General features: G+C 45.6%; 2 protein-coding genes, 1 long non-coding RNA gene and 1 pseudogene across 3 annotated transcripts; 3 read left to right on the top strand and 1 right to left on the bottom strand.

Annotated features, from left to right (window-relative positions):
* Positions 1-1,331: 1,331 nt before the first annotated feature.
* On the top strand, positions 1,332-7,905 carry LOC133274550 (plasma serine protease inhibitor-like). The gene is given in 5 exon segments (XM_061463910.1): positions 1,332-1,432; positions 5,672-5,895; positions 5,897-5,943; positions 6,576-6,723; positions 7,506-7,905. Coding segments are annotated over 4 exon segments (531 nt in total). The 5' UTR covers positions 1,332-1,432; positions 5,672-5,754; the 3' UTR covers positions 7,701-7,905.
* Positions 7,906-22,831: 14,926 nt separating this feature from the next.
* Positions 22,832-28,398, top strand: LOC133274548 (alpha-1-antitrypsin-like). The gene is made up of 5 exons (XM_061463909.1): positions 22,832-22,983; positions 23,722-24,399; positions 24,895-25,165; positions 25,858-26,005; positions 26,743-28,398. Exons 2-5 carry the CDS (start codon positions 23,739-23,741, stop codon positions 26,947-26,949), a joined length of 1,287 nt encoding a protein of 428 aa, XP_061319893.1. The 5' UTR covers positions 22,832-22,983; positions 23,722-23,738; the 3' UTR covers positions 26,950-28,398.
* On the bottom strand, positions 27,411-30,864 carry LOC133274549 (uncharacterized). The gene is made up of 2 exons (XR_009745180.1): positions 28,677-30,864; positions 27,411-28,638 (listed from the first exon to the last, which is right to left on the bottom strand). It is a non-coding gene; the product is annotated as an uncharacterized LOC133274549 (long non-coding RNA).
* Positions 30,865-40,811: 9,947 nt separating this feature from the next.
* LOC133274817 (alpha-1-antitrypsin-like) lies at positions 40,812-45,230 on the top strand (annotated as a pseudogene).
* The last annotated feature ends 26,052 nt before the right edge of the window (positions 45,231-71,282 follow it).

The following is a 71,282-nucleotide window of genomic DNA, read 5'->3' as shown; positions in this document are numbered from 1 at the left end:
GTATGAATATAGTTAATGTGGTTTGCTAACATAGTTTTAGAGTTTAAATTGTGGTCAGTAGAGAGGCGGGACTGTAAGAGGTAATGTGTGGTACGCATGGCATGCATGCATCTGTTCGCTGTTTTAGTTTAAAAGCTGGCGTAGCACCTTATTGCTGCTTCTATAATGAAATGCTAGGGAAATGCCTTGTTAAAGTGTAGCTTAACATTATTAAAAACAAAACAGTAATTAAAAGGCCTCACAAGTGGAAAAAAAACCAAGAGGCTTATAACCATTTTGTAACACAATTTGTCCTTGACCACCATTAGGTGAATGTCATTCACCTCAACTTCAATGAGTAAAATAATCTCAGTGTTTGTGACCTTTCATAGCCAGAATTAGAAGGAACAAGTAAAAAGGAAAGGGGAAAGAACTGAGGAAAACAAAGAAGGGCAGTGTCAAGATAAGGTTTATCTATGTTCTGTCTCCATGTTTATCTGTTTGTAATGACAAAATTACACATGTGAGTAAACAAGTACAAAGGAAGAAGAGTCGTCACATATGAGGAAATGTATTTCATGTCATCTCTTAGTCATGGTTTTTGCTGTTACCTGGAAAAATTCAGTCAGCTTGATCCACCAGCATTTTATTTCTATTGGAAGAAGTTAATAGAAATGGGTACTAATTTTTTCATTCCAACAGTTTAAATACATGTGAGACAGACAAGGAGAAGAAGTGCATGTACACAGGCGGTATGTGCATATGTGGAGGTAGAGAAAACAGTTTGCTACTTGTATTCCTACCAACTGGCCAAAGCAGTAACTCAGATGCACATAGAACTGAGACATATGAAGGGACCACATCAGTCAGAGTAGGAAACCCATCAGGGAAACATGTCTATTACATATCCTTTCAATGGCATGAAATTACGGTCAGATTGAGAAGGTTCAGACAAATTAGTTCAGAGTCCATATTCAAGCTGAGGATCAGGCTCTGGTCAGACTCTGGCAGAATGCTTAGCTGCTCTGATGTGTGGTTGTCAGCTCCATGTGTGTTTCAACATAGCACAGAAAGTCTGACTTCTGACACCAAGAGTTAACATCTGTTTCCAATAGTTCCAGTTACAACCTCCTCTTTTAGAGTAAGGTCCTAATTACACAATGTTTTGCATTGAGCTCCTCTACATGGTCATTGGAAGCAGAAAGTCACAGCTACTATTCAAATGACTGAAAATTGTAAGCTACATTGGCTGAATTGCAGAGATGATCCTCAGAAATCCTATTTCATCAATATTTGTTCTGTTTCCTCCTTTTTTTTTTTTGTTGGTTCTAATTTTTATCAGGCCATTTAATGTTTAACAGTGTAAATTAAGAAGAAGATGATGTAGCAGTATAAGTAACAGTTTGGAGAAGAGCATGGTCAGCTGAAGGTCAGCAGCAGGGCTTCTGATTTTGTAAGCACTACATATGGATTTTTCTTTGAGACTTGAAAATGATGCTTTCTGCGGTCAGTGGAATCTTCATGTTAGGTTAATTTCATTTGTACGCTTGTGGCTGTTTGTATGCAGATGTTGCAATGAAACATTAATCAAGCAAGCATGCAAGGGACCAGTGGGACCTGCTATTCTGGGGGAATATGCTTAGCCTGAAATTAGAATAAAATAACCTTTGAAGTCACGGGGACTTATTAAGTAGTTGTTAAAGCAGAATACTGATGAAATCATCTTTTAGGTTGGAAACAGCCTTCACAGTCACTCAAAATTAGCATAATCCCACTAGTGACTGAACAACTTGGGCCAATTTATAAACCCTTCTGATGACTTAATGTATAAAGCTACTGAATTGCTAAGGCCAGGCTGTCTAATTAGGGCTGGGGTTAAGTGTAGGGGGTAGGTGGAAGGCCACAATTTAAATTTAATTGCCCCCCTTAATCCCATAGAAAAACTAATCTGTCACTTGGTAGGGATTTATTTTCTGAATTTCCAATTTTCATATTAAAAATATAGCCCAGATTTAATAAAGTCTTTCCAGTTTCTTCCACTTTTAAATGGTAACAAAAAAAAAAAAAAAATTTGTGGCTGAAATTGTCTAGTTTTAAAATGTTGACATTAATGTGATTAACATTTCTTTAAAGAATGGGAAAAATATGTAGGGAAAACTCAATGACACTATTCAGTGTTTTCCAGCTTCCGGTAGAAGTGCTTCTTCACTATTTCTGTAGAGCACTGTGATACTAAGAGAAATTTTTAACTGATTTGTTACTGTAGAAGTTAAAAACAGAGCCGTGCCTAATATGAGCTTGTTGCAGAAAAAAAACATACTCTTTGCTTCAGAAATTCTTTGAAATTCAGTTTTAGTTTTGTTTAGAAACAAGAAGTAGTCATGGACAGATAAAAACTATCCTCTTTTTCATTAAAGTGTGCAATATCTCAGATACCTAGAAAAAAACAGTCTATGAAATGTTAAATGGGAAGTACTTTTGAAACACTCCCTGTACTACACCGTCACTTCATTTGTTCACAGTACGTAAGGGTTTGGCGGGCTTAACTGGAAGGAACAGGGAGAGTTCTGTCCTAGAGAGATGTAAAGAGAGCTAAATCCTCATCTAGTGCCATACTATGTCTTTTGGTTTAAGGAAACGAAAATTTAACATTACCATACTCAACGCACTCAGATCCTAACAAATATTAGAACACACAACTAATGCATATGTTTGCTACAAAAACAAGACCACCATATCAATAGAAAAATTAAGCAACTGGTTAATCACTAAGAATCCTGGAACTTGGGCTGCCCTCAGAAACTCTAAATCTTGTTTAGATAGTGGATACTGTCATCTTTCACATCCAGAAAGGAATATGGGACCAAGAGAACTTCCCCTTGGCAGGACATGGGAAAATGCATTCATAGCTGTATGGGCTGGAAACCAGAAAACCAGCAACCATTACGGTAGAAAAGTTCTAGAAATGTTTTCATGCAGAAGCTGCAAGGGCAAAAAGCTTAGGGTTAGACAGCATGGATAGCTTGCTACATTTCTGAAGAGGATTTGTGTGAAAAGCCTCCCCAGAATACAAGGGAACTGAATTCAATAAACCAGAGACTTGTTCCTGCTCCTGTGGAGGGCAGGTGGCTTATGTGAACTACATCATGTTATCATTAGGAGAACTAACAATGGAGAAACTTGTCATCTCGAATGGGATTAATCTGAGTGTCCGTTGATTTCCAAACATGATCTGTGCTCCTTTTTTCCTCTTGAGTCCAGGTACTTCCTGAATCCCTAGAGGAAGCCACACATCCCACACAGGTTAATCCACGGTGAGGGGAAAACCACCTCTTAACAAGTTACAAACACTTGTTGCGGCTCCCCAAAAGGAGGGTCCATACAGGCACCTCATTATCTGGTACAAACTGGTGCTTCCCACATGTCTTTACACTCACTTCTGAGTGCTGTGCTGCTATGGCACAGGGTGCTCCAGACTTCTGCCTTGCAGTTTTTCATGAAGTTTATGTAGATGCCTTTCGTCTATCATTTATAAGCAGTGGCCAATGGCTGGCCATGTGAGTAAGTAACCAGGAAGTAAACAGGGGTGTGAATTTAACAAGCCCTGGGTAGTCCATGACAGCCATCTGTCCATGTGCTGCTGGCCTGATGAAAGTGAGGGAATTTATCCCACTTTCAGTGAGAAATGTGATCCTCGCATTTACTCATATTTACCAAACTGTATTTGGGCAGGTGATGTGGAGTATTTGATGTCTTTGAAACCTACACCTGTCTTACCTCATGGTAACTTGTTTTGATGTACCTTGTAGAAGGCAATAATCCAAGAAGATAATGTCATTGTTAATTGAGAACAGGATGGACTTTGGCTCTATAATTCCATTGCCAATGGAGAAAAGATTTGCCTTTTTAGGGCAGTTAGAATGGAATATTACGATTTTATTATGTCTGACATTTTAATGTATAATTTGGCTAAATTTATCAATGACATTTGATGTTGTGTCCATGGAAACTTTAAATATTCCATATGCATTGTATTTTTACAGTTGCACTATATATTATTTATGCTAGCAAACTATTCATTATTTCTTACTAACAAACTCATAATTACCATCTGCTCATCTAATGACTGTTTATTTTGTGAAAGAATAATTTGAAAAAAAGATGAAGTATCTCCAGTGCCTGTGTTTACTCCTTGCTCTTCTTTGTGCTGTAACCCATTGCCACCATGAAGACATTTGCCATAACGTCAAAAACACTAATCTGAATGGTGGAACAGAAGATTTATTAATACATAACTGTGACAAGAAAAGCTCTAAGTATGCAGATTTTGTGTTTAGAATTTACAATCAGGCTATATCAAAAGAAGCTGATAAAAATATTTTCTTTTCTCCCATGAGCATCTCCACTGCTTTTACCATGCTGGCTATTGGTGCTAAGTCAACCACCCTGTCCCAGATTTTTGAAGGCCTGGGCTTTGATGATCTGACTGAGACTCGCATACATTATATACATGAAAGTTTTTATAGAGTTTTAGCAGTACTGAACTGTACTGATGCTAACATTACATTAAATATAGGGAATGCCCTTTTTACAGCTACTGGGTATGAACCACAGGAGACATTTTTACAAAATACCAAACAGTTTTATGAGGCAGATTTTTTTTCTAGCAATTTCCATAAACCAGAAGAAGCTAAGAAACACATCAACAAATATGTAGAGAAGAAGACCAGGGGGAGAATTCCTAGTTTAATTGGTCATCTTGATCCAAGTACTGTATTGGTTCTTGTAAAATACATTTATTTTAAAGGTAAAATATTTAACATAATATTCCAATAGATGATTCTGATGCAAAACAAAAATCGTAGGGAGCTCATGATGATTTATTAGGAGAGTGAATATTTAGGAAAGAGTTAAACTTTGCAGGACCTTCAAAGTGAAGGACTGATCTAGCCAAAAGCAGAGTATCTGATTGTTGATAAATAATATTGGTTGCTCGATTTTGGCTCAGTTTGCCTGAAAGCTGTGGACAAAGAAGTCCTCTCTAAAAGACTGCCTCAAAGACAGTGATCCACTGCATGTAGTCTTGCTGGTCTGAGGACATAATGACTAGGCATGTTTCAAATATCTCTGTGATGACTGTATGTGCCAGTCAAACTTAGCGGACTGATATTCTTGCACTTACAGGGTCCCCAGTATTATGGTGGATTTACTAGGTAAACTGCATGGAAACTTGGGACACAGCCCTGCTTGGGTGTTAGGATCCTTTATTCTGCTGGTTAATTCTTCACCAGGTTGAGTGCAGTCAGCTTGCACGGGGTACAGACTGACAGGAAAGGCATAACAAGATCCTGTGGCTGGATGTTTAAGTGGCTGAATTTGAATAACATAAAAGACACAAGTGATGGAAACATATGGCTACAGTAGAAGCAGGACTCTCTCAATTGGTCCTCATCAACCTTTGGTATTTTTTCAGCAAGACAGGATATCCTCACATTAAATATGCTGAACATACTGCACAGCTAAAATGCTTTATTTTTTTTTTTTTTATGCAGGAGATTGAAGTGATTTAGCAGCCCTGTTTTCCCATGACCAGCCCCCCAGCATTCTACATTTAAGTTGGTCTGATTTATATCAGCCATTTTTTATGAGCTTCATGTGTTTGAATCCAACATCTTCTCTTTTCCTCCATTAGCTGACTGGACAAAGTATTTTGATCCTTTGCATACACATGAGGATGATATTTTTGTGAGCACAAATGCATCTCTTAGAGTCAACATGATGCAGCTTGACAGTAACTATGACAGTTACTATGACAAGAATCTCTCTTGTAAGGTGGAAGAGCTGCCTTACCAGGGCACTGAACGAGCATTGTTTATTCTGCCTGATGATGGAAAGACGAAGCAAGTGGAAGATGCTTCTGTCCAAGGAAACTGTTCGCAAATGGGATAACAAACTCGTGACCAGGTAACTCTAGGTAGATGGGTTACTATATTTGAGGACACATCATTATTTTTAAGAGAAAGCATTAATCAGAGATTGCTTCCTCCTGGATGTAATGTCCTCATTTCATAAAGCAGGGCTTTAACTGATTCCCAAGACAAGTCAGAGCAGAGCATAATTGGCAAGAAACTGCAAGCTTTCTGACCTGACATAAGGGACATAGCATTGTAACAGCTACCTCAAGACTTCCTTGGCTACCTTTTGGCTGCCATATATCTCCTTTCATGGTGATAACATAATTAATTTGCTTCACTGGGTCTTTATCATTCTTTTCCCTTCATTTAGCCTTTCCACAGTTGGTCTGCTTACTCTCTAGAGCCCTCTAGCCACAACACTCTGCTAGTTGTGTATATGGCACTGGAATGAAAAAATGAAATTAGTTTCTCTTTCCAAAATTGAGAACAGAATGTAGGTACAAAAAGAAGGCACATCTCTCTGGATGCCAGAATTGCTCAGGGAGTACAAATGCTGTCATCAAACAAATTAGCAAGCAAAAGAATGCTTTCAAGTGTCGCTGTATTACATACTATCAAGTCTGGTACCTGAAATACAATGCTGCAATGCTTCACTGCTGTTTTGTTTTCTTTGTTCAACAGGAGATTAGATCTGCAGTTACCAAAGATTTCTGTTAGTGGGTCTTATGATCTTAAAAAGCTGTTCAAGGAAATGGGCATTACTGAAGTGTTCTCTGGTAATGCTGATCTGTCTGGAATTAGTAGCAGCCATAATCTCCAGGTTTCAGAAGTAAGTCAACAGAGCTGGTGATGGGGCCATGGTTGGTTGCTCTGGATCTGGGGTTTTTAAAGACTTGCTTTGCCTCCCTGTCCTACTGAAGTTATAAGTAAAATTCACGAGGGCATATTGGGGCTTGCTTAGTAATTGTGCCTTTATACAGAGAGGGCCTGCTTTCCCACCTTTATATTATTTAATATTGTTATTAAAAGGCTGGATATTGAGTACATGGAAAAGCTGGGCAAGATTTTAAACTTTTTCTTGGCACTGGAATACGGTTGTTTACATGAGATTGTGTCAAGTAAGTTATATATGACTAGTATATCATGATATTTGTATTGATTAATACCCATTTTTTTAATATTCTCAGAGTTCCCAGGAAACTTCCAGTTTGCAGTAGCAGATTTTCACCATGTCACTTTAAGTTACGATTAAGTTAATGTGGCAAAGATGACAAATATTGCGTCTGCATCGGCATTTAAATAGCAGTCTTCCATTAATCTCATTGGAATAACAGAGAAATGGACTGTTATTATTCCCCTCTATTCAGCACCGGTGAGGCTGAATTTACAGTGTGTCTGGTTTTGGTTTTGTTCCTCCCCATTAAGTCCTAACATCGAAAACACTCCTGTTGCGGGCTGCTAGAGACTGCCTATCTCCAAACTATACAAGAAAGTTTGGTCCACTAGATTTTAGCACTTTTCTCCTAAATAATCCATAAGAAGAGAGTTTATCTTCACCTCCTGCTTGATGTCTCATAAATACACCACAACGTTTGCTTCTTTTTCTTGCAGGCAGTTCACAAGGCCCTGCTGGAAGTTGATGAGGCTGGAACTGAGGCTGCAGGAGCAACAGCTGTAATCCTTACCAGAGTTCTCCATCCTTCTGTTACCATCAAATTCAACAGGCCCTTCTTTACCTTGATTTCTGACAAAGAAACCCATACCACACTTTTCCTGGGGAAAATTGTTGATCTTACTAAGAAGTGATTGCTGAATTATTTGTCATACTGCAATGGCTACAGGGTTTGCACAAGCAGGCTAGTTAGTGCTACTAACTACTCTCTGACTAAGGGATATTCAGAAGTAAATGAGGAATTCCCTTATCCCTTATATTTTCCTTATAAATGAATAAGGAAAAAGAATGTGACAAAAAAAAACAACTGGCAGTTTTTAAATGTAACATTTTCCCTAATTGAATATATTTTCTATATTTTCATTGGAAGACACTTTATTTTGTAAATTCTGTTATTTTTACAAGCAGTTTTGTCCAAATTGCTTTCAATTATGGGTTATTCACCAAGAGCTTTATCCCAACCAGTAATAAGTCCCTTGCAATTCTAGTATGTCTTTTCCATGACTTGCTGATGACCAGTACTCATCTGAGCTGGTCCCTTCAGAGTACTTTATTCCTTTCATGGCTTTTTGCTGCCTAGGCTGTTATTGTTTACCCTTAACCAACCTGTTCTTTCTCACATGTTCCAATCCTTTGTCTAGGACATCTTGAAAAATATTGACAAAAAAAGAGAAAGTTCCTGAGACAATAGACTTGTTCTGCTGTAGCAGTCACTGTAAAAGTCTTTTTGATGTTCACAGGGTCAGCGAAAGACTGTGAGAGACAGTGACGTTAAGCATAAACTGTCAAAAAATTGTGAGATCATGTCACCCATGAATTATTGCCATGCTTGATGAATCAAATACGCATTGTGCACTCGCAGCTCAGAAAGCCAACTGTATCCTGGGCTGCATCAAAAAGAGCATGACGAGCAGGTAGAAGGAGGTGATCATGCCCCTCTACTCTGCTCTCATGAGACCTCACCTGGAGTACTGTGTACAGTTCTGGTGTCCTCAACATAAAAAGGACATGGAATTGCTGGAACAAGTCCAGAGGAGGGCCATGAGGATGATCAGGGGACTGGAGCACCTCCTGTATGATAGGCTGAGAAAGTTGGGGCTGTTCAGCCTGGGGAAGAGAAAGCTGCGTGGAGACCTCATAGCAGCTTTCCAGTATCTGAAGGGGGCCTATAGGGATGCTAGGGAGGGACTCTTCATTAGGGACTGTAGTGACAGGACAAGGGGCAACAGGTTCAAACTTAAACAGGGGAAGTTTAGATTGGATATAAGGAAGAAATTATTTACTGATAAGGTGGTGAGGCACGGGAATGGGTTGCCCAGGGAAGCTGTGAATGCTCCATCCCTGGCTGTGTTCAAGACCAGGTTGGACGAGGCCTTGGGTGAGATGGTTTAGTGTGAGGTGTCCCTGCCCATGGCAGGGGGGCTGGAACTAGATGATCTTAAGGTCCTTTCCAACCCTAACTATTCTATGATTCTATGATTCTAAATCCACCACTTAAGGACTGACTCCAGTCTTTTACTGTAATTCTATATATATTTTAAAATCAACAAAAACTTTAATTCACTCTTATTAACATAGTAGGGTGCCTTTAAAATATGTTTCAAAGGTAGCTATATCAGTGTAACTTTCCTCATACGGAGATGGTGATTCTTTGCATGCCCTTCTTTTGTGCCTACTTGGGTAAAACCTTTTTTTCAAGAAATACATAAACACTCTCTTGCTGATGTAGGTCTGCAGAACACCCACTCTTGCTGCACTGGAGCACTGGGGCATACTGCTCAGCCTTGCTGAACTTCATTGTGTAACTTCTGTCTCAAGAAGAAGCTGACTTCTGCTTTGGCAGTTGCTCTGTCACTGCACTGCTTTGACTTGTATCATTGCATATTGAACCTGGATGAGTTTTTTTACAAGTGGGGTTTAGTCCCCATCTCTGGGAAGATGATGCTCCTGAATGTACATTGCTAATTTCTACAGTGATCCTGGCAATGTGCTATGAGCACTTCAAAAGTGATGCAAGCCCCATATCAAGAAACAAGCTCCCCATTCCTGACATCTCTCTGTCTCTCTGACCTTTCAAACTTGGTCCACCATGCACAGATGTGCTTTACTGAGACCCATCAGTACTTGCAGCATAGGTTTGGTTTACAGGGGGTATGCTTCTGACTCAAGGGGACTCAGAGACTACTGCTTTGTATGGGTTTCTTTTGCTCCAAGCAGCAAGAACTCAGTGGAAGCCCTAAGCTATTGCTTCTGCAGAAGCAAGATACCATCACTCAGTGGACTGGGAGATACCACACCTTTGCACAAAGCAGCAGCTTTTACAGAGTTGAGATCAATGATAACTTGCTATGGTGTGAGGCAGCCTGCTCTATAGTGGTTGTACAAACTCAACAAAAGCTGGGAACGGCTCCATCGAGATCTCACCCTGATAAATCTGCGCAGTACTGATTAGAAGGTAGCATGGTGAGATTTTTATCAGAGTGTGGTGACAGAAAAACAGGTTCTCAGAATGTTGCTAAAGGGAAAGAGGTTAAGAAAAATCTTACAGTTGCTAGGACAGAGTAGATGCTTTGGGAAATAACACATGGAGCAACTTCCTGCCCCATCTACCTCCTAGGCCTTCGCTTTTGAGAGTGGAGTCAAGGAACTGCAGGAGGAGAGATACACTGGGAGTTTCACAATGGAGTGTGAGGAGTGACTGATTCTGATAAAAGTATCAAACAGGCCATCTCTGAATGCTGGATGGGTTTTGGAGGTATCTACCAAGATGTGTGGTATCATCACCACAGTTGTCCTCCAGTTAAGCAACTTCACACCCCACGCCAATAGATTTGCCTAAGCCATGGCAGGGACCTGGAGAGGGAAGATGGATCGTCCCAAATCTCTGTAGAAAGGGAGGATGTGGGAGGGACAGGAAGTAAATTAACCTTGTGCCATACATATGTGAAAGGCAGAAAAATACCTAGTTTAAAGTATAGAGATCCATAGAGCCTGCAGACCGAACATAGCTAGCTGATGCTACTCCCAGCATAGTCCTAATAATATTCTTTAGAAACTGGACAATCCTGCAAAGATTTTGTGAGAAGACAGGTATTTTGTTTTAATTCCAAAAAAACTTGATTGTGTCGGTCTGCCTTGCATCATTTGTTCTTGTTGATTCTGCCTGTTTCAATGTGCGATAGGGAACATTATTCTTCATGCTCTCTAGTTGTATCAATGGTAGAGAAGGAAAGGAAGGATTATAATAGACATCAGCAAAAATTTTCATTTATCGACTGAGTATTCATCCTATCTGTGGTAAATACATGTATTTTACATGTCTTTCATTCATCTTTAGGTTATTCTATTAACACCCTTTAATCTCCCACTACAACAAAATCAGACCTTATTAGGACAAATTAATCCCACACGTGCATTCTCTCAGTCTATGAGACAGCTGGATCCAAACTAGCCCTAAAAGATAATTAGAGCTTCTGTATACCCTGCTGAGTGTTGTCCACCTCACTTTCCTGCAGTGACAGCCGAAGGCAATAATGCAGCTTACAATGGTGTATGGGTCCCACTGTCATAAACGTCCATAAACATCATGACCTGCTGTGGGCCATGACCTGACATGCTTACAGAAAACTATTACGAAAAGAACTTATGTAAAGAGCATATTTCAGCTGAGAACCCCTGTGAGGGAAGATGGACAAACTGGACTGTGTCTCTGAAAGTAAGTCTTGCTGTGCCCTAGCAGAGCCAAGTGCCAGACTTTTCCTGGCAGCCTCTGAGCCATGTGGAAGACAATAAGGTTGTTCTATCTGGCCTTGTTCATGGTCCACTGGGACACTGTTTACCGATGGGATATCTTTTGTCAGTAAAGCTCTGTTTGCTTTGCCCCGTGGCAGGGTCCATGCAATATGTTCTCACAGGCCATGAAGCAAGGGATTGCAGGGCTCATACAGTATGTGTCCAATGCGTTTCAGCTTTCACCAGTAAGGAAAGGATCTGACTATATGCCAGAAAGGCATAAAGTAATCAAATAATTACAGAAACACCAGATGCTCACATAAACCATGCTATTCTGATGCTACCAGCACTTTGGACTTCCTTATTCTCAGCTATGTGATTTCAGCCTCAACCCTGGTATCTGGAGAACTAGCTCTTGAATAGGCACAGCCTTCTACCCACAGCTATGTCATTCGTTCAGTCCTTGATTGCTGTTACTATTTCAAGGAAACAGGAATTCATCCAGTTATAAGACAACCCTATGCTGTTTCAGTAAAATCAGTACAACAAAAGCAGCAGACTCTTCCCCCTCTACTGACTCTCATTTTAAGCTCTTAAAAATCAGATGATTCTGAGAGTTCCTGGCAGGGTGCTTTTTGTCTGTGGATTCTGAGAACCAGTTACTACTGGTTCTCAGAATGTATGGTATCTACATGGTATCTGTATGGTATCTACAAAGCAGTTTCAGTACATCACAACCCAGCACATTTTTGACATGAGTCTAAGCAGCTTTTGAAGGTATTAAAAATCTCATTGCAGTATTACTTCCTACATCCAGAATTCAAGTCTTGTCTCCAAAGTAAAGAGGCACTAGGGTTTCCCATCAGAAAAAAGTGCAAGAGAAGCACAAACATTTTTAAATGCAAATGTTTCCCCAAAAACTAAATATTCACTGTGGTGGGAACTAGAATGAGTGCAAATTCTCAGGGAGGTAGGGAACATAAAGACCACCATGGGCTATGTATCTCCATGTCCTGCAACACATCCTCCATATCTTACCCATCCATCTAATATTCCCTGTTGAGTAGTGCACCTCTGTTCTTACCCATATGGGGTTGCTTTGATTATATTTAAACTGAGCACATGCATGATATCATCCATTCCTTGTAAACTGTTAGCTAGCAAAGACTCATGTGGAAATAGTCATTATTAAGTTCCCAGTCCCATGTATAACAGAGAACCCATTTTTAAATAACTTGGTAATTGTGCTTTCCTCACACTAACAGTTTTAAAGAAAACTGCAATTCATTCATTTCATGTAAATGTCCGTGAGTGAGACTAATGTCCATTACACAAACTCAGCTCAGCACTGATGTTGCTACAAATGACTTTACTAGCTTCTTGCAAAAGAGAATTTCAAGACAAAAGTAGCTTTTTAGTTCAATCCTATCCCTGCAGATGAATTAATTACAAGCAAATTAGCCTGACTTATACAAATGAGTCTTTACTTCTCTTATTTTTGACTGCATTCAGCTTCTTTTCATAAGACATCTGGAAACAAAATATTATTATTTGATACTTAACAAGAAGGCATCCTTTGTGGTTGGAAAACTTCTGCTAACAGCAATGTGATGCTTATATGGAAGGTCTGAAGAAGACTTGTGCAAATACCTTGTTAAGGAAAAGTTGCTATATTGTTTACTATGTCTCATGTAGGAAACACAGACCACATGGAAGATGTGGTCCTCTGCTGAAGGAACATATTTGAAAGGAAAAAACAACACAGAATAAGGTAATTCACTAAGTGTTGCAGTCGTCATAGGGACTTTGGTTGCAGCCAGGAAAGAATCTCAGAGCAACAGAAAACATCTGTGTGCAGGAAAGATGAAAGATGTAATGAAAAGCGGGTCCTAAAATGCATATGAATGCAAAAGTGGGTGTACGCCTAGACTTCATGCTGTTCACACAGATACAGATACCTTAACCATCAAAAAGGCCATACCATTCCTCATGTATTAAAGGGACAGATACTGGAATGTGCAACTTGAATTTATTTTCTGTTCTTGTACCTTCTAAGTCTGAGCTATATCCCTCTGGTAAACCTTACAGGTTAAATTTTAAGACATTTTGGGCCTCAGTTGCCCCAGCCATAGATTACTACCTCATGCTTATGCCTGTCATTGTGCTGTGTGTCATAGTCTTGACGTATTCATAGTTGCGGTAAGGGTGAGAAGAGTCATCAAATAGAAGTAAATATGTTCCAGAGCTTCTAGCTGCTTCTAGGCTGTCATGATGGGACAGATGGTGCAGCAATCATAACAGAAAGCTTGTGTAGGTACAGCCTAGATACTGAAGTGTCCATCGATGCATTATACTGTTAGCCATTGACAGAAGTGGGATTGCGCTGACCTGCCAGAATATGAGATTCAAAGGCTAAGGGCAATCAAACATTCTCTTCTTTTTGCACCATTGAAACAGGAAAGAATTGTTGCATTAAACCATCCTGGGGACCTGTCAGAATCCTCAACATCCCAAAGGTTTACAGCATCAAAGTCTTGTTTAAGAAAATGGATACAAGCAATGGAATAATATAATAAATTTAATTATATTTAATATATTCATTCAGCTAGCTGATCTACCTTTTGCTTCTTCACTGTAGCAAGCAATATTAACCTATTAAATAATAACAAATTGTAAGACTTTGCAAATTTTAGCCCTAATACTTTCTATCTAGCTTTGGGAAGAAAATACTTTGTAATTCTTAAGTATCTGTATAAGGGATTGTCTTTGTGCCTGTTTAAGGCCATGTCTGCAGCAGGAAGATAATGTTAAGGCATTAATTTAAATTTAAATAGTAATACCAAGTGGTTTCTCTGTGTAGGCAACTTCATTTTAAAATGAGAACATTTTTTCCCCAGTGAACTTGTCACTCTAAAAGTTGTTTGCATAAGAAGATGCATCAAGAGATAAAAAGACTGTAGAGCAAATTCTGCTAGTAAAATGTTGTTTCAGTATACCAGCTATGAGTAGTAAGATCCTTGCAAGAAGCAAAGATTTTAGCGTGTTTCTGTTACACTGCTTTCTGCAGGTAGAACTGTAAGCATGGATCCTCAAGTTACAGGGATTATGAGAAAAGGAGCTCTGTGCCACCATCTTCTGGTAAAATCAAGGAATGGACATGACAAGTTCTATCTTCTTTTGAAACCAGAACAGTAGCTTTCTGGTTTGTTGTTCCTGTGTCAGTGGGCATTTTGATTTTCTTGTTAAGTTTTAGCAGCAGGTTTGGTGAAATGGTGTACTTGAAAGGGTTTGGTGTTATGGTAGGTCGCTCTTATACAGGTCGACTCAGTACTGGGGAAGGAGGAATATTAAGTCTTCGAAGTTACTGGGTAAGAAAAAAAAACACATCAGATAAGAATATTGTGCCACTGTCTAAATGCCTGGATCATCCAAGGTGGATTCAAGTATGTAATTTTGTTCCTATAACAGAAAGGAAAAATGAGAACTGGAAAATCTTTACAACCAGGTGGTAAGGTTAACCAAAGGTCTGAAACAGCCCACAGATCTTCAGCCTGGAGAAGAGGCAACTTAGAAGGCATAAAGAGGGCAAAAATTATTTGTGGCACAGACTGAGTGAATGGAGACAACATTCACTGTTCAACATCTAATGCCAGAGCTACAGAACATCACACAAAGCATGTAAGAGTCAGGTTTGAAGCCAATTAAAACAGGTGGGTCTGCCCACAGCAGACAGTGTATGTGGAGGGAAACACTGCAGGGTGATCTTGCCACCCCATAGGTGTAGCAGCCCAGAACTTGTTCCTCATGTGTTCTTGGCACACATACATTCCAGATGATCAATCAGGCATTTTTTCAAAGGCATATCTTCACCCATAATGCAGTCTATAAACCGTAAGCTTGCTGGGTAGACACTCAATATTTTGTTTTCCTATTTCATTTTGTGTCTTACATATTTCACAGGAGTAATCACTGCTAAGGAACTCTTCTTTCTGGGAGCCCAGATCACTGATGGAGTGAGGAAAGGCAAGACCTGGGTATGAAAGCAGGGTGTCTGGTTAGGGGCAGGTGGGAAGAGTCTGAGAATGGAAACTTACTGCAAAGAGTAAAGGGGTTCCTCCAACCTATATGCATCTTTCAGTGGAGTGTAGATGCTTTTGTTTTGTTTTTTTTTTTTTACACAGGGAAGAAGGGATTGGGTCTTGTGTTTACAAAGCTGTGAAGATGATGGAGGGTAAGGAGCTTGTACTTGCTCTTCATGCTTCTCCTCCTTGCGCTTCCACTGCAAGGCAGACCTGGGCTGAGAGCACTTTCTGGGGAAAGTGTTGAGCCCCAAGGAGACTGAATAAAAGTTCTTGAGTTCTCAACCACCTCTTGCACTTCCAACTTTAAGCTTTTCTTATTAAGGGAAGATGTGAGCTAATAAAATAGGAAAGGTCAGAAAAAACTTTGTTTATCCAGGTGCAACGGACAGACTCCCTACCATGGGCTGCAGAAAGCAATGTGTTGTGTCCTTCCATTACAGAGGCACTGACCCAAGATAAATCTAACCTATAAACAAGTGCCTTCTGTCTTAGAAATGTATTTCTGCATGGTTAAAGTTAATGCTTAGTGCTATCTAACTGTAGCTTTTGTACTGAGTGTAAAGCAGTGGAAGCTTAGGTCAGCTGCATTTCTTTTGTAAGCAAACCACTTTCAGTCCAAAGCATACAATGAACAGCAGGTCAAAGATTCATTATTTCATCATTTTCCAGTTCTGTAATTCATTGCCCACATTTGCAAAACCCTTTCCAAAGTGTTTCTTCAGGATTCTAGTTTAAGGCTTAAAGACTCTCACTCAGAATCAGGCAATAATTTAAGTTTGAAGGATTGCTGAGATGCTCTGTTCAGTATTGATTACATATGGAGGTATAGCCTCTCTGCTTTACCAAGGTAGATTCTAGACCAAAATGCTTCCCAGTCACTGTTACTTCATCTAAGCAAATGCCTTTTACATCCTATGGTTTTATATAGCCTTGCAGGATTTGCTAACTGAATATTCACCCACATCGATTTTATCATAGCTCTTTGGTAGGTTTTATCATGTGACTAGAGTAAAGCTTGGACTCAGGAGCGTTATGCTTTTAGAAATTGATTTTTAAATTTCTCTCCTCCAATGGTACCTATTAACGAATGACACAGAACCTCAACTGAAATATATGGTGATCTGGAACATCCAGTCTGGTTATAAAATGTTATGAAACAGTTGTAATATTTACAGAACCTATTCTTCATTCATCCTGTACTGCTAAATCACTCCACTGAGCGTTGGACTGTCTACAAGCTCACCTGAAGAGGATGTACAAGAAAAGCTAATGGTGGTAAAAATGGAGATACAGCATTATTAAAAGGTAACCTATAATAAATTGTTGGATTTTTTTTTCTCAAGAAAATGTAAGGATGATGAAAAGATTCATGGTAGCTAATGAGAAATGGAGTTCCATGAACTGTGAAAACTTAGAAAGTGTGACTCATATAACCTCATGCACAAAGAAAATAAAGCAACCAACCAGATTTCAAAAGGAAACAACATCACATTTTCATGTTTGTAGCCACTTGCCTTCTCTTAGTTACCTCCCATAACATTGCAGCTTATTGGCAAATTTCAGTCACACTTAGCTGAGGTAGAAGATTGAAAACCCATTCTGTTACACTGTGAAAATCGATGAAATACAGCTTTGTGATCCCTGCTGTGGGGAAGGCAGGCAGGACTCAGCTGCTTGAAATTTCATTGCAGCAGGCAATGAGCACATGTCAGGGAGTCCAAGACTCTGCCCTAGCTTTAGCCCTGGCCCCAGTCCTGCTATCCTGCCTGGTTGGAGTCATCATGGAGGCTGGGGAGTAAAACTGTGGCTATTGTGGTTAGGAAAGCCATAAATCCTTAGTAAATTAGGCTTTGTTAACTCCACTTTTTACAGAAACTTTGTTTTGTATTGTCTGTACCAGAATGCAGTGAGTGCTGCCATGTTTCCTCTGAGTCAGTTTTAGGTTTTTAGTTGTTTTTTTTCTAGGAGTCCCATTTGTGTGTGTGGGAAGTTCATGAATGTTTGTACTATGAAAATTTCATGTGTTGATGGTAGGACAGTTTGCTTGTAAGGGAGCAAAATTCTAAACCATCAGATTTCAAGATCAGGTAAAGGCAGGAGTTTTTACCTCATCACAATTTGCTGGAAGGAGTCCACATTTAACTAAAAATAGCATAATAATAAAATAGTGATAACTAATGGCATATTCTTTTCCAATCACAGATTCTCTGAAAGAGTTGACATCACTCAACCAGGGTATTTACAGCCTGATCAACTTATTTCATTGCCTCACTTTTAACATCCTTTTTTTTTTTTCCCTTTCATTTACATTTGAAAGTGATTTTTCAGGTTTTTTTTTCAACAAAATCTTTGTAAGTGAACTTAAAATATTTTCACATCACTTCATATCAGGATGTAAAAAAGCTAATTTTTTTTTTAGCTTTTAGCAAAAAGTGTTTTAAAACAATAGTATATACAATCTAGTAATGATATGATTCTTCAAAGCTCTTAAAAAGAGTTTTGAAGTTATTGTTATGTTATCAAAACATCATAATTAATTCAAGATAACATTTCTTCAGGTTCTTTTCAGTTCAAATCATAATGCATTAATTATTGCCACAGGTCCTGATTTAGCACAGATAATGATTATCTTTAGCGGAACTACTCACACACTGCTCATATGACTAGAACTAATAACACTTGCACACCTTGTGCAATCAGGTATCATATTAAAAAACACTTCCTAGGGCCTTTGTTTCTTATTCTACTTGAACTGTCCTCAGAGGGAAGCCTAAATTTCCTATCTCACAGGCTTTTGCTTGCATTATTAGATTAACACATTAGACTAGTTGATCTTTGTCCAGGATCCTGAATACCTATAGGGGTGTGTATGCTTATATACATAAATGTCTTCTGCAGGTAGATGAAAACACACACAATTATCTGCACATCTCACCTAAGTAGTTTTTTGTATCTTATTTGATTTTTTAAGCAGAAAATCCTCAGAAGGAAGGCTGGGAATTGCCTTTCCCTACATTTTCTCATCAGCCTCTTGCAGCATGAATTAATTCCTCTGCCAAGTGGATGATTTGAGTCTGATTCTCTCAGGCAGAATAGTTTGTAAGACTTGAGGATCTTGTACCCAGATCAAGTGATACAGTGCTCCAGTCACCTGGTCAGTAAACAAAAGATTAGTACTGCTGCATTCAAAAGGAAAATGGTGTGTCCTGCCTTGACAAGTGTGTCCTTACTGCTTGACTATGTAGCCATATGAGACAACCATGGGACAATAGCCTTGCTTTGAGCTTGAGGGGAAGAAGACGCAGTTCCCTTTCCAGTATTGCCTTCAGACTCCTAAATGCAGGTCCCCATCAGTGTGCTCTCATTCTGAGGTGTTGAACATCTCATGTGGGACAGTTTGAAACCTGACCTAGCTTGGGGCTCTCAGGAGTCACATGCTTGGGAGCTTGCAGAGAGGGGCATGTGTGTCACTTAGGCCACTGCTTTTTGCTATGTATTCCTATAGTTCTCCCTTCTGTCAGAGTCTCTCATCTATATTAATGCTCTTTTCTGAGAAGGTGGTGAAATTCTTCACCAATACAGTCCAAAACCAATTAGTATCTTCATAATTTGCGTTGTATTCCTTTTGAAGTTTGTATTTGATAAGAACATCTGGCAGATTACATTCTCCTGTGTATGGTTCAGCAGTAAGTAACAAATCTAACACATGAGCAGGCCATATCCAAGCTACAAAATCCTTCTGGATTACAATACATCTTGTGCACTTTTCCTCTACTTTTATATTTAAAATAAAATTGTCAAGATTTGTACATGAAGAATGGATTTCTTGAAGACAGATGAAGCAAAACCTGCGTGAAGGAATAAGCTTATCTGGATTCCCTGATGGAGAAGTGCAGGTTAAAATGGAAACTAGAGTTAATGGAAAATAAGAAGTATCTTCTAGGTTGCCCCTTGATTTTGGCTGTGATAGAGTTAATTTTCTTCATAGTGGCTACTGTGGATCTATGTTTAGGATTTGTGCTGAAAACACAGATGATAATGTGGAGAAACACAGTTGATAATGCAGAGATTTTTCATTATTGCTGAGCAGGGCTTACACAGAGTCAAGGCCTTTTCTTCCTCTCACTGCACCCCACCAGCAAGTGGGCTGGGGGTGCACAAGCAGTTTGGAGGGGACACAGCTGGCTCAGCTGACCACAGCTGACCCATGTCATGCTCAGCATATAAAGCTGTTGGAAGAAGAAAGATGGAGACATTTGAAGTGATATAGCATTTATCTTCCCAAGTGACAGTTACACATGATGGAGCCCTGCTTTTCTGGAGATGGCTGAACACCTGCCTGCCCATGGGATGTAGTCAATGAATTCCTTGTTTTGCTTTGCTTGCACATGCAGCTCTTGCTTTACCTATTAAACTGTCTTTATCTCAACTCAGGAGTTTTCTCACTTTCACTTTTCTGATTCTCTTCCCATCCTGCCTTGGGGGAGTGAATGAGCAGCTGTGTAGGGCTTGATTGCTAACTGGAGTTAAACCATAACAGTCCTTTGGAACTTACTGTTAACACAACCAGTTGGTGTCATTCTAGGAAAATGTATGCTAATTGTCAGTATTAAAAAAACAAAGTTTAACATTAGTGAGAAAGTATGCTCCATTCTTCCAGAACACTGAAATTTTTAATTAGTAGGGAATTTTTTATTTATGTATTCTCTCCCTCTGGTATCTTGGCAAAGTAGAAAACTATATTACAAAAGGAAACAAATGTATAACTGTAAAAGCAAGAAACCCCAGAAAACAGAAAAGAATAAGCATTTGCTCTCTTGGAGAGTAAGGAAGGAGTTATGTGCATTATCTTTTATATACCTTTTTTTTGTGGCACAATGGAACCTGGGAAAGGAAGTCCTCTTGATGGGTTAGCCACTTGCGGGGCAACATGGCATCACCGAATTGCTATCCTGTGATGTCAAGCTGTAAGTTATAGTCCCACTATGCTCTCCAAGATATAGACTGCAATAAATGTGTTTTTGTTATTGCAAGCAACATACAAAATTCCTGCTTTATATGGTTTAGATAGCATCAAAAAGTAGCCTGAAACAGCCCAACTTCCAGAATCTCTGAGGCCAGTAAATATACTTGGGGTTAGAAAGCAAAGAAAATAACGAGGATTAGTAAGTAAAGTAGAAAGAACTTTGATTCTCAGCAGAGGTTATGTATATCTGTTTTTCTTTAAAGGTAAGATATACCACAGCATTTCATTGCAAGTGTGAGGTTCTTGTAACATATTGAGACTAAGGGTAAAAAGTTGTATGTTATTTCCCAAAGAACATTAGCAGAGTATTATAGAATCATAGAATCATTAGGGTTGGAAAGGACCTTAAGATCATCTAGTTCCAACCCCCCTGCCATGGGCAGGGACACCTTACGCTAAATCATATCACCCAAGGCCTCGTCCAACCTGGCCTTGAACACTGCCAGGGATTGAGCATTCACAACCTCCCTGGGCAACCTATTCCAGTGCCTCACCACCCTAACAGGAAAGAATTTCCTTCTTGTACCCAACCTAAAGTTCCCCTGTTTAAGTTTATGGTTTTAAGGCCAAATGTTCAGTCTTCAGGAAATACCAGAATTAATATTGTCCAGCCTTGCTGTGATAAAAATGCCTGTTATAACGGGAATAGGCATGACATGTACTGCCAGTGATTTAATGACACAGCTGTAGAGACAGGCCTCTCGTGTCAATTCTGGGACTGCATATATATTATAATGGCCCATTTGTTTCTGACCTCTGCTAGCATCTGCCCTCCCTTTTCTTCTCATTGCCTTCTCCCAGCACTTACCCACCAGCTTTCATCCCCAGCTTCTCTTCTTCCACTCTGTAAAATGGTTGCTTAATCCTCAGAGATGCAACCATTTCTTCTCTGCAGCTTTGATTACGGCAGGGGAGCATTTCCAGCAGGCTGTGGTGCCTTCCCAATGACTTTTTTCTTGATGGAAATTTAGGTATGGGTAAGCATCAACTTGCGTACAGTTTATTGATCCTCCTTGAACAGATACCTGCGACACTCAACAGGATGCAATCTTACAGGGACAGCTTTGTTTTGGTGCTTCAAGGATAAATGCAGTGGTGGAAGGAATGAATGCAAGGGGATATATGCTGGCTTGTGTTTCATGATTGCTTTTCAGTTCCCCTACAGGTAATGAACTCGGACCATAGGTTGAAAATCTCTATGTTACTGCAATGCCAGTATGAGCTAAGAACATCTGTGTTGCTATTTGCGTGCTTGTATGCATCTGCAATTAAAAAGGAATAATTCTTCAGGTGATCACTCCATTTATCTTCATTTTGCCTCACTGCTAATAAACGATGTGATCTCTGTTAATGAAAATTTAGGATAATTGGTATAAGTTTACAGAGCTAGCTGAACTGGAAATACTCAAGTTCCTCATTTTCATCTTGTACATCTTATTCACTGTTTTATAAGCTATAATATGCGAGTGGTCACATGCGTTGCTGGCTACTTTTTGACAGTTCATAATGCACTTGTAGTTACTGGGCAATGGTTCAGTGACTTACGGATTATGGATACTACCCTTCAAAATCTGGTGGTTGCCATCAGCCTCTTGGGGTATTCTGGCAAAGTGGAATCAATGGAATGGAGACGGCATATTTCACACCTACATTATGGAAATGGCACTGTAACTGCTAAGTTGAATGACAAAACCATCCAACATAATGGAGATGGGTCCTACAGGGGCAACCAGGTCTGTTAAAAATTTCATTTCCTGCCTTAGTTTGTCCTTGAGCAATGTGTCTATATACAGTATTCAACCCTGACTATTCATCCAGTGATGCCAGCATGTCTTCTTTAGCACTTGCTGAAAGGTGGATAGGCAGCCTTGTCTGTGTGCTGCTGAGGTCCCTTTCAGTTGCTTACGATTCAGAAGACTAATCTGAGGACACAAGACATTCACTGACCTCATGTCTCTCTTTGCAGTCAATCTCTGGAACTGACCAATGTAAGTGTGGTTTCCTAGTAGTGGTGGTTGTGTATTTTCAAAAAAGCCCCAGGAAAACTTCACCAATTCCCCAAATAGTGACAAGCAATGGCCGACAGCAATGAGTGAACAGCTCTTTTGGCTGGAAATGTCTCACTAGAGTGGCAATGTCACATGATATTCTCTAAAGAAATCTAGAGACAGTTCACTGATAACTTGCAGCCTGCTCCCCTCAAAAAAAGACCTCAAACCACTAAAGGTGGTACCAAAAGCTGTGACTGAGGTATGAAGCAGAAGCAGAAGGGCTTTCCAAATCCAAATCTTCTTTTGAAATCCTGACAGAGAGGTTACTGCTCCAGAGGAGATATAGTCCCTGTTCTGCTCCCTCTTATCTGCAGCCCAACACCCAGCACTGTTAGTTTGTGGCTGGATTGGACAAACTGTCCAGAGTATCTAGTGTCATTGCTGCTTGTTGCGCATCCTCTCTGGCAATTTTTATTTGATCTATTTAATGATTAACGGGCATGCTTTGCTTAATCCTGTTCAATGGTACTGAAGAGAAGGAACAGACAAGACCAGATGGACACAGCAAGATACTTTTTGTAGCACTGTAAGTACCCTTTTAATTTGCCCTTGGACCGTTTGCACATTATATGTGGGGGGGATTATGTTGTTTCCTGGGAAGGACACCTTTTTACATGTAAACAAAGGTATATACTTCACATGCAAAAAAACCAAAACATGCCAAAAACCAGCAAAAACTGGCTGTTAGTGAAGAAGATACTCCACATAATTAAATAAAAATTTGTTTTGGAAACAATAAAGATGCCTATAGACTTTGCTACCACAGTGATCCAATATTTTCTCTTTGAAGAAAGAGTAAGTACTTTGAAATTTTGGTCCTAGACAGTAGGACGTGTGCTTATACCTCTTTTTTTTTTTAAAACACATTTCATTCTCTCATTATTTGATGAATTGAGGAAGACTAACAGGGCTGCAGTGGCCATCCTACAGTACTGAGTGCAAAATCAATTTCCTCCACCTACTCTGGGAAAAAGGTTATAATTTTCCAGTTATTTGCAAGTTTTTGAACATTCAGTCCTACCCTATTTTTTAAAAGTCAATACGATCCAAATGACTGCTTTTGAGAGAGTACTTGGTTATACAACTAGTGTATTAGGAGGCATATTCTTTCTGGGGATCACTGGCATGTATTAAGAATGTGAAATATAAAAGTATGTGATTTTGGAGAACAGGTATGGTCTGAGAGCCTCATTTTACTTGGCTGGATGCACAGAATGAATAAATTCATTTCCATGCCAATTTTCTATGTTTATCTGTTTTCCAGAAACAGTTAAAAGGAAAATGAAGCCCATCTTCTCCTTGTGTTTATTGCTGGCTGGTTTGTATACTGCTGCCCACTGTCGTCAGCATCCTCATTATCTCAGTAAGCAGGATGATCCTAAAGGGACATATTACCCACAATGCAGTTCTCATGGGAAAGGAGTTTATCCAGTTACTTTCGGTAAACTAGTTTCCAGCAATGCTGACTTTGCATTCTTATTTTACAAGCTGATTGCATCCGAAGCAACTGATCAAAATATTTTCTTTTCACCCATAAGCATCTCTGCTTCCTTTGCAATGCTGGCACTTGGTGCCAAGTCAGCAACACTGACGCAGATTCTGGAAGGGCTTGCCTTTAACCTGGAAAAGACTCAGGAGCAGGAAATACATGAAGGTTTTTGCCAGCTCCTCCACATGTTGAACCGCTCAGACACTGAACTCCAGCTGAGCCTAGGCAATGCCCTTTTTATAGAAGAGACACTAAAACCACTACAGAAGTTCCTGGATGATATCAAAAGCTTTTATGATTCTGAAGTCTTTTCTACTGGCTTTAACTCCTCTGGTGCAGAGAATCAGATCAACAGTTATATTGAGGAAAAGACAAATGGGAAAATTGCTAAACTAGTGGAAAATCTTGATCCTTTCACCACCATGGTTCTTGTTAACTATGTCTTCCTTAAAGGTAAGAAATATCAAAGGGTGTGAAGGTTGTAACTTAGATGCTTGCTGCTTATTACAGGGAATGAAAGCAAGAGAAAGAAAATGTAGATTAAATATTTTAAATGGAGGAAAACAAGTTCAGTATATGGAAAATACCACATATTGCTATAAACTCATGTATATTCCTTATCAGTATAAATGTGTCCTCACCTGGTTGAGTGAAAGACTAGTGGTTTTGGTTTTTTTTTTAACAGTTATCTTTGTTGAGGTTGGTAAATTCTTTATGTTTTATAGGCTCATGCTCTACTGAAAGATGATGTTTTCAATATTATGTTTCTGCAATTGTCTTTAAACACCTGAAATAGAAACCAAAAGAGCTGCATAACACCTGGGGATGCAGTAGCTTGAAAAAGATATTTGCTCTAATCAAAGGAAGGCTGTGGGACTAGATCCCATTTTATTCACCATGACCATTCCTCTTTGTATTCCGCTGAATTATTTTTCTTTTTTTCCTAAGCCCAGTGGGAGAAACCCTTCAGTACTTCATATACAAAACAGGAGGATTTTTTTGTGGATCAGGAAACATCTGTAAAAGTTGACATGATGTATCGAAAGGGTTACTACAGAACTTACTTTGATGAAGAACTGTCCTGTTGGCTGGTTCAGATACCTTACAATGGAAATGCTGCAGCGTTATTTGCTTTGCCTGACAAAGGGAAGATGAAGCAAGTGGAAGATGCTCTCTTGAAAAGGACTGCATCTAAATGGGGAAAGTTCCTCCGAGACAGGTAAGTGTTGTTGCTGAAAGGTGACCATATTATAAATTAGTAGAGTTTATCTCACCAAGACAAAACATCAAAGGCCACATTATTCTACTGAACTCTGGTTGCTTGATGGTACCTCTGTATGCAGGACTTCTTTCTTAGCACGGAAGTTACAAAGAACTGCGGCTAGCAAACAAGTAGGGCATTGAACTTGCGATCCACCTAGGGTTAAGCTCTGGCTCAACCAAAAGTTGCTTAGCACCAGAATGAAGATAGGAGACCCTTGTTTCATAAAGATATTTTGAAACTATAATGAAGTAGCTATTGGGTGTTTGGGTGTTGAGACCATTATAGGTAAAAGCAAGAATTTCACTCATTCACCATTACTGCAGCTACTCCTGTGGTGGCCCAAGCCCCGTTGCATATTCAAACAGCCTTAGGACAGTTATGATTTCTTTAAAAAACCCTGCTCCCTGCTTGCCACAGAGTTGGTGCAGTTGTGTGGTGTCCAACCCACTGTGGAGGCAGAGGATAACACAGGCTCATTTTGCTCCAACCCTCCACGTTAGATAGCTAGCCTGATCAGAAGTGCTATCTGAACCCTGAAAGCAGACTTTCAACATTTAGAAAAATAATTTGAAGTGTCATTATACTGAAGCCATTGAGGAGTGTTACCTAGATGACAATTTGTTCCCGTTTGTGGTATTTTTTTACAGGAAAATACATCTGCACATTCCAAAACTTTGTATTTCTGGTACATATGATGTGAAAAGTATAGTCAAACAAGTGGGGATGATTGATCTGTTCACTGAACAAGCTGATCTGTCAGGGATTACTGAGGAGCCTGGACTAATGGTTGCAAAAGTAAGTCAGCCCATGAAACACAGTAACCACAGGATTTAGCTATTCCAAGGAACCTGACATTAATATCCCATGAAAAGATTATCCCTGTCTCTCTGAAGCATCACTCAGTCATCAACAGCTGCCAGACTAGAGGCAAAGCATTCCCTATATTTCCTAAATCTGAAGCCAAACATGCTTGCAAGGCTATATGTACACAGTTGGAGAACAAGGAAGAAGACTTATATATAATTAACTGTTCTTTTAGCTACTAAACAAAATTATCCAAAGCTAGCACATTAGCTTTGGTAAAATTTCCCCTAATTCTGCATACAAAGGGCAAAAGGCTGTTATTCCTGCTATTCTAGTACTTTCAAAAAAGTTGGTTTTTTTCAGCTAGATGGTAGGGTAAATTCACAATAATACATGAAGCTGCCAAAGGCAAAACTAAGCCTAGGCTAAATTACCAGGTTTCTTTGCTACCAGAGTTTCTTGCCAACAGTCATCTTGATCGCTCTTTGGCTGTCTGCTGTTTGAGGGTTACTCTCTGCACATGCAGTGAAGGAGGCTAGCAGGAGTGGTCTGATAGCTGATTGTGCTGCAGTGGGAAGGGGAGTGTCTGGTGATGACCTTCGCAGAGGTTGGTGCTCTTGGGTCTTGCTCCAGGCAGGGCTCCCTTTGGCAAGAGCAAGGAGGGTGGCAGGCTGCTCTTTTCTTGCCAGGTTGTCATCTGGAGGTTGTTTGGCTTTGTGTCTTTGCAGGTGATCCACAAAGCCATACTGAATGTTCATGAAAATGGCACTGAAGCAGCTGGGGCCACGGTTAAGGAGATTACCTGGCGATCTGGAGATTTTCTTCATCCACCTCGAATCAGATTCAACAGGCCTTTTCTCCTGGCAATTCTGGATAAATACACCCACACCATCCTTTTCATGGGAAAAATTGTAAACCCTCTGAAAAATGACTGATCCACCAGAGAACGTGCACTTATTCACATTGCTGGCTGCGATCCAGCGAAACACCTGTGCATGCACGCCATTATGTACTAGTGCTCATCTTTCACCCGTTATCCTTATATACATTATTAATCCCTTAAAAAACAAACCCTATTTTTCCTTGTCCAAAAAGTCACTGGTATTTCCACCAGTCTATAGCTGGGGATAGCTTGTAGTGTCAGAGCATTTTTTACCAGTTTTGTAAGAAGCTCTTCCTGACATGCTCCAGTGGGTTATTTGAGATGGCTCAAAGCCTCTAGATAATGTAGCTGCTGCTGTACACTCATGGTGTGTGTACTGGACAGCAGAAAAAGGGAATCAAGGAAAAGGAGGTGTAAGGTATAAATCCTGTCTCTTTAATACTCTAACCTTAATGACTAGCTTTAAATATAGATTCCCTTAATACTGGAGTGAATTTCCAATAATTTATTTGGTTTTTAACCAAGTATGGTGTGAAGCTGCAGGATCAGTGACTGGGACACTGGAAGATACACCAACCAATGTAAAGGGTTGATGTGTGCAGCTAGTTTAGCTCACCTCTCTTTTTCCTCTTCAGAGGAAGCTGTCCTCATGAAGATAAGAAGGTTGGTTTTGCTCTACAAATAATATTTATTCTACTAAGCAAGGAAGCCATAGCAGCAAAAAGACTCTGTATTATCCTGTTAATACAACTATTATTGCCAATGCCCTGAGATAAAAGTATGGTGAAGCAGTACATGGCATAACACCAGTTTTCTTATTATGGATTTATCATCACTGTCATTTCTCTTTTCTCCTACTGATGCCATGTTTACTCTTACACTTTCCAGCTAGACATGTCAGACTGCATCAGAAAAGAGGAGGAATAAGGGATTATAACCCTGGAGAATTTGCATTTCTTCAGTAGGAAGACCAGAGCTTTCCTAGAGACTGTTAACATGCTTTAAACTATCATAGAGACGCATAGAAAATGCAGCTAATGTTTGAGAAGTCAACTTCCTAAATGGTAGATGTGGATTACTGTTATGGAGTAAAAACATATTGTGAATTGATATGTTTACCTTTTCACTTTTAAGGTTTCCTGAGTTTAACTTTTTACAATTGTGTTGTTTTATAGCGAGACAACTGAGAGGATTTTAACATATCAGCTACACTAAATAGTTGTACAGTTGTGAAAAGAAACACAAATCAATCAGTAAACATTAAATTTTTTTCTTTATTTTTTTAAATCAACAGCCTTAGTATGTCTTAGTAAAATATAGAAAGCCAATGAAAGTGCTTAAGTTACAGATTTATTAAAACTTTTGCAGCAGAATCTCAAACTGTTAGAGAAGAAGTAAAATATAAATGGCAAATTTCTAGACTTTAGTCTCTTAAAATACCTGTGAAAAATATAACTTGAAAGTTATGTTGAATATTTCTAAAATATAATTATTTTGATTAGTTTGGGGATCTTTACTTTCTTTGAAATTAAGTCATTGACATCAACATTAGTAAATTGTAGCTGTAAGTGTACCAATAAGGAACATAAGAACCTTTTTATATCAAACTTCCAGCCATATTAACACTTGACATTCACTCTCAAAGCCCTCATCAAAATCATGTAAATTATTAACAGAAGTTTCTTACTCATAATTGTATTTAGTCTGTTCAATATTTAGTAACAAACAGTTGGCTTCATACCTCTACAAATAAAAGACCTCTACACATATGCTTCATACCTCTACACATAAGACAAAAAAGTCTTAGCACAATACAGTTAAACAGATTCTACAGAAAATCATTCCAAAACCCTTGGCAAATCTCAGGGCTAATTCAGGACAGTGTGCTGAAGTCCAGCTTTGCAATGACGAACAACTCTGTAGGCAAGACTGTGTTCCTTGTACTTCATGGACCTCAGATCAATAGTCTCCATTTGTTAGTAGGAAAAAAAAACCCAAACCAAAATTAAATGACATTTTGCTAATCAGATCTCACTGAGGGGTAACCTTTTTGCTCAATTTATTTGAAAGTAGATGAAGAAAATTTAAGCTGAATAAAGATCTGGATAACTAAAAAATACCAAGTTGGTAGGGAATTGTCTAAAAGAGGGAGTAGCAACCATATGCATATGTCTTAACTTGGTTTTCTTTCTAACTACAATCAGGGAACGTCATCATTGGAAGCATGCAGCAAATTTGTGTGGTAAATAACAAGTACAGAAGGATTGCACAACACTCCCAAAACTGTCAGCCTTAAGGTTATCACAAATCCAGGGCGGTCATGGTTTCTGCAAGACAGTATTTCTCATCAGACAAGAGATATTGCAGGCTCTTATAATAATTAAGGTCCTTTTAATTTGTTTTCTAACATATAACAACTAAATAGCCACATACTGTTAGCATTGTCTTGATACTGAATAACCTATTGCATTCTTGTACTGTATGATACTGCTCTTTCTGCATGCCACTTTTAGGACATAACAACAAAGAAAAACATTAGTAAGTTTTATAAAGTTTTTGTAGGGATTGACACCATGATGATTCAGGGATGGTGAGGTAAGGGTGTCTCCTTAATGACAGCGTGCTTTTCCTGGTGCTTTTCATTGATCAGCACACCCACATTCCCATTAATAGGAAAATGGTTATCCCTATGGGAAAATAGTGCCATTCATGTCACATACCCATCACTTGGGGGTGCCTGATTTCTCAAAATCAGATGTCATGTATTTCATTAGGTATCCAGACTGTCTAGCAATTCTCTCACAATTAGTAATTAACAGATATTTCTGGGCAATACTATGTGAATTTCTCAGCTCTTGAAGAAGTTGGTGATTACTTATGGCTAAAAACCTGGCTTCTATTGCCACCAGAAACTTGGCAGCTATGAACATGCTGCGGCTGAGATCCACACAGCCAGTGTCCATCACCTGCTAATCACACTAACACCTAGGCTCAGAAAGCCGTTATGAAAGATGTATTGCTCAAGGCAGTGCTTTCCTGCAGCCTACACAGAGCCTTGGTAACCCCACATACCTCATGAATATCCCCGGCATATGTCAGATGGAGTTACCAGCATCATAATCGCGTATGTGAGGTATGGTTTGGGCTCAGAATGGGGGGTATGAAGGCATCAACAGCTTCATTGTTGGAATGGATCTAGAAAATGTTTTCTGGAAGGGAGTATATTTAATCATACCACTGGCTGCTAAGAGACTGCAAAAACCAGACCAAAATGAATGCACTTCACACAAAAATTTCCAGGCCTTTTAAATGGAGAGCCATAATGTTTACTCAGTAATTCTGCTATATATTAGATTCCTGGCTTGTGCTCTGTCATTTGGCCAGGAGAAAAAATATCTGTGGGGAAGAACGGAAGGTCTGTGGTCATTTGACTCCTGCAAAGTCTTGGCAAAGGGTTGTATTTTTCTTCTTCAAACACAACATGGTTTGGTCACTTCTGTTTTAAACACAGAATGAAATTTCTTTCCTATTAGAAAGATACATACGAAGACAGTACAGTATTATGATAATTAAATGCTGATGCACACAGGCAAGTCAATCACTATAAGTATTGATGCTTTTCACACTTTTACTTCTTTAAAACTTCCCTCCTGTGCATGTGAAGTTTACCTGGTTCCAGACTGTGGCTGAAGCTTTCTTCCAGATAAAGGTTCACAGGATGCTTTTCCTGAGAACCTTCTGAGAAATGTTTCTAGATTATGGTCTCAGAGTTTGAAATTATAGAACTGTCAGAACATCTCACTAGCTCGACCTACTTCAGCTTTCCAGGAATAGCCACCTGCTTCAATATCCAGAAACCTATGATTGCCATAAACCAGAAACAGCTTCATAAGTCAGAAACAATTTCAGTCATAAGCTGTTTCAGTCTGGGGGAAAGGGCTGGAAAAGAAATAAGGTTACACTGACCATCAGCTGTTGACGCGGGAGTCATGGACAACGCAGAGACGAACAATGTGATCAAGTGATTGCCAAATTTATTACAAAGCCTTAACTCCTTATTTACTATATCTTACATGCACTTACAGTGATTTGGCATATTATGATTGGATACATGTCTTGAAGACCCTTAGTGACTAACATATAATTGGTTAAGCACAGGTGTGAGAACTTGACCTCGAAAGCTTGCCAACAGTCCACAGTTCTCATTAACTCAGTGAATTCCAGCTTCTTCTTATCTTGCTTGCTTAAGCTTCTTCGGGCCTCTCATGGCCTTGCTGTATCTTTCAGGATTATTCAGAGTTTATGTACTAATTATGCATTCTCCTGTGAGAACACTGTCTCCACACATCAGCAATGGGTGGATCCATAAGCAAACCATGCTCTAGCTGAGCTGTAGGCTTTTCACCTCATTTTTCACATCTTGTTCCCTCTGGATAGATGATTTTGAGATTTCTTATGAGACTTGTCCAGTTTAAATGGACCTGTAAGTGTTTGTTATGAGCTAATTGAAAAATGCATCTCGGATTTTTACCAGAACAGCTTCTAAAGCACCTGAACCACTAAATGCCTTCATTGAAAAAAGAGAAAAAGGAAGAAACCTTCCTCAGAAGCTAATTTATAGTCTCCAGGATTGGTTTTTACTTCTTATCTGGTTGTATTATGCTGTGTGGAGTGCAAGCAATAGAACAAAGAGCGGAAGAGAACAATTCGGCTAAGGGGGCATCTTGCAAGTGGTGTGAACATGAGAAAACACTTGTATTAGAGACCATGCTACCTGTGTTATTTATGGTACATTTTCTTATTTCACCTGTGTAAAAGAAGTGGGTTTGGCAGTGGTGATAAAAGGGAATCACTTCTCTGCAAAGCAAGAACTTGGAAAATAGCTGTTTTTGTGAAATGGTGAGAAAATAGAAATTATCTTGGAGGTTCTGTGAAGAAATATGTCATGTCGTGAAGAACACTGGGCTTCCTTGCAAAAAAAAGCAAAAGTATATAAAAGCAGGTGGCAGGGAGAGGGAGATTTCCAGGGTGGCCAAGATGCCCCCATTGTGCTGTGAGAGGCAGAGGTACAAGCTGGGGTCCTTCTTGAACCTGCCATGAGACAGAAGCAGGGGAGTGAGAGCAGACTAGCAGTACACTGGGGTTAATTAGCTTATCTGTCTGGGCAGGCCACCACTCAATTATAGACTTTGAGTCTTTCTAAGGCTTGACTGGAACTTAATTAGCAGATGTTAAAGCTTTTGGCATAAATAAGCCAGAACATGATGCCAACGGAAAGAGAATCAAAGGAAATTATTGTAGGAAAGAAGATTTTCTCTTACTTCAGTCAGATGCTTGTTAGTCACAGGGCACAGGCTCAGACCTGTGCAAGTGCACTATTGCTTCTTGGAGTCCAAAGGTTGACTGGAACGATTTTACATTTGCATTGTCTTTTGCTATGTTTATAACACAGATAAAGGTGGTTTTTTTTTAAGCTTTTGACTAGTTTTTGCAGATCCTTGAGTCTTTGGGGCAGCCTTCCTGAATTCCCTTCTCTAAGGAAAGCTCATGTGTAGGAGCTGGCAGCTGATGTGATGCAATCACTTCTTGCTCTTTCTTCCTTATTTCAGAAGCACATGGGGATCTCCCTGCACCAAGCCATGTAACATTTTTAGAGCACGGCAGCAAAAGGAGTTTCTCTTCTGAGAGGTATTTAAATCTGTTTTAACTGACAGCAATTTCCACTTCAGAATCTGTTCAAAGACTGCTCTCTGCCAAGCTCAATGAGCTGATGGATACCTCTCTTTTGATTCCGTAGATCTGGTAGAGTGAAGTTGAACCCAGTGTTTAGTTTAGACCCATTGGCACCCAGTTCATTCAATGAAGTACTATGGATCATAAAAGAGGTGATCTGAGTTTCAGAACTCAATCTGAGGTGATTCACTTTTGTGTCATTTTTTGGATAGTGTAACATGTGGAGGCTCCTTAGAGAAATAATTCACTTTCTGCACTAAAAAGAAATTAAGAAAAAGAGGAAGACAAAACCACAGCTGGGATAAGCATATAATTTTAGTTCCTGCTTCTTTAAAAAAAATCTTTTCTGCAGTTGTGTTGCTGTACAAATGAAGGCACCACAGATATACATCTTCATTTAACTCAGCACAGCAAAATTAAAAGAGCAAATTAGTTTAGCAGCAGTAAGAGGGGTCTGATATGTCCCATCTTTGTATTTTTTAACAGTAAAGGCAATGTTTATCTCCCATTTCTTTTTTACTGAGATTGATCCCCAAGTATTCTTCCATGATCTCCCAAGAAATCCAGCTCTATTTTCATTCCTAAGCAGCCAGCTGGATGTGACATGTGTGCTTTGGATAAAGGTGGAATTTAGGTGGTGGAAGGTGGATGAAAGGTCAAGAGAAGTTTAAGGGGAAAACAGCCTCTCTAAACGCTTCTGTATTCATGGAGTTTGACAACACTGAGCTAACCACTGAGACCAAAGCCTTGTATCTCATTTCTGTGGGCAAAAATGAGGAATTATTTTTGGCACACTGTGGGTGTCTCAGTCTTTCTTTAGAAACTACTTCAAAAACATTCATTAAACCCCTTTTTTCTCATTGCTTGCATGCTGGTCTTTGAGTTCAGTCATAGATCTGAACTAGCATAAAATAAACCTCTGTAACAAATATCGATGGCATTCTATGTAGAGTCAGGTAATTTTCATGATGTTTTCTTACTCAGATGTGAATTCTATTCCTCAGTATCATGCAAATGACGGCCAAAAACCAAGTCCACTGAGTGATTAGGTTTCACTCCCACCTACTAACTGGCCACTCCCATAAATAGTACAGGCTGACAGGTGGAAATTACCTAAACATCTCCTGGAAAGCAGCAATGTAATTGAAATCTGGCTCATCTTAAGGTAGCCACCAGCAGTGTTGACGTCACATTTAGGTTTTACAAGCAGGTCATGGCAGAGGAAGGGGACAAGGACATTTTATTCTCTCCTTTGAGCCTTTCTAGTGCCTTTGCAATGCTCTCCTGGGGGAGCAAAGCATTGATGTGGAACTGGATACACAAAGACCTCACCTAACAGAGACAGAAGAGCAGGAGGTCCATGAGGGTTTTCTTTCATTTACTGCCAAGCAAGGTCTGCTTGAGCAATGCTCTGTCTGTAAACGGCAGGGCAGAAATCTCTGGACAATGACAGAGATTCATGACACTGAAACTGGCAGAAACTGAAGAGAAGATCAATGAGAAGTTTGAATGTAGAAAATTCTAACTAAGAACTTATTTTTACCATGTGATGGTTAAATACTGGAAAAGATTGCCCAGAGATCATGAAATCCTCCTCCTTGGAGGCATGCCCCTGAGGAACCTGATATAAGTAAGCATGCTTTGAGCAGATGGCTGGACTAGGGGATCTCTGGAGGTTTCTTTCAGCCTAGATTTTTATTCTGAGGTTCTGTTGCACAGGGGTAAGAACCTGTGAGGAAAACACACTGGCACACTTGTTTACTATGTTCTCTATAAAAATAAAATCTGTTTTACAGAAGGACAGTTTCAGAAATATGTTTTGTCTGATTATAACCCCCAAGTTTTTAATATTTCTATTCCATATTGGTTGATTATAAGGCTGCTGCAAGAAATCATTGGACAACACAGCTGGACAGAATTTGAACAAGACTTTATTACTGAGTGGATGCAGGATGTTCACAAAGCCTTTCTGACTTTTGCTGGGAAGCACAGGGAGGCAAGAAGCTGCCACCAGACAGGTTTGCTGAATATAGGTTTAATTCTTGTCCTTTCACTATTCAGGGGTCATCATTGACTGTGACTGTAGGTCAAACTGAATCTGACAAAAAAATAAGGAAAACTTTGCTTACAGTTGTGGGTTTGGAAATCCATGTAAGGTAATTTTTTATCTTGCACTTTTACTATGAACATCAACATGTGAATAAAAGGTATCTTTTTGAAAGTATAAATGAAGATGCTGTAAGCTTAAATGTGTGACTATCTCTGTGCATGCCTAATAATACTTTGAGAAGCCTAGCTGTGCACTGTACTAAAGGATTTTGCACCCTGACACAGTGGTACATGTTAGAGATGTTACTGGCTTAGATCTTGGCCACACCTAGATTGTGATTTCTTGGGTGATCTGAACTTCTGCTATGTTCAAACACATAAAACATGAATTTTGTATAGGCATTGCTAGTGTTTAGCTTAAAACCAGCCTCTCTCAAAATTCAAAATTAAGAATATTACTAACTGAGACCTGTTTCTAAATTAGATGGGATGAAGCAAAGTTTGTATGAGAAGACAACTTGAAATTGCAAGAATTCAACCACACAACACTTGAAAAGCAAAGAAAACTTGTAAGGAGAGATCTTTATCTCAAATGCATACATGCATCACTAGCCAGCTGTACTAACAGATAGTGTGCCAGCAGCAAGTTGTCAGATTAGACTGTGCTAATTAAACCTTATTACTTTGTTAGGCACAGCTCATTGAATAACCACTGTGTAACTGTTCACAGTTCTTTAATTCTTACAGCCATAACCAAGTAAAAATGTGAGGGTAGAATTTTCTTTAATATAAATTACAAAAATCAACATGGTTGTCTCCCATGAAAGCATAAACAGAATACACAAGGTCAGAATAACCATGCACATGAGCTGTGTTTAAATTAGAAGTAAAAACAAAACTGTTTCATTAGCAAATGTGCCAATGAGAAAAATGAAGCAAGCCAGAGAGACACATTTTAATGCGTCCAGAATCTGTGTTCGTATGCCTAATGTAAGATTTTAGGCTGCTATTTTAAAAAGTCATTTTTAAGCCAACCATTACTACTCAGAAAAAAAAAAAAGGTTAAACAACAGCTGGTTAGGACCAGTAGCACTTTTCCATGGACAAAATTTCCACCAGCATAACTGGAGTTTTCAAAGCTGGAGTTTTAAAATTACACTGTTTAAGTTCCAGCAGGGCTTATGCATAGAAACAGGACTTGGCCAGCAAGTATCAAGTACCTTTTCTTTCAAGCAGCTGCCAAATGAAAGCAAGAAGTACAGATTATTATTAAGACAATTTGGCTTTGGTTCGTAAACATGGATTTAGAAAACGTTTCCAGCCATTCTAGTGTAAGAAGTTTGCTTTCCACATGACACAGGAAACTCAATAAAATACATAAATTTTAGTTTTTCTCTGAATCAATTAATACTATACATGGACAGGAAACTTTCGAAGATTTAATGAATGAAAAAATGGGTTCATATCCTTTCTTTACTGATGTTTTGGAGCTGAAACATTTTCTTCAAGCTAGGCAGCTCATACCAGAGACACTTAGAGTAAAATAGCATGAGTGCAGTCACATATTTAGGAATGAACTACAGCGTAAATCAAAGTAGCAGTGTAGGCACATTTTGCAGGTTATGGTCTCCAGAAGCAGGCCCTGTGGTGGACTAGCTGTTGGCTTATAGAACCTCTGCGAAGATTTAATGAATGAAAAAATGGGTTCATATCCTTTCTTTACTGATGTTTTGGAGCTGAAACATTTTCTTCAAGCTAGGCAGCTCATACCAGAGACACTTAGAGTAAAATAGCATGAGTGCAGTCACATATTTAGAAATGAACTACAGCGTAAATCAAAGTAGCAGTGTAGGCACATTTTGCAGGTTATGGTCTCCAGAAGCAGGCCCTGTGGTGGACTAGCTGTTGGCTTATAGAACCTCTGCCAACCTCCCTCATAGGATGATGGAACTCTTAAGGCCACCATCTCATGAGAACACTGATAGCTGAAGTAAAGAGAGGCAGATTCTGAAAGAGCTTCAGAACATCAGAGTGTGACTGTTTCTAAACTGATGCCAAATTCATTGGGGGGGGGGGGGGAAATAAGTTGCATGTTAATTACCCCTTTTGCTCTGATTTAATAGAACAGAAAGTTAGCTTGGTTTAGCATGTTGTAGCAGGTGTCCAAGCTGCATGGTCAGGAAACTAAAGCTGCAAGGCAGGCCACAACATGCCTCAGGAGATGTTTTAGCTGGCAATAAGCTAAGGAGGTATAAGTGCTAAAGACACATCTGGTAGAACAGCTGCTCACTGCCATAGCCTCTTCTCCCTAAACCATGTTAGCCTATGGCAATTATGCCTGTTCAGGAGCAGAAACATTAAAGCGAGCTGTCCCTTCAGTCACAGACTTCTACCTGCTCTGTGTGGCCATAACAGCATTTATCTGCATCCTCAGATCCTGTTTTGATCCATGTAATATTTAACAGAAGTGTAAATGCTTAACACCACTCAGCTGTATGAATAATGAAGTAGAACAGAACAGCCAACAGCCTAACTGTTTTGGAGAACTATAAGCATCCCTTTTTTTCCTGAAAAGCCACATTTGTGCAATTAAGCTTTCTAGCTTATACATTTATGCAATTCAAATAAAGTGGTTTTGTGGCTGGCAAAATAGAACAGTCTGCTCCATCAAGCTCCACCTGACCTACAAAGCTTTGCAAGAGACAGCAACAACTGTACTTTAGTAAGAGAAAAAAAACAAACAAACAAACAAACAACAAAACACAAACTCAAACTACTTAACTGCAAACTTTGGTTATATCCCAAAAGAGCACACAGAGTTCAGCTGTGTTATGAAGAAAAAAGTGCTAAGGCTTTAGACAATCTGCAGGGAACCTAGATGTGTGGCCAAGGCCATGGATCCTGGTAGATAAAGAAATATCTTTTAAGGAAACACAGAAAGGGACTGAGCACAGGCATGTTTTACACTGCTTTACTTGCACAACTCCTTGGCTCTGCAGGATCCTGGGAACTACACCATGCCTTCCTGAGTGGATGGTAACAAGTCCTGCAAGGTGCAGCAGAGGCATAGAGGGACTGAGCAGGCATTTTCCCAGCTGGCTGATCAAACCACACACCTAAACAGCTCATCCAGCCATGAATGCTGGTCAGCCAGCTTCACAGCACTTACCTTCCTTTGGAATAATCCTAGAAAATTGAAACACATTTTTACAAGAAGGCTGAGGCTTGTTGTTTGAGACTACCTTGGTTAATGCTACTGGGTTGCTCTCTTCTGTTATTTGTTATTCTTTGAGAGATTTGTGACTGTACCTTGATTTACTGTTTATGTATGTTACAACAGTTGGATTCGTTCAGTGTCATTTTTGGACACTCAGTGATGGCACACATTTTATACAGCTTTTTCAATTGCTAAATACTACACTAAGCTCCTCACAGAACTTGATAATTAGGTGGTCCTTGGCAGAGATAGAGAGAATTGTTAGCTTGTGAGAAAACACTGTGTCTGAAAGAATACAAGACTACAGCTAAAAGGCACCATTCTTACAAAATTAAATGAGGTAGTCTCTTTATTGATGAGACCAAGAGGACTCATTGGCTTCTAAATAGTGACCAGTGGGGTCTCTACTGCACAGAAATAAAAGATGAGATGTTTAGACTTAAGTGCAGTTCAGTCGGCTGGGTAGCATAGCTACACACAAGCTGCAGCTCCCTTGCTCTGACCTTCAGAGCTTAGTGCTGTGCTGAAATTGTGTATCTCCAGATGAGACTCATCTCCAGATGAATTATTATCTATTTCAGGTAGCATATAGAGCAAAGTAGCTACCCTTGGTACAGAAAAAAAATCCCAAATTGGTACAAAAAAAAACCAAACCAAAACAAGATATTTCCAATAAATATTTGCGTAAGAGTTGCATACCTTGGCATATAACATGACTAGCTAGGCCCCATGGACTTTGCTTTCTTTTTAGACTGGAGAGATGTGAACATACACATAATGATGTCCAAGAAAACCAGCTTCATCAGCATCCAGCTTTTCCGTTCTCGGTAATAGGTATTTGAAGCCATGTAATGTTTAACAGAGGAAAACAGCTATGGGTAAAGCAGGAAGAAACAGCACAACCCATGAGAGAGCAAGACTCTTCTGAATGTAATGTAAGTACCCAGTTATCTTTACCTTTAAGATTTTGATGCAGCTGTATGGCATTTAGGTCATGTGTCATGAATCACATCCACTTTGAAGGGCAAAATCTCGTTTCTAAGCACTCAAATGACAGCAGAATTACTGTCAAGAAATACTGAATAGCAAATTCCGGGGATACATTATTGCAGCTCTAGAGCATAATTCTGATCTGAAGATTTATCCCAAATAGCTCTTTCACATCTAGAAGCCATTTCATTAAAAAGGGGGAAGTATTCTTACTACTAACTGTCAAACCTGTGTTTTATCTATTACTTATACTCCCTAAGGTTTACAACCAGCTAATTGAAACTGAGGTGAATAAGCCATCTTATTTACATCAACATGGTCTAGACAGGATTCACAAGTCAATTTTGTTGTGCCAACCTCCCCCATAAGTCTCTACTTACTCAGATATCAGAGAGCAAAGCTCCGGAAGGACAAGCTAGCTCCTTTTCACCCAAATCTTGGTGGTCAGAGTGCTGATGCAGGGTGGAGGAAATCACAATAAACATCTCATCTGCCCTGCTAAACCAGTGTCTTTCAGTGCCTTTGCCCCTGACTAGGGGGTAAGTAGGTAATCCACGCAATTGTCTTCCTTGAGGCTGTTCTGCTTCAACAGGACATTAGGTGAATGCTATTTGGAGTTGATTTTCTAGCCATTAGTATATTTTTTAAGGTGTAATAGTTCTTACCTGTTTTCTGACAGGTTAGACATCTTAGTACAAATCACTCAAGTATGTTCATGGTCTACCCAGTAAAAGAGAAATCAATAAAGAAAGAAATGGTCACAGTTATCAGAAATGGCCAAGGTGCCATAATCCAGGCTAATTGCTCAGTGCCACTCTGGTTTATTTGCCTTGTGAAAGTAGACTTTCTTGCTGATACAAAGTTTGGAAAGAGGGGCCAAGCCCATACCTGTGATGTCACCAGGATAGGGGGTGTACACACAGAGATGAATCTATCTGGAAGACATCTGTCACATGAGCAGTCATTTAAAATAAATTAACATGTTCTGATCTAACCTAGTATTGAAGCAGAAAATCTTCACAAGTTGTCTTGTGATGTCACTTGCATATGTTAAAATGAGGCAGGAATGAGAGAAAGACTACTGCTTGTGAGTGCTGCAATCTCATATTGCTTTCCATTGACATAGCACTATCATTTCGTATAAGCCTCATTCAATTACTAATAACATCATAATCCTGATAAACATAAAAGGATTAAGATTTGCTCCTGATGAGCTGCCTCACTGTAAAACAAATTTACACAGAGACAGAAAATTAAAAAAAAAAAAAAAAAAGTCTTTTCACTTGCTGTCTCTCTGGGACTCATATTTTTCTTTAATACTGTCCTGGGTTCAGCAGTAGCAGTCATTTTTTCTCCTTCTTAGTAGCCGGTGCAGCGCTATGGTTTCGGCCTGGGAACAGTGCTGGTAACACCAGGGTTTTAACTACTGCTCAAATGTTTAGTCTGACCAAGGACTTTCTGAGTCTCATGTTCTGCCAGGGAGGAGGGGAAGCTGTGAGGAAGCAGAGACAGGACACCTGACCCAAACTAGCCAAAGAGGTATTCCATACCACAGCATGTCATGCCCAGGATGTAAACTGGGGGTTACCCAGAAGGGCTAGTTCACTGCTGGGGTTGGTCTGGGTATTATCAGTCAGCAGGTGGTAAGCGGTTGTATTCTCTTCCCTTGTTGTTTCCCTTATCATTATTATTATTATTGGTAGTAACAGTAGTGGTTTATGTTATACCTTAGTTACTAAACTGTTCTTATTTGAACACATGGAAGTTACATTCTTTCGATTATTCTCCTCCCCATCCCTCCGGGAGAGGGGAAAGAAATGGGGGGAGTGAGAGAGCGACTGTGTGATTTACAGCTGAGCTTAAACCACAACAAATACTCACGTTTCTTTCACCATATGTTTGTTCCTGCAGTAACAAAGGACTTTTGTAGCTGGAGAAAGCAGAACACAGGTAGGCTGAGATGCATAGGAATTATAGATAAAAGCACAAGGATTTTAAAAACACTTCCATTATAAAGGAGCAGCTCAGGAGATAACAGTGATTATCAGATAGTTGTTGAAAATAGTAGCAGATACAAATGAAAGTTGAGATGTTGACAGAGCTGACCTCCAGCATCCAATACCATTTCATCCTTTTTCTATGCAGTAGCTGTGGAGGATGATGAAGGCCACCCTCCTGCTCTGCTTGCTGGCATCCACGCTTCACATCACTGTCCACAGCCTGACCCAGACCGACCACCACAATGAAGAGCCCAAGGTAACTGACTGTCAGGAAGAGCATCCTTGTGAGAGAGATTCTCTTGAGTCCTGCCAACAGGGAGGCCCCAGCAACACAGACTTTCCCTTTAAGTTTTATAGGGAAGCAGCCATCCAGAAACCTGGCAAGAATATCTTTTCCCCAGTCAGCATCTCTACTGCCTTTGCCCTGCTAGCTCTAGGATACAGAGGGAAGGGCTGACCTTTAACCTCAGCAGCACCCAGGAGGAGGAGATACAGAAGGGCTTTCATCATCTCCTCCTCTTTCTGGACTGCCCTGCCAGCCAGGTGCAGCTGAGCACAGGGAACACCCTGTTCATGGACAAACACCTGAAGCCACTAAAAGCATTTCTGAAGGATGTGAAAAAACTGTACAAAGGAGAAGTGGTTTCTTGTAACTTCCAAGATTCCACTGAAGCTAAAAAAGAGATCAATGGTCACATAAAGAACAAAACCCATGTGAATGTAAACCAAATACTTACAGATCTTGATCCGAACACTCTACTGGTAATTGTTAACTACATTTATTTCAAAGGTAAGTTACATAGATGTTACTTACAGCAATACCTCAGTTTCACCTGCACTAAAACAAATACTCCACATTATTTCTGAATTATTTTTAGAAGTTATAAGAAACATTGAAATTTCTCATGCTTTGAAACCTCTTCTACATATACGTTTTCTTACCATATGTTTATGCTCCTACACATAAAATTTCACTCATTTGCAACCTTCAGATTTTAGGGAATTGCTAGAGCACAACAGAACTTGTGAATGCATTGCTGTGGCAATAGTTAACTTCCTCTTACACATTATATTTGTTAGTAGCAGCATGCAGGACATACCTGGAATTTACCTCCCAGAAAAACATATTTGGAAATCGACAAACTTTCAGTAAAACAAATTTTATTTCAAGTACTTTGTTAAACTGGATTCCTTAATCTTAGATGCCCTGGTCTGAGGCATTTCTCTATGATAACAGAATGTATATTTTTACAGGGCAAGCAGGAGGAAAGCTGAAACTTATAAAGTAAGCAGACTACTGTGGAGTTTATTCCATTATTTATTTTCCAATTTTATTTTTTTTCTATTCAACATTAAAAAAAAGAGAACATACTTACAGAATGGCAAGCGGTGATCCCTCTGTATTTGTTCAGTGAATGAACTGGTTTAATACAAAATAAAATATCATAGAAAATTCAGTTGAACAAACATCACGAAATAAACATTTTAAAGATTAAAGCCCTTGAAGCCTTATTCCATTTAACATAATGCAGTTATGAACCCAAAAGTCCAGGTTATTCTTGCATGTAAGCTTTTCTTTAGTGCTACAAGATGAAGAACATATGAAAAAGCATATAAAAGGAGCTTACCATGCTATCTTTTAAAAGGCAGACATCTGCTGTGGAATTTCTTTTACAAACAATATTCTGAAACCAGAAAGGCACTCACTGGATCCTGATCAGCTTTCATTTTCTTCAAATAAAATACAAGGTAATATGATGAAGTTACTTCCTTTAATTTATCCAACATAAAAAGTTGTTGTACAAGTCTATACATAATTTAACCTGGGATATTTAGTTTTTACTCAGCACAGTACAGCAAAGATAAGAAATAACAAGATCTTTAATAAATTTGGAATACTTCAAATATGAGTGTGAATCTTCAAATATGTGTTCATCTATATGGGTTTATCTTGCGTGCATCACTGTACCGTATTACTATATCCTCCTTGAAACAAGCATTCAATTGCATTCTTTCCATTTTGGTTTTAAGCCTACTGGGAAAATCCTTTCAGTATTAAGGGGAATCACAAGGATTATTTCCATGTGAATGAGAAGACCTCAGCTGAAGTGAAGATGATGACTCAAGATGGATTTTATAAAGCATACTCTGACAGGAAGCTCTCTTGCAAGGTGGTGCAGATTCCTTACAAGGGAGATGTTACAGCATCGTTTATCCTGCCTGATGAAGGAAAAATGAAAGAGTTGGAAGATGCCCTGACCAAAGACACTGTGTCTCAATAGAAAAAATCACTTGTAAGATGGTAAATACAGAATTCTGGTTTGATGATTCAAGGTAGATAGAATCCAAAGTCTGAATACTATGATCAGATTTTACAGTTACTAGCCTTTGCTTTGACTGGAGATTTAAACAATGGAATAGGTATATAGGGACAGACCAAAAGACTTGATGATTAGATATTTTCACCAAAATTAAAATCAGCATTGCCTGGTGATGAAGGAAGAGCTCAGTGAGCTGGGAAACTTAATCTTTTTTTCCCCACACATTTTCTACTTGATGTGAAGTGTTTCCATTTCCTTGTCTTAAATACAATGTGCTAAAAGTAGTAATACTGCAAGGTAGCAATCAGATGCCTCAGAGGGGCGTGAATTCCAAAAGAAAAACCTTCAAGGCTAGAAAAAAAATAAAGCAACCTTATTTCTAGACATGCTGGCACCATTGCTGTTTGCTGTCCAACCAAGTGACGGTGTTGCAGAATCATACAAGAAAGCCCAGCTGATGTCTTTCTCCTTCCATACTTCCTTATCATCTTCCAATGTTATGTTTGTTACCATCTTTTTCAGATGTAAAGACTAACATTTTTGCACGGAAGAACCACCAGCAAGTTGGGAGTCTTCAGTCCAAGGCAACTTTCATTGCAATAACTATCATATTTTTTTTTTAATTAACAGCAGGATAGAAGTGTATATTCCAAAACTATCAATTTCCACCACCTATGACTTAAAGAAGATGTTAATGAATCCAGGTGTAACCAATGTGTTTTCTGACTGGGCTGATCTGTCTGGAATTACAGGAAAACCTGATGTGAAGGTTTCAAAAGTAAGTTTATCAGCAGAAACAATGATCTGTGCATTCCTCAATACCCAACTGTCTTGCCTTAAAATAAGTTGTGAGATTTTACTTGTTGCTAGAGCTAACTGATATTCTAAACTAGAACATTTAGCAGATAAAAAAACTTTAAACTCTATCAGACTTCTCCAAGATCTGAGATAAGGATACTGTCTTCCATCTGAAGCAAAGGCTAGGATGGGCTTAGCATTTGTTCCAGAAACTAAACACAGTCCAGTTTCTGTATGTAAAATAAGTGCCCATGGATATCTCTACTGGGAATGCCTTGCATCAGCATATCTAGCAGAAAATGTGGCCTTTTTCTAACATGTGCCTTCTGTAATTTTAAAGGACTTAAAATCTTCTTCTGCCATTGAAGGCTCTGATGAGTGCTAATTATGTGAAATGACCAGACTTGAAGAAAACATCCCATTTACTGAAAATAATGTGAGGAGAAACAGACAAAGTGAAGAGAAAGGCTAGCATTTTTACAACCATTTTGAATGCAGCACTTACAAAATTCTAATGTATTGAGGATAGTAAAACAAAAATATTAAAAATGACCAAAAATAATTTAACAACAACACAAAAAAAGGTATCAAAGTGGAATTTCTAGTGGCAAAACTGTAATGCATGTGCTATTTAGGGATACACATAGAGCAGTTCTGGAGCCCAACTTCCTTTCCCTCTGAAATTGTCATTCCTTGGGAATTTGCTTGAATATTCTACTTTCAATTAATTCCACAAGGTATGCAGTCACTAAGGTCTGTGTTGCATACACGTGTGGTGAGGAACACTGTATGTGAAAATACTTGCTTATTGAGACAACATTGCTTAAAGAACCACCACGACCTATAACCTTCTTCCTGGTTGCTGGTCTACCAGCAATTTTTGTGAATGGCAGTAGATGAATTAACTTAGTGCTGATATGAATCATTTCCCACCCTGACCTCCACGTACAATAATTATTGCTCTATTTCACTGTAGGCTGTTCACAAGGCTCTGCTGAAGATTCATGAGAATGACACAGAGGCTGTAGCAGTCACTGGCACGGATTTTCTTCCTCATTCTGTTTCTCCTGTTACTAAATTCAGCCATACATTTTTGCTGTTAATTGTTGATCAATGTACTAAAAGCATCCCGTTCATAGGAAAAATTGTAGACCCAACTGAAAAATCACTGGTGAGTAGCTGGTCTTACCGAACTAAATTGCATTCTTCATGCAATTCTGATTAAAATGATAACAGTTATTAAAACTTTTCTTTTTGCGAAGAAATGTCACACATACTAGGAGTGTGATCATTCTTAAAAAACTGTTCTTGCTTCCTCTTCCAGTAGAAAGTAACCAGTGAGATACACCTATTAGTGAATTATGAAGAATCTTATAAATCAGCCATTTGACGACCAGCATGTGTCATCTTTGAAAAACAAGGCAAGTACTCAGCTGAAAGAATCTGTTTAAAACATTTTCACTAACTAAAGACTGAACAAAGAGACCGCTCTTGATTTGTGGGTAGCAACGAAGCAAAAACGCTGAGGCTTGCTCCAGCTGCTGCCACCTCTCACCAGGTCGTGGTGCTGGAGGGCTGATGTGGAAATTTAAAATACAAATGCAGTCCACTAAGGGATATATTAGTTCTTCTCTTCCACATGAATGTCATTGCTGCAGATGGGTTATATTTCAATGGGAAAATGATTGCTCGCCTCTTTGAGGATGCCTGTGTCAATATGACATAGAATCGTTAGGGTTGGAAAGGAACTTAAGATCATTTAGTTCCAACCCCCCTGCCATAGGCAGAGACACCTCTCACTAAACCATCTCACCCAAAGCTCTGTTCAACCTCGCCTGAAACACCGCCAGGGATGGAGCATTCACAACTTCCCTGGGCAACCCATTCCAGTGCCTCACCACCCTAACAGGAAAGAATTTCTTCCTTATATCCAATTTAAATTTACCCAGTTTAAGTTTTAACCCCTTACCCCTTGTCCTGTCACTACAGTCCCTAATGAAGAGTCCATCTCCAGAATCCTTATAGCCACCCTTCAGATACTGGAATGCTGCTATGAGGCCTCCACGCAGCCTTCTCTTCTCCAGGCTGAACAGCCCCAACTTTCTCAGCCTATCTTCATAAGAGAGGTGCTCCAGCCCAGGATCATCCTCGTGGCCCTCCTCTGGACTTGTTCTAACAGCTCCATGTCCTTTATATGTTGAGGACACCAGAACTGCACGCAATACTCCAAGTGAGGTCACATGAGAGCAGACCAGAGGGGCAGGATTACCTTCAAACTCCTGGTCACCCTCCTTTTGATGCAGGGCAGGATACAGTAGGCTTTCTAGGCTGTGGGCTCACACTGCTGGCTCATGTTCATTTTCTCATCGACCAACACCCCCAAGACCCTCTCCACAGGGCTGCCCTGAATATCTTCTTTGCCCAAACTGTAGCTGGGCCTGGAATTACTCCAACCCAGGTGTAGGACCTTGCATTTGGCATTAAAATCTTCTCCTGTACCGGAAGTTTTAAAAGGTGTACTTTGCTTTTCCGTGTATTTTTATTTTTATGAAAAAGCAAAGCAATGACCTTGATCTCAAGAGATATTAGCAATGATCTGAGCGTCAAAATAAACTTAATTCAGTTGTCAGCTGAAGGAGCATGACCAGCAGGTCCAAGGAGGTGATACTGCCCCTATTCACTGCTGACAAAAGACCTTGGCCACCCCGCTGCTCCTCGTCCCCAGGGTCTGAGCGTCGTGAGCTGTTGCGCTCCCCCTGGCATCTCCACGAGCCCTGTGTGGCCCCGATGGCCCCTGATTGGAGATTAGGACCTCTCCCTAAGGGCAGCAGGCAGGGGATGCCATGAGGTACAAGCCTATGGGGTTTGGGGTGCTGCCACGAGCCAGGGTGGGTCATTTGTCGCCTGTCACCCACTGATGGCTCTTGCCCTCCCCAGGCCTATCCCGCCCATCCCACCACTTCCACCTCTGGTCCCTCGCATCGCTGGACAATCCCACCCTGTTTTAAAGACAGAGCAAACCCACAGGTAGGGGACATGGGACCCATCCCCATCCCTGGGCTGCAGGATGGCTCTGTCCCAGCAAGGGAGAGTCCTTCCCTGAGTCGGGGTAAAGGGCTCTGCTCCCTGGGCAGGGCAGGGAAGCAGAGATGTGCCACAGAGGCTGAGCTGTGCTTGCCCCAGGCCTGGGGGTTTCACAGCCTCCCCACTGTGCTGCCCCACCTCTCTCTCAGTGGCGCTGAAGCCACATGTGCCGAGTTGCGTGCTGGGTGCTGAGTGTTCCCATACCCTATCCTGCAGGGAGCGGATGGCTGCATGCAGGTACCCCACCTTGCCACGGCAGTGTGGGGGCCAGCATCCCCTCACACACCCGCTGCAGCGCAGCCTGCACCTCCAGCTTCTCCAGCCCAGCGCCCCACAGGCACTCCAGCCCTCCACCCTGCTTCCCAGCAAGGTAGGGATGAAGAAAGAAGGGATCTGGCGGGGGTGACTGAGGTTGGGAGGGCGATGCTGAGCATCTGGGGCGGGGGAGCCATGCCTCAGTTTCCCCAGGAGAGATGGGTATAGAGGGTTGCTTGGGGATGCTGAATTCAGCCCCGTGCTTTAGCCAACGCGTTCTCTCCTCCCCAGCTCGACACGATAGAGCAGTTGGGCCAGGAAAGCCGCAGGCCTGACCCCTGCCCCTCAGCCCCTGGCATCACTGGCCCCCTGGAAGACAGGTCAGCCTCACCCCACAGCCACCTTCGCCAAGTACACCGGCCCCACCCACCCCTCCAGCCCCGCAGGATGGATGCAGTAACCCGGCAGCCAGGCAGGACTGGGGGTCACCGGCTGAATCCCAGCGCTCCGGCACCCCAGCTCCCGAGGAAGTAGCTCCCGGCAGCAGCGACAAAAGGTGATGCTCAGCAAAACGCCTGTGTGGCCTGAGTGAGGGGACCCTGGCTTGGGATCTGCCCTTGGCCCGCGGCCACGTGTCACTGAAGGAGCTGAAAACAGCCCCTGGCCACCCCGCTGCTCCTCGTCCCCAGGGTCTGAGCGCCGTGAGCTGTTGCGCTCCCCCTGGCACCTCCACGAGCCCTGTGTGGCCCCGATGGCCCCTGCTAGGGGAGCCTGTGGCCCCAGAGTGGGGCTGGGGCAGCTGGGCAGTGCAGCAGGAGGAGGAGGATGCTCAGTTGCTGCTGAAGGTGGTAGCAAATTGGCACCTGGGTGGGAAGGGTGGTGGCAGCAGCACAAGGTGAGGGACAGCTCTCAGCTCCCTGTACGGGGCTCTGCCCTCCTCCCTGCTAAAAGCAGGGAACTCGCCCATGTCGTTGCCCTTCTTTTCTGATTGTCAGTATTGCAGTGCCATTTGTAAAGAGCACAGGGCAGGAAGGGGCTTCAGGGCTTCATGCTAGAGTTGGCTTCCTTGGTGTTTACGGTAAGGAAGGCAACGTGTGTGCCTGTACTGCTTCTGGCATCCGACTGAGATCATACCTCGCCCTTAATTCACCAATAAACTATGACATCAGTTAGCTGGGGCCAGCCAAGACTGTGGAGATTTGGTGCCTCAAAGAGCATAGGAGAGCTAACTCCCACCAGAAGTAGGGTGTGTGGACTTCTGAGGCTAGGGTTCAACTCCCCTGGCTTCAGAAGTCTACCGAATAAAAGCTTAACACTGTGTCACATTGAAGCCAAAGGACTATAGTCATCCACCCGTATGCGGCTGTTAAGAGACTGCGCTGTTGACTTCACTGCCTGTGTGGACCACGCAACCTACAGGCTTCAGTCCATGACTGTAGACCCTTGAGCTCTCCTGGAAGCCCTGCTATCAAGCTTAGATGTAGAAACATACGCAGCAGTTACCTATAGTTAGGTGAGAGGAATGCCAGTCCAGGTGTCTGTGGGACTGTAGATGCCCGTGATGAAGTGAGCTACTGCAGAGGATCAAGAGATGAAACAGAGGTTTGTCTTAAGTGCACCAGGCCATATTAACCAAATGCCACGGTACTGGGCCAGTGCCTGTGACAGGCACAGCCTTCATGATAGCATGTAAGTGGCAGTGTAAGGTCACAACTGCTCTGTTTGTGTGAACTCCTGTAGAACACAGAAAGTGTGCAGGATAAGGAATGCACCAGTATGTCAGCATCTGGCAGAGGAAGCAGCAGGGCAGGACCTGGAGGAGATTCACAGTTGGGGATGAGATTCAAATGACATTTCCGAGCTTGAAGCATGATGGTTGCAGACATTAGTCCAGCACTGTGCGGCCAAGCACCCCAGCTCTGCTTAGGCTGCCCTCTAATGATGAACGCAAATACACTCTGGAGGTACTTTGTTTCCATTGCCCAGGAGCTTGGGTCTGCTCCTGCATGTGCCCACATGAGTCCTGTGGGAGAACCTAAGTCCACCTGGACTCCCAAGCCTGCTGAGCCTCTGGACCTCCAGAGATGTTTTGTTAGGTTGTTGGAGCATATTTCATCCACACTTGCATGTCTGGGTTTCTCCACCCGCAGTGGTTTAGGGTGCTACCCACTTTTATCGTAGTACTCCAGTTGATGGAGCAGCCTCCTGGCATATTGATGGTCTTGGGTTCACTTCTCGGTCTGTTTTGCAAGGGTGAGGGTTTGGATCCACCTCTTCCTGATTTCAGAAGAGCCAGAGACATAGTCATGTCAAGGAGCAGCACTGGGTCTGGAAAGCAGTGTTTCTTGAGGCTGTTAGGAAGGCTCTGTGCCTCTTGGTTGCTGAATACACTCCATGAGACAAGTCTTCCCAAATGCAGATAAAGGAAAAGTGACAGCCGTTTTGTGAAGGAAACAACAAGAATTCACTTCATGAAGGAAATTCAAGAATTGACAAGAATTGCCTTTGGACCAGATGTCACAGTGGCAGTCTCTCCTGAACTCTGGCACTGTCTGTGGTGCTTGCTGATGGAAGGGATCAAGACTTGGAAACGGCATAGCACACAGAGAGCTGACATTAGTAGACTCTAGTATGCTCTGCTTGCACATGCCAGCTACGTGGAAGCAGGCTGGCTTGCAGCTCCGTAACTACGTAGAGACCTGCCTGCCAACCTCTGCACAGCCAAAGCTCAGCCTGTCCTCCCTCACCTCTTCCCTGCCTTGCTGCTGCTCTCTGCAAGCCTTTTCAACCTTTGAAAAGAGCTGATCCTACAGTTCTCTGAGGATGCCCTTTCCCTGTAAAGTCCAAATGTCTCCTCCTCTGAAGATAACCTCTCCCCAGTTGTTCCTTATCTTTAGCCAGGTGGAGATGCCCAGGGGGCTGGCAGCTGGGTCTGACAGCCTCAGGGGGAGCGTGCCATGGAAACATGGAGAGATGACAGAAGAATAGGGAAAAGCAGTTGCAATGTGCTACTGCTCCCTCGGGGGCTGCAAACAAGAGTAAGATTAAAAAGACAGTACCAGACATTTCTCATGACATTTCACACCCCAGAAGCATTGTGGTGGGGGAAGAGCAGTCCCTGGTGCAAGTGCCCCAGTGGGCTGTGGTTTGGGAAAGACGCCTCTCTAGGGGCGTTTCTCCATCTGCTCTGCAGCCCTTCACTGCTTGTCACTTCTTTAGTCCCCTAAGGAGGCTGAGTTGGCCATGGGAGGTCAGAGCTGCAAGGCTGGACCAGGCCACCAACTGAGCCATGTCCCAGAGGCCAAAGTCATTGCCCATCATAAGGAGGTTGGTGGTGTGGTATTTCTGGACCCTTTGTTTCCTACTGAGTCTACAAAGACCCAAAAGTGAGATACTGAGGGGGAGTATGTTTGTGTGGCTAACAAAGGGAATAACTGCTTCAGTTTTCTGAGAGGGACATGTACAGTGTAAGTTAATATTCAGGGATCTTTCTACAGCGCCTGGAAAGGGAAATGAACATTGGAGGAGAGATTCCTCCCCCATCTCTGGTGCCAGGTCTTGAAGGCACATACACCTCTGCCTTGCTGCACAGGAACCCTGAAGGATGGGTTCAGTCCAGTTTCCCCATTTCTTTGCGCGTACACAGGTACACAGTGCCGTCCAGGCACCTTAGGGCCCCTAGACATCTGCATGGCCTGGCAGATCCAACACAGGACCGGGGGTAAATCTGTCCCCTTCCAGAGAGGCCAAGTGAGGCAAGGCAGGACGCCCTGGTCTTCTCAGAGAGCACCACTTGCTTAGGTTTAGACAACTGAACCCAGCCAAAGACGTTTCACTTTTACATCGTTAAAGCTGGGTCGGCACGTCTGGTCTGGATCTTGACAATTTGAATAATGAATTCCATGACTGGAATTGTTCTGAGCTGCATATTTATTTTTCTACGTTCGTTCTTACTTCTTTTGTAAGTAATTCGAAAAGCATTTTGTAATGCTTTTCAACTTTTCCAAACACTGAGACAAGGAGGCACAAAAGCGCAGAATGAAATCAGTTCTAAGTAACGTTAAGATTGACGGCTGTGTAATGGAAAATACCTGAGATGCTTGAAGAGAAACCCTTGTAGTTGACATAGTTTTAGGTCCTTAGGACCTTAGTACAAAAAAGTGTAAGAAAACCAGGATGGAAAAACCGGACCTGGGGATGGGAAGTATCTGGGACTAGCAGATGTCCAGGATGGGCGCAGTTAAACTAACTGGTAAGCAGAAGGACAGGATGATTGCTATGTTTGTGGTGTTAATGAACCCATTAAGCTGGTGTAAACATCTACTGGGGAGTATCTGGGCCTAGCAGATGTCCAGGATGGGAGCAGTTAAACTAACTGGTAAGTCGAAGGACAGGATGATTGCTATGTCTGTAATGTTCATTAGGCTGGAGCTTCAAAGGCTGCCAGAAGTTATGAAGATTGTTGGAAGAAGTAAACGACCCTCAAAGACCACCATCATGTTTTTGTATGCACGCGGGAAACTTTCTGGAAAATGACGTAATTCACGCGTAGCCTCCTGAATATGCATGTATGCCCAGTGACTATATAAGGACGGCTTGCATAGCAATAGGGGGATACACGTTAGGAGGAGCTATCCCCCGTGACTCCCGGCGCGGCAATGGAGAACACCTGCTTGTCAACTTGAAGGCTTTGTTGGCGAGTTTGTTGAAGGAGTTTTCTCCGAATCTCTCGGGAGGTTACACAGAAGCCCAGGACAGGTGGGTCGTTTCCAGGAGCTCCAGAAGGGATCAAACCTTGGAGCCAAACCCCACGAGGGATGCGCAGGGCTGGGTGAGGTCTGAAGGCTGTGGATGGGGTTCCTGTGTTTTCCAAGTACTAGGAACAAATCCTGGCTGTACTCTCTGAGCGTAGCGTGGCTGTTCAGCCTGTTGCAGGAAGAGAGTCCTGTGCTGAGAGGATTATGGAATGCATCCACTGGAGTGCATGAAGTTCCCGCAGAGGTGTTCAAGCCCCCTTGTTCTGAGCTAATGCTGGACCATGCTTTTCATCCTGGAAGCCGGTGTTCAAGGTGTGAGCAGCACTGCTCTTTTCTCCCAACTGCTTGGCAGACCTGGCAGAAGTAAGGTCAGGGCTTGTTGCCTGCTATTGCGCTGCTTGGGCTTGCTTTTCCTAGGCTGTGTTTGGGTAGTAACTGTGGAATGGCAGCCCCAGTGACCAGAGGGTTGAGCTGGTGTCCCCCGGGTCGTAGTCAGCACCACAGCCTGAGTTCTCCTCAGCCTTTGCTTCACACCTTACCCTGACGAGAAGCCAGACGCAGCTGGCTAACCTGAAGCCAGGAGATGACTTAAAATCCCTACCTGCTTTAGGAAAACTGGCACTCTGCATTCACCGGCTCCCAAAGGCTACGGGGAGACGGTGGGTTGGGGCTGGTGGACTCAAGGACACAGCATCTGCCTGTCCTGACACAGCGTGGGCCTTGGTTGCCACCCTGTCAGCAGTGAACCTCAGTGCTTTCCGTTCTGCCCCAAGGTCCTTCCCTTGCTGTTGCTGCCTCACTGTGCTGGGGTGGCCCCATGCTGGTTTACGGGTCTTGCAGCTTCTGCCAGCCCTGAGGGCTGTCTAGAAAGCACGACTAGTCCCTGGGGGTGGCTGCGGAGCTCCTGAGCCTAAAGCTCTGCCAGTTCCTGAAGTGAAGGCGTAGGATCCCTCATAAGAGGGTGAGCTTCCTGCCCCGCTGCATCTTGTCCCCACCTCTTCATGCCTACTCCCTCTCGGAATTCAATCCTCCCGGCTCAGGAAAGAAGACGGCACAGAGCAAATCTCTCTTTAATGACTGAAAATGAATCTCTCATCTCTTTGAAAAGAGCAAGGCATCTGTTCTGCCTCTGGCTTGCCCGCCCTCATTCTCCAAGAGCCTCACCACAGGTGGGAGGCGTCCGTTCTCCGGCATGGTGGGACCTGGCGGTTTCTGCGGGAAAAGATGTTCTTGGGGATTCTTTCTGTCACTACTTGTCCGATGTGTGAGTGCTTCCAAGATGTTTTGGAGTCCTCTCCTTCCTCGGGTTGTGTGGAAGCTTGTGTCTGTCTGCGCTGCTTTTTCCTGGTTGTGCAGCTCTTTGCTCTGGAGGGAGATGCTCAAAATGTGTGCGGTGATGCTGTCAGCAGCAGCCTTCCCCCCAGCATGGCCACGCCTAAGGGAGAGAGTAAAACCTGTCCTGCTTTTGCCACATAGCTCTGCCGTCCTCGGCAGGACAGCTTGCCTTTCTGGGGCGCTAAGGTTCCCTGGGCACGGGCTGGCGGAAGCGGGGTCGGGCCCGGAACCGTCAGCCATGCGCTAGAACTGCGGGAGGGGAGAAGGCCGCGGGGCGTTGCCTAGCAACGGGTGTTTTCCGCAGCGCCGCCCTCTGTGAGCTCAGGACAATGGGCGTCGGGGAGCGTCGAGGTCAGTAAAGAGGGCAGGTGGTGGGGCAGGGTCAGCTGCTGCAGGTACGGGGCCGGGGGGCGCAGGGAACGGGGGTCAGGGGGGCCGGCGGTAGGGCTGGAGGGCGCAGAGGCGGCGGGGCCGGGGCCGCGGCATCCCTGAGGGAGCGTGAGCAGGAGGAAGGCTGCCGGCTGCCCGCTGTCTCTCCTACCGCCAGCAGGTCAGACTCGTGTTGTCGGCCATAGCGGCAGCGATGGCTCTGCTCAGCTTGACCCAGCTGCTGGACGCCGCCTTTGGGACGCCCGATGTCGAGGCCGTGAACTTCCGAGCGCTGCGCAACCTGCTGCAGGCCATGCTGGGGCACGTGGGCCTTCAGGATCGCTCCACCCGAGGCTTGGAGCAGCCTGTGGAGCGGGACAGGGCAATGACCCTGGCTGCGGGGAACCAGGCCCTGCAGCCGGGTGAGCAGCTGCCTGCAAAGGACCCACTGCAGGACACCCCCAGCGGCTCCGAAGCTGATGTGGCTGCCGGCGTGGGGCAGCTGGTGGAAAAGGTAGAAACTGACGAGAGCAGCAGCTCCGAGGCAGAGGCCCTCCCCAGTCCCCTGGGTGCTCCCCCACTGAAGCGCCTCCTCCTGCAGGGGTGTCTCTTTGCCCTTGGCATCAGTTTCAGCGCTCCTGCTCAGAGTTCAGCACGGGCGGGCAGGCAGGGCTGGATGCAGCCCTGCTGACAGGGGTTTGTGTGATGGCTTCCACTGGGGCAGGGTGGGGACCAAGTTCCTGGTCTGCAGGGACCCTCCCGTGGGGCTCATGCCTGCCACCCTCCTCTCCTAGGACACGTCTGTCTACCAGGATCTCCTTGAGGAGATTAGCCAGATGAAGGAGGCGCAGTCCCGCAGGCAGGAAGAAATCCGCATGATGCAGGAAGAAATCCGCATGATGCAGGAAGAAATCCGCATGATGCAGGAGGCGCTTGGCTTGGTGAGCTGCTGCTGGTGTCCCCAGGAGGGAGCTGGCCTCTTGTTGCCCTGCCTGCATCACCCCGCACCTCCCTGCGGACCCTGTCCTCCGGCCTTGGGTGTCACCCAGTGTGAGGGGCACTGGGAGGGGAGAGTAGCAAGGGCGTCCCCAGAGGGAAGCATGGGAGCTCACCCACCCTACGTGGAGCCCCGGGGAGGGCAGAAATGGGCAGCGCTGCCTGCAGCTCAAGCTGCTGGTAGAGGTAACTATGTGTGTTCGCCCAAGTGGCGCTAAGGCCCTTCTTAACTAAACACCCGTTAAAGTAGCATGGGTGCTGGGAAGGAGGGTCAAGATCTACTGGTGCAATACAGCAGCAGCCCCCAAGCACAAGCCTGCCCAGCGTCCATCTGTCTAGTGCCCAGGTTAAGTTGCAGGTGCTTCTGTTCAGTCTTGTTCTTGTGTGCTGACTGCCGTCCTTCTCCTCGCCCCGCTCTAGGGGAACCTCCGGGACACCGCTGGCCGGCTGCCAGGCCTCTGCAACCTAAGGACTCTGGCCAGTGATGTGGTATGGTTACAAGCACGCCGGATCCTGCTACGGTGCAGGAGGCGGCTGCATCCCTAGGGGACCAGTGCAGGCGGTATCTCTGCATTAGGGCATGGTCCCCAGCGGTGCTGGCTGTGAGGGGGAGTGCTCCTGTGGGTCCCGCCGTGCCCCTGGCTACATGGCGGGGGTAAACCCTTGATCCCTTCCTTCCCCAGCAAATGCTGAAGGAAAGGCTGGGCCTGTACCCAGACCCGGATGAGGTGACCAACATGGTGCACTGGGATGTGCTGGAGGATTGCCTGGTGGGCAGCAAAGGAGACCAAGGAAGAGATGGAGGAAGACCCAGAGGAGAACAAGAAGGAGACCAGTCTGCCACCACCAAGCCTCCCACTTCAGATATGGACAGCCCACATGGGGCAAGCTCAGTGCTGGGATCTAGAGACAGCTCGGTGGAGCTGAAGGTTCCAGGGACAGCTCTAACGGCCCCTAAGCAGCAGGCAAGCGTTCCCTCAGATCAGAGGAGGAATGCTAGCACCACAGCGATGATGCAGACAGTGTGTCAGGACACACAGACCAGCAGCTTGGGGGCACAGCCAACCCAGCCAGAGTCCACGGGCACCCAGACCACCACCCTGGGGATGCAGCCAGAGCCCACCGTCACTCAGACCAACACCTCAGGGGAGCGGCTCGGCACACAGCTTCACCAGGAAGGCCCCCTGGCAGCAGGGACTCTCTTGCCGACGGCCCAGGGATTCGTGATCCCGCTCGACACTGATCCCAGGGCCACGTCCCACTTGCAAGAGCTGGCCTTGCCCTCGCGCTCCAGCAGTGCCTACCACAACGCCTACAATTGCTACGTGGAGACGGTGGAGGCTCTCAAGCAGATTGGGGAGCTCAGACACCTCTGTGCTCCCCTGAAGGAGCAGGTGGCCCAGCTAGAAGCCACCAAATTGGACGCGACTGAACTGGAGAAGCTGCGCCTGCTCCTCCAGGATAGAGGTGGGAGCTCTGGGAGGCTTGTGGGGGGTGCTGGAAATGCTGCGTCTGGAGCTTGTTGTGCTCAGAGCCTGGCCCGTAGAGTGAGACCCCTTCACTGACAGTGTGTCCCCTTGTACCACGTTCTTCTAGGCCAGGAGAGCGTTGCCAACACGCTGGGTGACCTCCAGGCCCCGGTGACATCCCTGCAGGGCCTGGCCAGTGACCTGCAGGGCTTGTCCAGGGACCTGCAGGGCGTGGCCAGGGACCTGCAGGGCGAGAAGGGAAAGGTAAGGAGTCCCCGAGGGAGATGCAGGGATGCTGCGAGAGTTGGGCACGGAGGAGGCAGCTGGAGAGCCCCTGTGCTGGGATGACACAGGGGCCATGCCCTGACTCTGCCCCCACTGCCGTTCCCAGATCAGGAAGCTGGAGAGTGCCCTTGGCAAACTGGAGGCAGCCAGAGCCAGCTGGCAAATGGACCTCAGCAACCAACGCAGCCTGCCATTGGGGTAAAAGGACAGGAGAGGGTTTCGTACCCTGTGGGGCTGCAAGGGAGCCCAGGAGGGCTGGGAGCATCCCATGATGGGGGGTGACGGATGCCCCCTGAGCAATTAAGCTTCTGAAGACTAAGCCTACCTCTGTCCCCGTCTCGCTGGCCAGGTCCACACCGCAGGAGGTAAAGCGGGACAGGAAGGATCTGGCAGAGAAGCAGCAAATAAGCAAGGCTGCACTGGATCAGTTGGTGGCCCAGACGGGCGAGGAGGAGCAGGAGCAGGTGAGGTGTGGGGGGAGCTCTCACCACCCGCTGGTTCGGTGAGGTGGTCCTGGTGGGGTTCCCAGGCACATCCCCTGGCTTGCTGGGGCCATGGAGCCCCCACGGCTCCTGGGATTGTTGGTTGCATGTGTCCCATCTCAGAGGTGATTCCTCTTCCCCTTCTGCAGCTGGAAGAGCTGAGCGTGATGGAGAGCACGGGGCAGGAGGAGACAGCATGCCCCACCTGCAGCAGCAACGTCAGCACGCGATTGGGGAAGCTTCTGCAGCGCTATGAGAAGCTGCAGGGGTTGGTGGACTCCCTTATGTCAAGCAAGAAGAGGGGCAAGGTGGTGAGGGAGCTGCCAGGGAAGAGCCAGGTAGGGAGATGGCAGCATGGGGGACTTTGGGAGGGGTGTGCCAGAACCATGCCCGGCTGTTTGTGCTTCGGTGTTATGTGGTGGAGTTCCTTGCTCCCCCCCACATTATCTTGTAAAGTCTGCAGCATAGAGGGGGATTCAAGCCATGCTGCAAATGTCCTGCTGGCACTGAGAGCCTATGGCCACTGGCCCAGTAAGCCAGGTCTGTCCCCGTGGGGCAGCCAGCCCACCTTGCGTGGCACTACCTTGTTATTTTCCTCCCTGGAGCAGGACCAGGAGGCGCTGAAGCGTGTGCAGGCTGCCATCCTGCAGATGCAAGGGGAGTATGAAAAGCTCAACTCTGTCACGGGGAGGCTCCTGGATGACAGTCGCCAGCAGCAGAAAGATATCGAGGTAGATGGCTGAAAGCCCCATGGGCTTAGGGCCTCCTCCAGGCAGAGCCCAGGTTGGGGACCGTAAGCGAATTTCCCCGTGGAGGTTAAAAGTACCTTAACCCAGAGGATTCTTGGGGGGGGGGGGGGGGCGGGGGGGAGAAGCAGGAGTGCTCCTGCCACAATGTCATATGATGCTTTCTGTGTTGGAAGGGTCTGTTCCAGTCCATGGAGAGGCTGGAGAAGGAGAAGGCAGACAAGGAGGACCTGGAGCTGGGAATGGATGAGGTACAATCTCAAGGGGCCTAAGCACCAGCCAAGGGGGTCCTGGGCAGGGTGACAAACGCCCCTTGTCCCCTGGGAGCTTGGTGGCAGAGCTGGTCTGCGGGAGGGAGGATTTCTAGCCCAGCTGCAGGTCCCTCCGTCTCCCCCCGTGTCCCTTGGGCTGGTGGGACCGACCCCGTGGTGGTGATGGGGCGAGTGGGAGCACACAGCCGTGGGAGGGGCACAGTGGTCCTGCAGAAGTGCTATTGCCTCTGCCCCTGCGATGAGCTGACCCTGGCTCTTGCACCTCCGTCCTTTTGCCACCGTTCTCCTGCCTTTCCCTGTCGCTAGAAAGCAGAAAAGGGCGCCTTGGAAAGCAAAGTCAGTCGCAGCCAATTTGAGGCGAGCCTGGAGCTGCTGAACAGGAGAAACCAGGAGGTGCTGAGCCGGGTGACAGGCCAGGAGCATGGGCTGCACGAGGTCCAGCAGCAGCTGCGGGAGGAGATGGCCACCAAGGTGAGGGGCGGCTCATCACCGCTGCACAAAACTGGCACCTTCGGGGCTTGGTGGCCCAAAGCAGCATCCTCCTGAGGATACCTGCTCCTGGCTTTTCTCTGGGGATGCAGTCTCCCATCCCGGAGCCGCTGGCTGAGGGAGTGTGTCTGTCTGTAGCTGGATCGCCTGGAGCTGGGGCCATTCCAGCAACGGCTGGAGGAACAGTGGAAGAGCAGCCTTGAGCAGCTCAAGAAAATGGCACCACTGACGGAAGCTGACGATGCAGCTGGGATTAGGAAGTGAGTGCAACAGGGACAGCACTCGCCTTGTTCCTGCTTTCTCCTTGCCTGCATCCCCTGTTCCCATGGTGCTCTGGGTGCCTGTGGCAGTGGTTCCCACGGCATTGGAGGTTTTTGGGTGCTCCCCTCTGTGGACTCCTCTGTGCCTAAGCTGAGGTGGAGCTTTTTCCAGGAGGCAGCCCGCAACCAAGCACTCTCCCCTCATCCTATCGCCTTTCTTCTGTAACCAGCCAGCAGCTTGGGACCTTGGGGGGGAGGGGGGGGGGGGGGGCGGGGTTAAAGCAGGCTCAAAACCAGGTTTCCCAACTCACCCAGCCCTTTCTCCCCTCCCCAGGCAGCTGCTGGCGCATTTCCAGTGCCTGTCTTGTGACAGGCAACTCAGCATGCGGGTGCCTGGCTCGTAAGTAGCGCCTAACACAGGCGCATCAGGAGTCTGCATGGGTGGGATGGGGGGAGATGGGTGCTGGTGGTGCTCCAGACCAGGCATGGGGTTTGGGGCGTCTGCCTGTGAGGGTCCGATCGTGCCCAGCGCCTTCCACAGGCCTGCCCATCAGCGGGAGGATTAGGACCTCTCCCTGAGGGCAGCAGGCAGGGGATGCCATGAGGTACAAGCCTATGGGGTTTGGGGTGCTGCCACGAGCCAGGGTGGGTCATTTGTCGCCTGTCACCCACTGATGGCTCTTGCCCTCCCCAGGCCTATCCCGCCCATCCCACCACTTCCACCTCTGGTCCCTCGCATCGCTGGACAATCCCACCCTGTTTTAAAGACAGAGCAAACCCACAGGTAGGGGACATGGGACCCATCCCCATCCCTGGGCTGCAGGATGGCTCTGTCCCAGCAAGGGAGAGTCCTTCCCTGAGTCGGGGTAAAGGGCTCTGCTCCCTGGGCAGGGCAGGGAAGCAGAGATGTGCCACAGAGGCTGAGCTGTGCTTGCCCCAGGCCTGGGGGTTTCACAGCCTCCCCACTGTGCTGCCCCACCTCTCTCTCAGTGGCGCTGAAGCCACATGTGCCGAGTTGCGTGCTGGGTGCTGAGTGTTCCCATACCCTATCCTGCAGGGAGCGGATGGCTGCATGCAGGTACCCCACCTTGCCACGGCAGTGTGGGGGCCAGCATCCCCTCACACACCCGCTGCAGCGCAGCCTGCACCTCCAGCTTCTCCAGCCCAGCGCCCCACAGGCACTCCAGCCCTCCACCCTGCTTCCCAGCAAGGTAGGGATGAAGAAAGAAGGGAACTGGCGGGGGTGACTGAGGTTGGGAGGGCGATGCTGAGCATCTGGGGCGGGGGAGCCATGCCTCAGTTTCCCCAGGAGAGATGGGTATAGAGGGTTGCTTGGGGATGCTGAATTCAGCCCCGTGCTTTAGCCAACGCGTTCTCTCCTCCCCAGCTCGACACGATAGAGCAGTTGGGCCAGGAAAGCCGCAGGCCTGACCCCTGCCCCTCAGCCCCTGGCATCACTGGCCCCCTGGAAGACAGGTCAGCCTCACCCCACAGCCACCTTCGCCAAGTACACCGGCCCCACCCACCCCTCCAGCCCCGCAGGATGGATGCAGTAACCCGGCAGCCCGGCAGGACTGGGGGTCACCGGCTGAATCCCAGCGCTCCGGCACCCCAGCTGGCGAGGAAGTAGCTCCCGGCAGCAGCGACAAAAGGTGATGCTCAGCAAAACGCCTGTGTGGCCTGAGTGAGGGGACCCTGGCTTGGGATCTGCCCTTGGCCCACGGCCACGTGTCACTGAAGGAGCTGAAAACAGCCCCTGGCCACCCCGCTGCTCCTCGTCCCCAGGGTCTGAGCGCCGTGAGCTGTTGCACTCCCCCTGGCACCTCCACGAGCCCTGTGTGGCCCCGATGGCCCCTGCTAGGGGAGCCTGTGGCCCCAGAGTGGGGCTGGGGCAGCTGGGCAGTGCAGCAGGAGGAGGAGGATGCTCAGTTGCTGCTGAAGGTGGTAGCAAATTGGCACCTGGGTGGGAAGGGTGGTGGCAGCAGCACAAGGTGAGGGACAGCTCTCAGCTCCCTGTACGGGGCTCTGCCCTCCTCCCTGCTAAAAGCAGGGAACTCGCCCATGTCGTTGCCCTTCTTTTCTGATTGTCAGTATTGCAGTGCCATTTGTAAAGAGCACAGGGCAGGAAGGGGCTTCAGGGCTTCATGCTAGAGTTGGCTTCCTTGGTGTTTACGGTAAGGAAGGCAACGTGTGTGCCTGTACTGCTTCTGGCATCCGACTGAGATCATACCTCGCCCTTAATTCACCAATAAACCATGACATCAGTTAGCTGGGGCCAGCCAAGACTGTGGAGATTTGGTGCCTCAAAGAGCATAGGAGAGCTAACTCCCACCAGAAGTAGGGTGTGTGGACTTCTGAGGCTAGGGTTCAACTCCCCTGGCTTCAGAAGTCTACCGAATAAAAGCTTAACACTGTGTCACATTGAAGCCAAAGGACTATAGTCATCCACCCGTATGCGGCTGTTAAGAGACTGCGCTGTTGACTTCACTGCCTGTGTGGACCACGCAACCTACAGGCTTCAGTCCATGACTGTAGACCCTTGAGCTCTCCTGGAAGCCCTGCTGTCAAGCTTAGATGTAGAAACATACGCAGCAGTTACCTATAGTTAGGTGAGAGGAATGCCAGTCCAGGTGTCTGTGGGACTGTAGATGCCCGTGATGAAGTGAGCTACTGCAGAGGATCAAGAGATGAAACAGAGGTTTGTCTTAAGTGCACCAGGCCATATTAACCAAATGCCACGGTACTGGGCCAGTGCCTGTGACAGGCACAGCCTTCATGATAGCATGTAAGTGGCAGTGTAAGGTCACAACTGCTCTGTTTGTGTAAGTCCCTTATACCCACGTGGACCTCAACAGGGCTCGGAAAGAGGATGTGCACCACCTCGGCATGGTCTGTTGAGGCACCGCTTGGGCAGGAGCAGTAGTGGCACTTGATAAACGTTTTGTTAGATCATTATATTCCTAAGCTTTATTTCCTGCTACCTATGCCTGATGGCATAAATTCTTGAACAGCAAGGCCCATCCAAGGCCCCCAGCTTCTCGCTGCTTGAACATGGAGAAGATCAATCAGAATATAGAGAGGTGACTCGGGGATTTTCTGTGTGCGTGCAATACCTTTTTTCTCTGTTTGCAGATCCAGCTGATCCGGAGAGCAGTGCGGCTTCTGACAAGCGAATGATTCTTAGTGCAGCACAGGACTAAAAACCCATGTGTTGTTTCTTACTCTTGAGAGCCCTTTAAAAATTATGCTTTTGAACATAGTGAAATATTTTGTGAAGATGACAAGGCTTCAAATAAAAATGCAGATGCAAGCACATGCGCAGGAGAAGAGCACCGTCAGAAGATTCCCCTTATTTATTCATTTCTGCCATGGGTTTGCACCTACAAAGCTAAAATACTTCTTGTAGCAGATCATTTCTGGTTATCTCTATTTTTGCTTCTGATACCGGTAGTGAACTCCTGTAGAACACAGAAAGTGTGCAGGATAAGGAATGCACCAGTATGTCAGCATCTGGCAGAGGAAGCAGCAGGGCAGGACCTGGAGGAGATTCACAGTTGGGGATGAGATTCAAATGACATTTCCGAGCTTGAAGCATGATGGTTGCAGACATTAGTCCAGCACTGTGCGGCCAAGCACCCCAGCTCTGCTTAGGCTGCCCTCTAATGATGAACGCAAATACACTCTGGAGGTACTTTGTTTCCATTGCCCAGGAGCTTGGGTCTGCTCCTGCATGTGCCCACATGAGTCCTGTGGGAGAACCTAAGTCCACCTGGACTCCCAAGCCTGCTGAGCCTCTGGACCTCCAGAGATGTTTTGTTAGGTTGTTGGAGCATATTTCATCCACACTTGCATGTCTGGGTTTCTCCACCCGCAGTGGTTTAGGGTGCTACCCACTTTTATCGTAGTACTCCAGTTGATGGAGCAGCCTCCTGGCATATTGATGGTCTTGGGTTCACTTCTCGGTCTGTTTTGCAAGGGTGAGGGTTTGGATCCACCTCTTCCTGATTTCAGAAGAGCCAGAGACATAGTCATGTCAAGGAGCAGCACTGGGTCTGGAAAGCAGTGTTTCTTGAGGCTGTTAGGAAGGCTCTGTGCCTCTTGGTTGCTGAATACACTCCATGAGACAAGTCTTCCCAAATGCAGATAAAGGAAAAGTGACAGCCGTTTTGTGAAGGAAACAACAAGAATTCACTTCATGAAGGAAATTCAAGAATTGACAAGAATTGCCTTTGGACCAGATGTCACAGTGGCAGTCTCTCCTGAACTCTGGCACTGTCTGTGGTGCTTGCTGATGGAAGGGATCAAGACTTGGAAACGGCATAGCACACAGAGAGCTGACATTAGTAGACTCTAGTATGCTCTGCTTGCACATGCCAGCTACGTGGAAGCAGGCTGGCTTGCAGCTCCGTAACTACGTAGAGACCTGCCAGCCAACCTCTGCACAGCCAAAGCTCAGCCTGTCCTCCCTCACCTCTTCCCTGCCTTGCTGCTGCTCTCTGCAAGCCTTTTCAACCTTTGAAAAGAGCTGATCCTACAGTTCTCTGAGCATGCCCTTTCCCTGTAAAGTCCAAATGTCTCCTCCTCTGAAGATAACCTCTCCCCAGTTGTTCCTTATCTTTAGCCAGGTGGAGATGCCCAGGGGGCTGGCAGCTGGGTCTGACAGCCTCAGGGGGAGCGTGCCATGGAAACATGGAGAGATGACAGAAGAATAGGGAAAAGCAGTTGCAATGTGCTACTGCTCCCTCGGGGGCTGCAAACAAGAGTAAGATTAAAAAGACAGTACCAGACATTTCTCATGACATTTCACACCCCAGAAGCATTGTGGTGGGGGAAGAGCAGTCCCTGGTGCAAGTGCCCCAGTGGGCTGTGGTTTGGGAAAGACGCCTCTCTAGGGGCGTTTCTCCATCTGCTCTGCAGCCCTTCACTGCTTGTCACTTCTTTAGTCCCCTAAGGAGGCTGAGTTGGCCATGGGAGGTCAGAGCTGCAAGGCTGGACCAGGCCACCAACTGAGCCATGTCCCAGAGGCCAAAGTCATTGCCCATCATAAGGAGGTTGGTGGTGTGGTATTTCTGGACCCTTTGTTTCCTACTGAGTCTACAAAGACCCAAAAGTGAGATACTGAGGGGGAGTATGTTTGTGTGGCTAACAAAGGGAATAACTGCTTCAGTTTTCTGAGAGGGACATGTACAGTGTAAGTTAATATTCAGGGATCTTTCTACAGCGCCTGGAAAGGGAAATGAACATTGGAGGAGAGATTCCTCCCCCATCTCTGGTGCCAGGTCTTGAAGGCACATACACCTCTGCCTTGCTGCACAGGAACCCTGAAGGATGGGTTCAGTCCAGTTTCCCCATTTCTTTGCGCGTACACAGGTACACAGTGCCGTCCAGGCACCTTAGGGCCCCTAGACATCTGCATGGCCTGGCAGATCCAACACAGGACCGGGGGTAAATCTGTCCCCTTCCAGAGAGGCCAAGTGAGGCAAGGCAGGACGCCCTGGTCTTCTCAGAGAGCACCACTTGCTTAGGTTTAGACAACTGAACCCAGCCAAAGACGTTTCACTTTTACATCGTTAAAGCTGGGTCGGCACGTCTGGTCTGGATCTTGACAATTTGAATAATGAATTCCATGACTGGAATTGTTCTGAGCTGCGTATTTATTTTTCTACGTTCGTTCTTACTTCTTTTGTAAGTAATTCGAAAAGCATTTTGTAATGCTTTTCAACTTTTCCAAACACTGAGACAAGGAGGCACAAAAGCGCAGAATGAAATCAGTTCTAAGTAACGTTAAGATTGACGGCTGTGTAATGGAAAATACCTGAGATGCTTGAAGAGAAACCCTTGTAGTTGACATAGTTTTAGGTCCTTAGGACCTTAGTACAAAAAAGTGTAAGAAAACCAGGATGGAAAAACCGGACCTGGGGATGGGAAGTATCTGGGACTAGCAGATGTCCAGGATGGGCGCAGTTAAACTAACTGGTAAGCAGAAGGACAGGATGATTGCTATGTTTGTGGTGTTAATGAACCCATTAAGCTGGTGTAAACATCTACTGGGGAGTATCTGGGCCTAGCAGATGTCCAGGATGGGAGCAGTTAAACTAACTGGTAAGTCGAAGGACAGGATGATTGCTATGTCTGTAATGTTCATTAGGCTGGTGCTTCAAAGGCTGCCAGAAGTTATGAAGATTGTTGGAAGAAGTAAACGACCCTCAAAGACCACCATCATGTTTTTGTATGCACGCGGGAAACTTTCTGGAAAATGACGTAATTCACGCGTAGCCTCCTGAATATGCATGTATGCCCAGTGACTATATAAGGACGGCTTGCATAGCAATAGGGGGATACACGTTAGGAGGAGCTATCCCCCGTGACTCCCGGCGCGGCAATGGAGAACACCTGCTTGTCAACTTGAAGGCTTTGTTGGCGAGTTTGTTGAAGGAGTTTTCTCCGAATCTCTCGGGAGGTTACACAGAAGCCCAGGACAGGTGGGTCGTTTCCAGGAGCTCCAGAAGGGATCAAACCTTGGAGCCAAACCCCACGAGGGATGCGCAGGGCTGGGTGAGGTCTGAAGGCTGTGGATGGGGTTCCTGTGTTTTCCAAGTACTAGGAACAAATCCTGGCTGTACTCTCTGAGCGTAGCGTGGCTGTTCAGCCTGTTGCAGGAAGAGAGTCCTGTGCTGAGAGGATTATGGAATGCATCCACTGGAGTGCATGAAGTTCCCGCAGAGGTGTTCAAGCCCCCTTGTTCTGAGCTAATGCTGGACCATGCTTTTCATCCTGGAAGCCGGTGTTCAAGGTGTGAGCAGCACTGCTCTTTTCTCCCAACTGCTTGGCAGACCTGGCAGAAGTAAGGTCAGGGCTTGTTGCCTGCTATTGCGCTGCTTGGGCTTGCTTTTCCTAGGCTGTGTTTGGGTAGTAACTGTGGAATGGCAGCCCCAGTGACCAGAGGGTTGAGCTGGTGTCCCCCGGGTCGTAGTCAGCACCACAGCCTGAGTTCTCCTCAGCCTTTGCTTCACACCTTACCCTGACGAGAAGCCAGACGCAGCTGGCTAACCTGAAGCCAGGAGATGACTTAAAATCCCTACCTGCTTTAGGAAAACTGGCACTCTGCATTCACCGGCTCCCAAAGGCTACGGGGAGACGGTGGGTTGGGGCTGGTGGACTCAAGGACACAGCATCTGCCTGTCCTGACACAGCGTGGGCCTTGGTTGCCACCCTGTCAGCAGTGAACCTCAGTGCTTTCCGTTCTGCCCCAAGGTCCTTCCCTTGCTGTTGCTGCCTCACTGTGCTGGGGTGGCCCCATGCTGGTTTACGGGTCTTGCAGCTTCTGCCAGCCCTGAGGGCTGTCTAGAAAGCACGACTAGTCCCTGGGGGTGGCTGCGGAGCTCCTGAGCCTAAAGCTCTGCCAGTTCCTGAAGTGAAGGCGTAGGATCCCTCATAAGAGGGTGAGCTTCCTGCCCCGCTGCATCTTGTCCCCACCTCTTCATGCCTACTCCCTCTCGGAATTCAATCCTCCCGGCTCAGGAAAGAAGACGGCACAGAGCAAATCTCTCTTTAATGACTGAAAATGAATCTCTCATCTCTTTGAAAAGAGCAAGGCATCTGTTCTGCCTCTGGCTTGCCCGCCCTCATTCTCCAAGAGCCTCACCACAGGTGGGAGGCGTCCGTTCTCCGGCATGGTGGGACCTGGCGGTTTCTGCGGGAAAAGATGTTCTTGGGGATTCTTTCTGTCACTACTTGTCCGATGTGTGAGTGCTTCCAAGATGTTTTGGAGTCCTCTCCTTCCTCGGGTTGTGTGGAAGCTTGTGTCTGTCTGCGCTGCTTTTTCCTGGTTGTGCAGCTCTTTGCTCTGGAGGGAGATGCTCAAAATGTGTGCGGTGATGCTGTCAGCAGCAGCCTTCCCCCCAGCATGGCCACGCCTAAGGGAGAGAGTAAAACCTGTCCTGCTTTTGCCACATAGCTCTGCCGTCCTCGGCAGGACAGCTTGCCTTTCTGGGGCGCTAAGGTTCCCTGGGCACGGGCTGGCGGAAGCGGGGTCGGGCCCGGAACCGTCAGCCATGCGCTAGAACTGCGGGAGGGGAGAAGGCCGCGGGGCGTTGCCTAGCAACGGGTGTTTTCCGCAGCGCCGCCCTCTGTGAGCTCAGGACAATGGGCGTCGGGGAGCGTCGAGGTCAGTAAAGAGGGCAGGTGGTGGGGCAGGGTCAGCTGCTGCAGGTACGGGGCCGGGGGGCGCAGGGAACGGGGGTCAGGGGGGCCGGCGGTAGGGCTGGAGGGCGCAGAGGCGGCGGGGCCGGGGCCGCGGCATCCCTGAGGGAGCGTGAGCAGGAGGAAGGCTGCCGGCTGCCCGCTGTCTCTCCTACCGCCAGCAGGTCAGACTCGTGTTGTCGGCCATAGCGGCAGCGATGGCTCTGCTCAGCTTGACCCAGCTGCTGGACGCCGCCTTTGGGACGCCCGATGTCGAGGCCGTGAACTTCCGAGCGCTGCGCAACCTGCTGCAGGCCATGCTGGGGCACGTGGGCCTTCAGGATCGCTCCACCCGAGGCTTGGAGCAGCCTGTGGAGCGGGACAGGGCAATGACCCTGGCTGCGGGGAACCAGGCCCTGCAGCCGGGTGAGCAGCTGCCTGCAAAGGACCCACTGCAGGACACCCCCAGCGGCTCCGAAGCTGATGTGGCTGCCGGCGTGGGGCAGCTGGTGGAAAAGGTAGAAACTGACGAGAGCAGCAGCTCCGAGGCAGAGGCCCTCCCCAGTCCCCTGGGTGCTCCCCCACTGAAGCGCCTCCTCCTGCAGGGGTGTCTCTTTGCCCTTGGCATCAGTTTCAGCGCTCCTGCTCAGAGTTCAGCACGGGCGGGCAGGCAGGGCTGGATGCAGCCCTGCTGACAGGGGTTTGTGTGATGGCTTCCACTGGGGCAGGGTGGGGACCAAGTTCCTGGTCTGCAGGGACCCTCCCGTGGGGCTCATGCCTGCCACCCTCCTCTCCTAGGACACGTCTGTCTACCAGGATCTCCTTGAGGAGATTAGCCAGATGAAGGAGGCGCAGTCCCGCAGGCAGGAAGAAATCCGCATGATGCAGGAAGAAATCCGCATGATGCAGGAAGAAATCCGCATGATGCAGGAGGCGCTTGGCTTGGTGAGCTGCTGCTGGTGTCCCCAGGAGGGAGCTGGCCTCTTGTTGCCCTGCCTGCATCACCCCGCACCTCCCTGCGGACCCTGTCCTCCGGCCTTGGGTGTCACCCAGTGTGAGGGGCACTGGGAGGGGAGAGTAGCAAGGGCGTCCCCAGAGGGAAGCATGGGAGCTCACCCACCCTACGTGGAGCCCCGGGGAGGGCAGAAATGGGCAGCGCTGCCTGCAGCTCAAGCTGCTGGTAGAGGTAACTATGTGTGTTCGCCCAAGTGGCGCTAAGGCCCTTCTTAACTAAACACCCGTTAAAGTAGCATGGGTGCTGGGAAGGAGGGTCAAGATCTACTGGTGCAATACAGCAGCAGCCCCCAAGCACAAGCCTGCCCAGCGTCCATCTGTCTAGTGCCCAGGTTAAGTTGCAGGTGCTTCTGTTCAGTCTTGTTCTTGTGTGCTGACTGCCGTCCTTCTCCTCGCCCCGCTCTAGGGGAACCTCCGGGACACCGCTGGCCGGCTGCCAGGCCTCTGCAACCTAAGGACTCTGGCCAGTGATGTGGTATGGTTACAAGCACGCCGGATCCTGCTACGGTGCAGGAGGCGGCTGCATCCCTAGGGGACCAGTGCAGGCGGTATCTCTGCATTAGGGCATGGTCCCCAGCGGTGCTGGCTGTGAGGGGGAGTGCTCCTGTGGGTCCCGCCGTGCCCCTGGCTACATGGCGGGGGTAAACCCTTGATCCCTTCCTTCCCCAGCAAATGCTGAAGGAAAGGCTGGGCCTGTACCCAGACCCGGATGAGGTGACCAACATGGTGCACTGGGATGTGCTGGAGGATTGCCTGGTGGGCAGCAAAGGAGACCAAGGAAGAGATGGAGGAAGACCCAGAGGAGAACAAGAAGGAGACCAGTCTGGCCACCACCAAGCCTCCCACTTCAGATATGGACAGCCCACATGGGGCAAGCTCAGTGCTGGGATCTAGAGACAGCTCGGTGGAGCTGAAGGTTCCAGGGACAGCTCTAACGGCCCCTAAGCAGCAGGCAAGCGTTCCCTCAGATCAGAGGAGGAATGCTAGCACCACAGCGATGATGCAGACAGTGTGTCAGGACACACAGACCAGCAGCTTGGGGGCACAGCCAACCCAGCCAGAGTCCACGGGCACCCAGACCACCACCCTGGGGATGCAGCCAGAGCCCACCGTCACTCAGACCAACACCTCAGGGGAGCGGCTCGGCACACAGCTTCACCAGGAAGGCCCCCTGGCAGCAGGGACTCTCTTGCCGACGGCCCAGGGATTCGTGATCCCGCTCGACACTGATCCCAGGGCCACGTCCCACTTGCAAGAGCTGGCCTTGCCCTCGCGCTCCAGCAGTGCCTACCACAACGCCTACAATTGCTACGTGGAGACGGTGGAGGCTCTCAAGCAGATTGGGGAGCTCAGACACCTCTGTGCTCCCCTGAAGGAGCAGGTGGCCCAGCTAGAAGCCACCAAATTGGACGCGACTGAACTGGAGAAGCTGCGCCTGCTCCTCCAGGAGAGAGGTGGGAGCTCTGGGAGGCTTGTGGGGGGTGCTGGAAATGCTGCGTCTGGAGCTTGTTGTGCTCAGAGCCTGGCCCGTAGAGTGAGACCCCTTCACTGACAGTGTGTCCCCTTGTACCACGTTCTTCTAGGCCAGGAGAGCGTTGCCAACATGCTGGGTGACCTCCAGGCCCCGGTGACATCCCTGCAGGGCCTGGCCAGTGACCTGCAGGGCTTGTCCAGGGACCTGCAGGGCGTGGCCAGGGACCTGCAGGGCGAGAAGGGAAAGGTAAGGAGTCCCCGAGGGAGATGCAGGGATGCTGCGAGAGTTGGGCACGGAGGAGGCAGCTGGAGAGCCCCTGTGCTGGGATGACACAGGGGCCATGCCCTGACTCTGCCCCCACTGCCGTTCCCAGATCAGGAAGCTGGAGAGTGCCCTTGGCAAACTGGAGGCAGCCAGAGCCCAGCTGGCAAATGGACCTCAGCAACCAACGCAGCCTGCCATTGGGGTAAAAGGACAGGAGAGGGTTTCGTACCCTGTGGGGCTGCAAGGGAGCCCAGGAGGGCTGGGAGCATCCCATGATGGGGGGTGACGGATGCCCCCTGAGCAATTAAGCTTCTGAAGACTAAGCCTACCTCTGTCCCCGTCTCGCTGGCCAGGTCCACACCGCAGGAGGTAAAGCGGGACAGGAGGATCTGGCAGAGAAGCAGCAAATAAGCAAGGCTGCACTGGATCAGTTGGTGGCCCAGACGGGCGAGGAGGAGCAGGAGCAGGTGAGGTGTGGGGGGAGCTCTCACCACCCGCTGGTTCGGTGAGGTGGTCCTGGTGGGGTTCCCAGGCACATCCCCTGGCTTGCTGGGGCCATGGAGCCCCCACGGCTCCTGGGATTGTTGGTTGCATGTGTCCCATCTCAGAGGTGATTCCTCTTCCCCTTCTGCAGCTGGAAGAGCTGAGCGTGATGGAGAGCACGGGGCAGGAGGAGACAGCATGCCCCACCTGCAGCAGCAACGTCAGCACGCGATTGGGGAAGCTTCTGCAGCGCTATGAGAAGCTGCAGGGGTTGGTGGACTCCCTTATGTCAAGCAAGAAGAGGGGCAAGGTGGTGAGGGAGCTGCCAGGGAAGAGCCAGGTAGGGAGATGGCAGCATGGGGGACTTTGGGAGGGGTGTGCCAGAACCATGCCCGGCTGTTTGTGCTTCGGTGTTATGTGGTGGAGTTCCTTGCTCCCCCCCACATTATCTTGTAAAGTCTGCAGCATAGAGGGGGATTCAAGCCATGCTGCAAATGTCCTGCTGGCACTGAGAGCCTATGGCCACTGGCCCAGTAAGCCAGGTCTGTCCCCGTGGGGCAGCCAGCCCACCTTGCGTGGCACTACCTTGTTATTTTCCTCCCTGGAGCAGGACCAGGAGGCGCTGAAGCGTGTGCAGGCTGCCATCCTGCAGATGCAAGGGGAGTATGAAAAGCTCAACTCTGTCACGGGGAGGCTCCTGGATGACAGTCGCCAGCAGCAGAAAGATATCGAGGTAGATGGCTGAAAGCCCCATGGGCTTAGGGCCTCCTCCAGGCAGAGCCCAGGTTGGGGACCGTAAGCGAATTTCCCCGTGGAGGTTAAAAGTACCTTAACCCAGAGGATTCTTGGGGGGGGGGGGGGGCGGGGGGGAGAAGCAGGAGTGCTCCTGCCACAATGTCATATGATGCTTTCTGTGTTGGAAGGGTCTGTTCCAGTCCATGGAGAGGCTGGAGAAGGAGAAGGCAGACAAGGAGGACCTGGAGCTGGGAATGGATGAGGTACAATCTCAAGGGGCCTAAGCACCAGCCAAGGGGGTCCTGGGCAGGGTGACAAACGCCCCTT

The sequence above is a fragment of the Pezoporus flaviventris genome, unplaced genomic scaffold (assembly GCF_033815535.1).
Source record: "Pezoporus flaviventris isolate CSIRO_AGI_PZ_B2104156 unplaced genomic scaffold, CSIRO_AGI_Pfla_v1 ptg000036l, whole genome shotgun sequence".
NCBI classification, from domain to species: Eukaryota; Metazoa; Chordata; class Aves; order Psittaciformes; family Psittacidae; genus Pezoporus; species Pezoporus flaviventris.
The sequence above is the reverse complement of the archived record's forward strand: the minus strand, read 5'-3'. Positions and strand labels throughout refer to the sequence as shown.

What these genes read in the sequence shown, in the direction of transcription:
- LOC133274548 (XM_061463909.1), top strand. Translation starts at nt 23,739, where the DNA reads ATGAAGCCCATCTTCTCCTTGTGTTTATTGCTGGCTGGTTTGTATACT. An exon ending in TAACTATGTCTTCCTTAAAG is followed by an intron (nt 24,400 to 24,894) that starts GTAAGAAATATC and finishes TTTTTTCCTAAG; the next exon opens with CCCAGTGGGAGAAACCCTTC. An exon ending in GGAAAGTTCCTCCGAGACAG is followed by an intron (nt 25,166 to 25,857) that starts GTAAGTGTTGTT and finishes ATTTTTTTACAG; the next exon opens with GAAAATACATCTGCACATTC.